The following is a 72089-nucleotide window of genomic DNA, read 5'->3' as shown; positions in this document are numbered from 1 at the left end:
CTGACAGAGGGCTAATATCCAGAATATATAAGAACTCAAGAAGTTAAAAAGCAACAAATCTAGTAATCCAATTAAAAAATGGGATACAGAGCTAAACAGAGATTTCTCAATAGAGGAATATCAAATGGCAGAGAAACACTTAAAGAAATGCTCAATGTCCTTAGTCATCAGGGAAATGCAAATCAAAATGACCCTGAGATTTCACCTTACACCCATCAGAATGGCTAACATAAAAAAACTCAAGTGACAACACATGCTGGAGAGGTTGTGGAGAAAGGGGAATCCTCCTCCACTGCTGGTGGGAATGTAAACTTGTACAACCACTCTGGAAATCAATCTGGCGCTTACTCAGACAATTAGGAATAGCGCTTCCTCAAGATCTAGCTATACCACTCCTAGGCATATATCCAAACGATGCTCAAGTATACAAGGACATATGCTCAAGCATGTTAGTAGCAGCTTTATTTGTAATAGCCAGAAGCTGAAAACAACCCAGATGCCCCTCAACTGAGGAATGGATACAGAAATTGTGGTACATCTACACAATGTACACAATGTATTATTCAGCAATAAAAAACAAGGAAATCATGAAATTTGCAGGTAAATGGTGGGAACTGGAAAAGATCATCCTGAGTGAGCTATCCCAGAGGCAGAAAGATACACACGGTATATACTCACTCATATAGACAAATAATATAGGACAAACCTACTAAAATCTGTACACCTAAAGAAACTACTCAAGAAGGAGGACTCTGGCTAAAATGCTCAATTACCATCCCGAAAGGCAAGGCAAGGCAAGGCAAGGCAAAGAGGATGGACATCAGAAGAAGGAGAAAACAGGAAACAAGTTAGGAGCCTGCCACAGAGGGCCTCTGAAAGTCTCTGCCCTGCAGACTATCAAAGCAGACGCTGAGACTTATGGCCAACCTTTGGGCAGAGTGCAGGGTATCTTAGGAAAGAAGTGGGAAATAGTAAGATCTGGAGAGGACAGGAGCTCCACAAGGAGAGTAACAGAACCAAAAAATCTGAACACAGGGGTCTTTCCTGAGACTCATACTCCAACCAAGTACCATGCATGGAGATAACCTAGAACCCCTGCACAGATGTAGCCCATGGCAGTTCAGTATCCAAGTGGGTTCCATAGTAATGGGAACAGGCACTGCCTCTGACATGAACTGATTGGCCTGCTCTTTGATCACTTCCCCCTGAAGGGGGAACATCCTTACCAGGCCACAGAGGAAGATAATACAGCCACTCCTGATGAGACCTGATAGACTAGGATCAGAAGGAAGGAGAGGAAGACCTCCCCTATCAGTGACTTGGGGAGGGGCATGCGTGGAGAAGAGGGAGAAAAGGTGGGATTGGGAGGGAAGGAAGGAGGGGTTTATGTGGGGGGGATACAAAGTGAATAAAGTGTAATTATAAAAATTAAAAAATATATATTTAAAAAATTAGATTTAAGGGAACTCACACCTGGTACTGTAAATCTGGCTAGAAACGAGACTAGGGAGTTCATAAGCCCTAGGAAAGAATCTACTGCTATTATGTTGGTCCTCCTCCCAAGGGTCCAGCCCACAGGTGAGGGCAGGGAGTTCAGCCAAGGGGTGAGAGCCACCGGAGTCCAGTGCTGGAGACCGCCAGCACAGTCGTACAGTTCCTGAGTTGGGAGTGAGGATTAAAATTAATAAACTAACCCACAACACACAGGAGACTTTTCTGAGAGGCTCCAGACTCAGTCAGCAGCAGCCGTAGCAGCAGTAGCAGCCTGACTTTTTTATTGCAGAGAGCTTTTAAGCCAGAGTAAAAACAGCTCAGAACAATGGGTTAAATCTACAAGGAGGTGAAGCAAGAGGTGTGATTTATTTCTGGAAAAGAGAACATGTTATATAGTTTTGGGGATCCAGTCGGGTTCCTCCACACCATCTCCAAGCTGCCATTGGTTGTTGGTCTCCGGGCAGGCTCCCCAACAGGAGGTCAGAACAACTGTCTTCTAAATACTTCTCTTTAAATCTACACCCAGTCCAATCCAGCGTACCTCTCAGTCCTCATCATTGAAACTCCTTATTGCAGCGGGCAGGGATTGATACAGTGACTCACAACTCATCATAGTGTAGAGAATGAGTGACTGTGGAGTGCTCATTTCTTCATGGACATCTGTATCCCACACCCACTCCCCCCACACACACACAGTTATGGGAATATCATGGAAGAGGTGGTAGAAAGTTTCAAAGAGCCAGAAATCGGGAAGGACTGCTGGTAACCAGTGTCTTCTGGATATGACAGGCCCATTGTACTCATGGACTCACAGCACTGGCAGTTGCCTGCCCTTAGATCTAGACAAGATTAAGCCAGTGAACATTCCAGCATGGATAGGGGAGGGCCACACAAGGCCCCACCCATGTCTAAAAAACTGCTGACAGTTGATGGCTGCTGGGGAACATGTGGCTCCCGCTAAGTAGCCCATGCTCCAATGGACGTCCCACACTCACGTGCATAGAGGAGCACTAATTAGATTCAGCAGGCTCAACAAATACAAACAGAATATGAAGTTGGGAAGACATGTTCCAGGAGGTTCTAGGAGAAGTTGGAGAGAGGAATGGGGAAAAATATGGTTATAATATATGATCATAATCTATGACAGTCTCAAAGAAAAAGTAAAACAACAAAAAGAAATATGAACATAAATAGTTGTATAACTGTAGATATATACATGCCATTTCCATTAAAAGAAACTAAGATGTTGGGAGGCTGGGGTGGAGGATTTCTGTGAGACAAGCCTGGGCTCCACAGTGAGTTCTGGGCCAACTGGGTCCATACAGTGAGACCCTAAGTCAAAAGAGAAGGAGGAGGAGGAAGGGGAGAAGAAGGAGAAAAAGAAGAAGGGGGAGGAAGTGGAAAAAGAGAAGGAGGAGGAGAAGGAGGAGGAGAAGGAAAAGAAGGAGAAGAAGGAAGAAGAGAAGAAGGAGGAAAAGGAGAAGCGGGAGGAAGAGGAGGAGGAGGAGGAAAGGAACTATAATTACATGGGGGAAAAAGCTGTTCTAGAGTTGAAGCAGGGGAAGACAACCTTGAATAGCTTTTTTAGGTTTTGTTTTTGTTTTGGTTGTGGTTTTTGGTCTTCCTGCATTCTCAAACCTTTTGTTGTATTTGATTTGTCTTTGTTTTTTATGGGGTTTCCCTAGCAGACTAAGCTGATCTCAAATTCCTGGTAGTATATGATCCCCCTGCTACAGCCTCTGGAATGTTGGAACTAAAGGTATGCTCAGTTTTTAAGCTTTTGTTTAATTAAATTACTGTGAATAAATTGTATAAAAATAAAAAAGTGAATAAATTGTAATAAAGAAAAAATAAATTAAAAAAAAAGAATATGAGTGCCTAAAGCTATTGTAAATAAATGTAAAGGTCTCCAAGTCATTATTCAGAGCAAGCCCGGCCATAGAAAACCCTATGATTACACATTTTTCAAACTTTAGGCTCCCTTATAAGTATTAATTACCTTACCAGACTAGATGCTGAGGGAATTGAACAGCTTATTAGCATTCTGCTGCCACCTAGTGGTCCTTGGCCAACTCACACATCCATCCATGCTTTCTAGGCCAGGCAGGGAATCAAAACAGAGCTGGAAGATTTTAATATTAACATCAAAATGTCTGTAATTCACCATAAGGGAAAGGAAAAGTTATTACGTACAAGAAATACAAAATAGTAGGATTTTTATGGGCTAAAATAAATTTAGAGTTAGAGCTCCCGACAACAGAGGAGTTTTATGTGGGATAATGTCAGAGTAACTATGATTGCACATAGATTAAAAAAAAAAAAGACAAAAGAAGGTCCTTAAAGGTGAAAGTAAACAAAGTTATGATGACCACTCACATTCCTCACTCAGAGTGTCTGCGTATGACCCAGGTTTCAGCGCTACTGTTTAATGATGTTGTTTATAACTGTCCAGTGCATTGTCTATAAAATGTTGGTCAGGTTGACTTGAGTGTGTGAAATTGGTGGTGACTGTAAGGATGCACACAGTCAACATGTCAACTTTAAACTGGGTGGTTTAACTTCTAAATGAGACAGTTTCAAATACTTGGCTTTCTCAGGCTAAGCAGCTATTTTCAACCTTGCAAAGGGTGTCCATGTATCTCCACTAAGCAATTTCCTGCACCTGGTACTTCAGTGGCCTGTATATGCTTGTATATACACTAGGATGCTGCTGTGTAATTGCACTTAAAATTGACACATTGAAACAATATCCTTCTCACCTTCCCAACTGTTTAGTCTCCCTGATTACTTTCTCCAAGCAAGATTTTCATTCAAGAATTCTGAATCTGCAGTTCAGGCACTTCAGACCACAGAGAATCCCCTGAAATCATACGGAGAAATTTGCTAAGTCTCTTTCACCTACTTTAAAAAGAAAATTCTTAAAGGGGTTGTGTCTCATGAACATAGAGCCCTTGCAAGGGACTTCCTTTGACCCCAGGCCTGTGCCTTCCCGAGGCCTCCCTCTTTCTGATCTCCTAAGTTACTCTGAGCTGTTTCTTCCCCAGACTTTTCTCAGGAAATTTGAAATTGATAAATATTTGCTTTCTGGCTACCTTGTTTTTGATGTCACAAGTCTTTGGTCAGTCTGGAAGAATCACACCTCCCTTACTCCCCAAATGCGAGATGAGACTTCTAGAGACTTCTTTCATTCCTAGGACGGTATTTCTGCCGGCCGTTGAGCATGAGTGAGCGTGAAAAACACAGCGCCACAGTGTTCCTAGCAGCCCAAGGACTTGTCCAGAGACTTCTATTCAGATGAGGCTACAGAACTTTGAAGTCACCCCTTTGATACTATTCCAACTTAGTACTCCTCAAAAATCCTTTCAGCTCCCCAAATTTGTATTTCTTGTACCCAACAGTCTTCCTCCTTTCCTGTTGACTTTGCTACAGAAAGGAATTTCAGCGTGAGTCATTGGGAAGCACAATTGGACTTTACTGAGAATTTGGGGCTGGGTATGTAGCTCAGTTGGTAGGTTGTTTGATTAGTGCCACAGCCTTGCATGGCTCCAGGCACAGACCTAACTGGAGGCAGTGAGGGGACGATGAAAGACAACACAGAAAAGCTGGGTTTCGGGTGGACTAGGCTCTCTGCTGGAGAAACAGCAGCGGCCCAGAAGCTCAGTGTGTGTGTATTATATACAGCTGAACCAGGAGGCAGCTGTTATCATGTTCGGATAAACAAGGAGGCAGGGTCAGGGTTACATCTGGATCAAGGAGACAGGTTTAGCTAATCTTGGTTGAGCAGTCTTTGTAGAGGAGCAGAATTCAGGCTGTAAATATGCAGGGATGAGGGGTAAAGCAGTGGTGAACACTTTCTGCACACACTGTCCACATGTGTCCATCCACACACGGACCAGAAAGGACAGCTGTTCCATTCCCCGTGAGCCTCCTCTGGCTGTGCAGTGTCAACAGCACACATTCACTCTGTGGCTGTCTCCACGTCAACAGCACACATTCACTCTGTGGCTGTCTCCACGTCAACAGCACACATTCACTCTGTGGCTGTCTCCACGTCAACAGCACACATTCACTCTGTGGCTGTCTCCACGTCAACAGCACACATTCACTCTGTGGCTGTCTCCACGTCAACAGCACACATTCACTCTGTGGCTGTCTCCACGTCAACAGCACACATTCACTCTGTGGCTGTCTCCACGTCAACAGCACACATTCACTCTATGGCTGTCTCCACGTCAACAGCACACATTCACTCTGTGGCTGTCTCCACGTCAACAGCACACATTCACTCTGTGGCTGTCTCCACGTCAACAGCACACATTCACTCTGTGGCTGTCTCCACGTCAACAGCACACATTCACTCTATGGCTGTCAACAGCACACATTCACTCTATGGCTGTCTCCACGTCAACAGCACACATTCACTCTGTGGCTGTCTCCACGTCAACAGCACACATTAGCAGGACTTCACTCACTCAGGGCTTCCTCCACTCCCAACAGCCCAGAAGCATGCAAGAAGTCTTGCGTGTGATCACCAGCACTGTGTGAACTGGGTAGGTGGTACCTGCCTGTAACCTCAGTGTTCAGGAAGTGGAGGTAGGGATATCAGAAGTTCATGGTCATCTTTAGGTACACAGCCTGTGTGGCTTGTGCCAGCCTGGGATAAAAATAACAGAGCTTCAAAAGAAAAAAAAAAAAAAAGGGAGTTTTAACAAAGATTTTAGTATAGGCCTTAATAAAGAAGTGCTTAGGGAAAGGACAGTACACGCTCTAAATGTGGGTGAGTTTCTCATGTATGATGACTATGTGTATTTACAGTAATATATATTATGTATGTACATATATATGATTTTGTGACTTCTGAAGTTAAACTTCAAGTGGTTGTTAAGAAGCTTTCTCTTTTTCAGTAAGTGAGCTCATGAAGTGAATCGGTAGGCCACAAGAAAGAAAAGAACCTCAGGTTACCCCCAGCACTTTTCTTGCTAAGGATGCTTTTGGAACACTTCTCTAGGTCTTTGACTTCAAGTTGAGTGATGAGAAGATGGTCACCATTCTCAGCTTCAACAGAAATTGGAGAGCTTGTTCCTTGCCTATGTGGGTGGTACTGTGTTTAGGAGGATGATCAGGACTTTTACTAAAGAAGTGCAGGGTTAGCTCAAATGATAAGAAGGCACATGGGATGACTTATGTCTTCAAATACTATTTTCTGACAGCTGTAAAAATTTTAACTTGAAGAAAGACATTATTACTTGGTACCTGGAGTTACAATCAGTTGGGAGCCATCATGTAGGTGCTGGGAACTGAACCAGGGTTCTCTGGAAAGGCAGTCAGTACTGTAAACCATCGAGCTAGTTCTTCATCCCCGTATTTCCATTTAATTTCAGTACGTCCCAGTATATTGCAACTATATCAATAAAAGTAGAAGATGTTAGCAGACTAAGTGTACATTTAGAATTGGGATGAAAACACTTGTTAATCTTGTTCAGTGTTTTTATTTTTCTAGAAAAACAAAACACATTTGCAGGTTTGAGTTCCCAAACACGTGTGATTCTGCATATAAGTAAATGCTTACTATTTACATGTTTAACATAATTGTTATGTAATAATAGAGGCATGCTAATTAAATATAATTATATAATAGAAGCATGCTAATAATTAAGAATGTTATCTTTCACTTGAAATGCCATTAAGTAGCAAGCAACCAAAAGCTTAATGACAACAAAAGAGTCCAACAAAAAGGAGAAAACTTTATGTTTTAATACAGTTAATAGCACTTTCCTCCCCTTCTCTTTGAAGATTTTTACTTTGCATTTTTACTTTTACCCGGTTATTGAAAATTTACATAGTTACCCACAAGCTAGATTTATCATTGTAAGAGAAGTTTACAGCTATAATAAGGCACAAAAGCCAGAACAAACCGTTCAGCAATGGATACAAATTATTACAAACCCTTGGGTTTTAAAAGATTAGTATAGAAATGTACACAACACTTGTGTTTGGAAATCAATCTGGCACTTTCTCAGAAAATTGGGAACAGCTCTACCTCAAGACCCAGCTATACCACTCCTGGGCATATATCTAAAAGATGCTCCACCATAAAAAATAAAAAAATAAAAAATAAAAAGATATTTGCTCAACTACCCTCATAGCAGCTTTATTTGCAGTAGCCAGAAACTAGAAACAACCCAGGTGTTCCTCAACTGAAGAATGGATAAAGAAACTGGTACATCTACACAATGAAATACTATTCAGCTATTAAAAACAAGGACATCATGAAATTTGCAGGGAAATGGATGGACCTGGAAAAGATCATCTTGAGTGAGGCAACCCATACCCAGAAAGACACACATGGTTTATCTACTCACTTATAAGCAGATATTAGCCATATAATATAGGATAATACTACAATCCACAGACCTAAAGAAGCTAAGTAAGAAGGAGGACCTTAGGGATGATGCTTAATTCTTCTTCAGAAGGGCAAATAGAATAGACACCAGAGGTTGAAGAGAGGAAACCAGACTGGAGCCTATCACAAATGTCCTCTGAAAGACTCTACCCACCAGGGGATCAAAGCAGAGGCTGAGACTCACAGCCAAACTTTGGACAGAGTGCAGGGAGTCTTATGGAAGAGTGGGAGCTAGAAAGACCTAGAGGGAACAGGAAGTCCACAAGACCAACAGAGCCAACAAATCCAGGCCTCCAGAGACTGATGCACCAACCAAGAACCATGCATGGAAAGGACCAAGGCCCCCTGTTCAGATGTAGCTGATAAGCAGCTCAGGCTCCAAGCAGGTTCCTTAGTATGAGGAGCAGGGTCTGGTACTGACATGGACTCTGTTGCCTGCCCCTTGATCACTTCATCCCTGGTAGGGCAGCCTTGCCAGGCCACAGAGGAAGAGGATGCAGCCAGTCCTGATGAGACTTGATAGGCTGGAGTCAGTTGGTAGAGGAGGAGGGCTCCGCCTTTCTGATAACTAGGAGAAGGGGATAGGAGGAAGAGAAAGAGAGGGGCTACAATTGGGATGTACAGTGAATAAATTTTAAAAAACAGATAAATTTGGGCTGGAGAGATGGCCCAGAGGTTAACAGTACTGGCTGTTCTTACAAAGGTCCTGAGTTCAATTTCCAGCAACCACTAGGTGGCTCACAACCATCTATAATGAGATCTGCTGCCTTCCTCTGGTGTAGAGGCACACATGCAGGCAGAATACTGTATAAATAATAAATAAATAAATAAATCTTAAATAAATGAATTTAAATAATAAATAAAAGAAATGTGGAAAAGAGGATCCTGGAGACCCTAAAACAAACAGGCTACTGCCATTGCTCTTGGTTATCCATCAGAACTTGCTGGCAAGACCCTATTGCTAGAGATACCACACCCTGGAGACATGGAGAAATAAAGCTGGTACTGAACTAGAAGGGTCCTCCTTATTATCTAGCTTTCATGGAGCCTGGAGGTGCTATGTAGGCTGCTGGGGTTTGAAAGTCATCACAATGTTACCCTGACGAGAACCCTGTGAGCACAATAATGACAGCCTACCAAGATGTGTCCAACAGTGCAACAGTGAGATAAGTGTTACGGGGTAACCGTTAATCCTAACGACCTCCTCAAACAAAGACGTGCTGGCAAGGTGGGCATAACAACAGGTAGTTCACAACAAGGCAGTCATAGGTGGTCATACAACCTTTTGAAACAAAGGTAAGGTTGCAAGATGGCTATAAACAACTTTTGGAAACAAAACCATGATTGCCATTTCTAGAACAGGCAGTGCAGAACCATTTGTAGTTAAGGGTTACAGGTGGGGCATAGCTGAAACTTTGAGAAACAGAGGTTTAATCAGAAACAGGAATGAACCTAATTTGTCTTTACTATAAGTTGGCTTTTAAGTCTAAGATGGAGGCAGGCCGGTTCTTCAACAGACTTAAATTAGAAACTGCAAAAAAAATGTGTGCTAACTAGATTTATTCCAGAACACAGTTAACATGGCTGCAAAAAAAAAAAAAAAAAAAAAAAAAAAGTTTAAACAATAGAGTTGTGGAATGTCACGGCTAGAAGGGATCTTACAGGATATGGAGTCAAGCTTTCAAAGGGAGCAGATCTACTAAAGACTTCAGTCTTAACAATCTGGGTGAGGTTGCATAGCATTACACAGTTGAATTACTTTGCATACTGCCCTGAACAGTCCTACAGAGGCCTGCATACACCAGAAATGTATGCAAAGCAGATATCACTTCTTAGATTCCTTTTCGTAGTCATCTCCCTCCAGCTTTAGCGTTTGCAATTTGTTGGAGAGTGAATAACTTTTGTTTTTATATAAATATTTTTGTATATACACAAACCAATTGGTACATACCAAAAGGCAAATATATACACTTCAAAGATGCACAGACTCACCAGCAATCCATTTAAAATTATTTTGTATCCAAATTTCAAAAATATTCCTGTTTTTGATAAAAATTTCAACAAAATTATTTTTACCTAATTTTTTGGTATGATACAGATGACAGATACTTTAGTTGAAATAGTCAAATAATTATAAAATTCATCTTTTAAAAGAACTCAGTAGACTTTAGTGTATTTATAACACTGTGTATCTTTACCAGTATTAAATTCTAGATCATCTCAAGAGGAAGTCCTACTATATGCAACAGTCATTCATCGTTTTGATCTCTCCCTCTAGCCTCTTATCAGCCCCTCATTTATTTTCTGGCCCTATGGATTTTCCTGTTTTGAATATTTCATAGAAATGAATTCATACAAGGAAGAACCATATTCCATATGCCCAATTAGTGAACATTTCAAAATCAGTCCAGTAAAATTACTAACTGAAATATTTTATGATTCTACCTTGACAAATACGACAGCATGTAGAGGTCTGGGCTCCAGCCTCTCAGAATTCTTTGATGGGTGTGGCGGTGCACAAAGATCTCACTCCAGTTCTCAGCCTCCAACCCTCTCACCCCAGGCTGTTACCTGCACTGAAAGGGCATTGTATATCACTGTGGACCCTTGAGAACTTTACAAATTCAAGCTTTAGCTACTCATTTATCCTAGAATCTGTCATACTCTTATAAACCTAAAGAGAAAAGTCGGCAAAGCCCAACTCAAGCATGCAAGCAGACAAGAAGTTGCATAGGTAGAGATTCTGTATTCTAAGCATTTTGGTAAAAAAGAGGTAGTATAAGAACTCAGCACCGTGGATTCTTTTTGTCTAGTTTATCATACAGTCAGTGTAGAACCCAGAGCAAAGGGCCAAAGTCAGTGTTACTGATAACACTGTATGCTTCCCTGTTTAATTTACTAAGTCATCTGAAATGATTCCTGATTAATAAAAGTTTGTGGTATTGTTTATAATCTCTGAATACTTGCAAAGATTTAGTATACTTGTGTTTGACACATGTAGTTATAAAGGACAGAATATGGCCCTGACAGTACTTGCGAAGTTATTCTTTCAAAAGACAGCTCTAAGAATCACACGTGCCATTATAAAACATGACAACATCAGCACAGGACAGCTGGCCGCCAGTGGACAGCTGGCCACCAGTGTGAAGGACAGAGGTGGGCCTTGCAGCTTTACGAGGGTTGGGAGAGAACAGCAGCTCCTAAGGAACAGTGATACATAATCTGGGTTATGGAAATGTTTGTATGGCTATATGACTTTACCCAAAACCATCGGAGTGTGCAATTAAAGCAAGTATGAGCAATATCTTATGATATGTAAAGAGCATCCCGTGAAATTTGATTTTGATTGTTTAAATGGTAATCTAGTTTTAAGCTCAAGGCAGTATTCTCTTAAATATTATTTATTTTGATTAGATGTGTGAGTGTGCCTGTGTTTATCTATGCAGGTACCCACAGAAGCCAGAAGAGGGTGTTGGATTCTCTAGACCTGGGATTACGGGCAATTGTGAGCTGCCTTATATGTGTGCTGGAAACTGAGCTCCGCTCCTTTACAAGAAGAGCAAGTGCTCCTAACAGTTGAGCCATCTCTCCTGCCCAACAGGATGCTCTTGAAACTCTCTCTCCAGTTTTACCCTGATGCATGCTGATAACCACTTGCAGTTCTCAGAAACCACTGTGGCAATTATGCCTCTCTTCTTGACAGAGCCATGAAGTGCTAAGGAAATTTTAAGACATTAAGGAGTTTTAATGAGGCCTGGAAATGAGGAGAGACCTAGCCCAGCATCACAGCATGTGCCTAGCATATGTGAGGCCCCAAGTTTGATCCCCAGCACAGGAAAAACAAAGTTTGCACATTTCTCAGTGAAGTTAAAAGGAAAAAGAAAAATTTCTTGAAAACAAACCTCCTTGTTTCTAAAGCTGGGTGACAGTGGTGTCACACACCTTTAATCCCAGCATTCAGGAGGCAGGAGGATCTCTGAGTTTGAGGCAAGCCTGGTCTACAGAGTGAGTTCCAAGACAACCAAGGCCACACAGAGAAACCTGTCTCAAAACACAAAACAAAACAAAAGCAAACAAAAAAGAAACCTCCATGTTTTCACTACAGACAACAGTAACTCTATCCTACTTATGTGTTCTTAGGTTTTGTTGTTGTTATTTACTAGATTTATAAATATTCATCAAAATGAATGTTTTGGGCTGGGGAAGATTGCTCATTTGTTAAAGTCCTTGGCCCATGAGAATAAGGACCCAAATTTGGATCCCAAGGACTCACGTGAAAGACTTAGTGTAGTGGCTCTCCTTTGTAATGCAGGTGCCGGGGAGGCGGAAGAGACAGACTCTCTAGTCCATCTAGCTGAACTGGTGAGCTCTAAGTCAGGAACAAATGATGTATGTGCTGATGTCAGGGACAATTTGTGGAGTCGACTCTTTCCTGCCATCTTTCTGTAGATTCTAGCGATTGGACTCAGAGTGTCATTCCTTTTTGTGGATGAATTATATACCACCCTGTGAACAGGCACATTTTGCTTAAGTCTTCATATTATTTAAAGCACTTGATACCTACTAAGTTTTCAGAGCTTAGCCATTAGCCTCATATTCAGTGTCCTGGAGTTTGCAGCACAGTATCCATCCTACTCTGCCTTGTGTTGGATTCAAGGAAGATATACCAAACCATGAACAGCTTCCCAGATTAACGGTTCCCAACCTGTGGGTGGCAACAGAAAACACATATTTCCAATGGTCTTAGGAACTGAGACACTGTTCAGTAGCCAAATTACAGTTATGAAATAGGAACAAAAGTAGTTTTATGGCCAGGGGGGTTGCTTATGACAGCATGAAGAACTGTAATCAAAGATTGCAGCATTAGGAAGGCTGAGAAGCACTGTCTTAGATGCAGCATGCTACTGGCTCTGCCTTTGTATGCAAGGCTCTTTCCTATTATGACTTCCTATATATTGGTTTGTATTTTATCTCTATTTACTTTATTACACAAAAGCACTGGTTTTATGCATCATCAGAAAAGTGTTCATTAAATCACAAGACAACTTTGCTACACACCCCCAAAATAGCTGCAGTCAAGCTGTGAGCCCAGACTATTGTCCCAATGTGTCTTGACTCAGGCTGAAATTCCCTTCCTAGGTGGTTCATCCACATACTAGACAAGCTAGCACTGGCTGTCGGTGGGAGGGCTTGGTTACTTGACACATGGACCTTTTCATTGGGTGACTTGGATATCTGTATCATTTGAGAGTTGGCTTCCCCAGAGGTACGGAGCAAAGAAGACTCCACAATGCTTTCATGACCTGATTTAGGGGGTCACAGTGTCACTTCAGATTACTCGGGTCCCTCCTCTGCAGCTTGGAAGGAGGTAACACAGGGTGCAGACTAAACTCACCGGGATCCAACTGGCTGCTTGCTTTAGGCAATTGCCAAATTAGTCCCACCCAAGGATGTCAACATCCCCTTCTGCTTTCAGTCGATGCATAGTGAGCAGTGCTGCTGAGAGGAGGGCATGCAGCCTGAAGTTCCTTATTTCGACTCCAACAATAAGGTCTAAAAATCTACAGAATGACTGGCACTTTTCTTCTGTGTGGTTAGATCTTCTCTCTTTAACAAGGCCATCCTCTCCTACTTCGCTTGCACAGGTTCAAGCTAGGGGAAAATCCCTGTCTCCTCCCCTGCTTCTGTCCTCTGTGTCATCTGATTATGAGACTAATGCCTCTCTCCACTCCTATATCTCATTGAACACCTGCTTGGCATGGACTTTGGACATTCCATCTGACTCAACTCAGATATGTATGTTCTTCTAATTTCTACGACTTGGCTGACTCATTTTAGTCTGTCTGTGTGTTGCTGCCTTCTAATTGGTAGTTTAACTGATTCCTAATTGCTTGCTATACCAGTGTGTCCTCACAACTCTCATAGATTTATATCTTTGAAACTCACTTCTGCCAAGATCTTCCAGTAAAACAGCATTAAACAATGGAGAACAACAAACGAAACCCAAGAATAATAGACAAAACCAAAAGCAATGAAACAGCAAACTCATCCTCTGACATTCTAAAAAAAAAAAAAAAAAAAAAAATTCCCTTCCTTTCCCCTCCCTTGTCAGTTCTCTAAAATGAGTGATCTATACTTGAGAATTCTCTTTCTTGACTATAGACATTTTGATTTGCAATCTTACCTGTCCAAGAAAACTAGGCACCAAGCTAGAATATAATATAGGAGAATTTGCTGACTTAAGGACCCATGCTCAGGACACAAGATTGGAAAAAACCTAGCAAGAAGGGGGAAAAAAAAAAACCAGAAAGAAAAAGATTAAAAGCAGTGACGCATGCCTTTGTTTCCAGAACTGCCTCAGGAGTCAGAGGCAGGGGATCTCTCTGAGTTTGAGGCCAGCCTGGTCTACATGGAGAATTCCAGGACAGCCAGGGCTACACAGATAATCCCTGTCTATAAAGGGGGTAGTGGTAAATAAGCACAGACATGTTGATGGCTCATGCCTACACTGCCTGCTCTAGAGATGCTTACTAAAGGAGAAATCACAATTATTGGCCCACTAAAACTGTGCTCAGTTTCAGACTGACTGAGCTGAAGAAGTGACCATGTCCCCTGTGAGGAGGCCTCTAATACTTGATAATGTACTGTACTAACTGCCAGTTCCTCTCCCCAAGTCGCCAATAACATTTACCAGAATAGTAGCAACAGGGACATAACTCCACAGGGCACCTACAGTTCTCTTTAGAGACTTCCACCACGTAAAACTGGACTTCAACAAAGAAGCGGACTGCACAGCGAGCCAAACATAAAGCAAAGTTAGATTTGTTAAAAGCAGAAGAAAAGATGCTTTGAGAGAGAGAAAAGCACATCTCATAGGACCAATGTAGGTGTCTCAAGGAAGAGTCCTAATTAGCTGCATTTTCCTAATCCTCATTGCATACCTGAGGTCACCATGCTTGGGTGTTGGGCTCCTCCTGGCATCCATCTGATGCTGAAAGGTAAGAGCTGGTATAGCATGGAAGCAAACTGAAACATCTGATAGAGTGACTGTATTATAGAGTAGGGGGAGGGGTCACATCTCCAAAGGTTACTAAAGAAACTATTTTTCTAACATTGTCCAAAGAGTATGATTTGTTTATTTCATTTGCTTTCCTTCTTAGATTTATTTTATCTTTAATTATGCATCTGTGTCTGTTTGTGGGTATGTTATATGGATGCAGACATCCTCGGAGCCCACAAGGTGTTGGGTGGCCTGGAGCTGGAGTTACAGTGAGTTGGCAGCGGCCCAGAGTGATGCTGGGAAAAGAACTTTAGTCTTCACAAGTACAAGAAGCCCTGTTAACCTCTGTGCCCTCCTTCTAGTCCCAAAGATATAACTCTTTTTTTTTTTAAATATTTATGTATTTATTATGTCTACAATATATGCCTGCAGGCCAGAAGAGGGTACCAGATCTCATTATAGATGGTTGTGAGCCACCATGTGGTTGCTGGGAATTGAACTCAGGACCTCTGAAAGAGCAGACAGTGCTCTTCACCTCTGAGCCATCTCTCCAGCCCAAGATATAACTCTTAAGAAGGTTAAAATTAGATAAGTTTTCTCAGTAAGCACAGTTGTAAAGTGAATCTCTGAGGGGCATTTAGTCCAGGAGAGGGAAGTACTAGGAATATACAGCTTAGACCATGCTAGCCCCAAGCAAGCAGATCATAATCACTGCCCTTGTCTTGATGTGTGACTCTGGGAGTGCATTAGCTGGCCTACATGGGCACAATTGGTTTATCATCTCTGACAAGGTGCATTTCGGAAAGCATGTATCGTATTGGTGGGCCCTTTGTTTCCTATCAGCAGCATCTGAAGTCTCCTGCCTTTGTCAGCAGTAAAAGCAGATTCAACCCAAGAAGAGGAGCCTCCTCTTTCTCCCATATTCTCCTCATTCACCTTAATTCCTTATCTCAGAACAACGCAACACAGGGAAAAGAGAAAGATGTAGATGTTTTGGTGACTGTAAATGACAGGGTCAGAGGTCATCTGATACCCAGAGATCTGAGGCCTCCCATGGTTCCCATAGTAAAGCTGGGTAAAAAGCAGTCTTTCACTAAGGTCCAGCATAAAAGTCCAGTAGAAATATCTGAAATGGTGACTGTACTTTAGAGTGGGGGTACTGTAGAGATTGGTGTCCCTCTTAAGCATCTCACGGATGAGGAACTGTAGTGTATATCTATTTAACCTTCCAGTAGGCCTTGCAGCAACTAGGAGAATGACTACAGAGTACTGCCAGAAGTAATAGCCTATGCCCAGGCATGCCTCCTAAGGCAAGTGCTTGGTTGGCAGCTGTGGATGTGGTGAGTGCATTTTTTTCTACTTCAGTCAGTCAATAGTTTTGTCACTTGGATTTCTAACAGTTGCTTACAGCATTGCTCCTGGTCCACTCACCAGTCCTCTGTGATAATAAAGCCCAGAGTAAAGCAAAGTGTTTGATCAGTCCACACAGCTTGACATCAATCCACTAAATTGATGAGAAAGAGATGGAGAGCATGGGAGAGGCCCTGGGGCAGGGAACCTGTGTTCCCAAGAGTGGGAGCAAGGGGGGGGGCACACACCTTTAATTCCAGCACTTGGGAAGTAGAGGCGGGTGGATCTCTGTGAGTTCAAGAAACTGTCTCAGAAAAAAACAAAAACAAAAAACTGCTGAACTTATATTTAAGGATGATTCAAAATTAATTTCAGCACTTATTCAACTGCAACAAGTAATCAGAAATAGAAATTATCTATTATATATAACACATATAGATCCCATATGGGTCTACCAGACTCTCTAGCGCAAGGTAATGATGAAATTGATCAGCTACTAGTAGGGAATGTACTAGGAGACTCAGAATCTCATAAGAAACACCATATTAACAGCAAAGGATTGAAGAATTTTTTTTAATCACTTGGCAACAAGGCAAGGAAATTATAACCCAATATCCTACTTGTTCTTTGTATAATCAAATTCCATTACCTGCAGGAAGTAACCCTAAAGGTACCCAAAGAAATAAAATTTGGCAAATGGATGTGTTTCATTTTACAGAGTTTCGGAAATACGTGCACTGTACCATAGCCACATACTCAGGATTTCAGTGAGCAACTGCTCTAATTTCTGAAAAGGCTGATTCTGTACTCACACAGTTACTAGAACTTATGTCTATTATGAGCATAGCCCTATGAATTAAGATGGACGATGCTCCAGCCTATATCTCTAGTAAAATGAAACAGGTTTCTTTTTTGCATATTACAATATAAAGCATATTATAGGTGTATTACACAATCCTACAGGACAAGCAGTTGCAGAGAAATCTAATTATATTTTTAAAGAGATGCTTAAAACAGAAAAGGGTAGCAAAGACCCTCAGAGATGGATTACATAATGCTTTATTACTTTAAATTTTTTTTAGTGATAATGAGCAGAAAACAGCAGCTGCTGAGAGACATTGGATTATGGAAAAATACTGTTGAATTATGTTGCAGGATATTTGATCATGTTATGAACCTTTACCAGCAGGAATAAGTAAAAAAGAACTATTCCTCATCTCCCCTCCTTTATCTCCTACCCGGTATTGGGGGTGCTGGGGTGGAGAAGGGAAAAAGAGGATTAAGAAACATAAATAAAATAGTTTTTAAAAGTACGCCAACAAACATGGATTGCTGATTCCTCTACTCAGAAACAGCTCTGAGACTGGTTGAGATATGTCTCTGCATAGCCAATAACTCCTGTTCTTTTTTACTTATTCCTGCTGGTAAGGGTTCATACAGAGTCCTCAGGACTTATCATGCCATACTTTCATATGGCATAAATGAAAATTTATAATACAGTTTGGTTATCTAGTCCAAACTGACGTATAAAGAAAGACAGATGCCTACCACCTGCTTGAACATAGAGCAGAGAGTCATCTATAGGTGAACTGTGCACACTTCACATTCCTTACATACCTTAATGCAAAAGTGTAGATTACCTTTAAAAGTTTATATGTTTACAAAGACCAGACATCAACGAAGACAAGTATCCCAGATGACCCAACCTCACAGACTGCCTCAACAGCTGTTTCCTTAAAAATCTGCATCTAGAACAACCTGTAAATGGCTAAGATGCTCCAGCCTCACAGACTGTTCCAACCAGGACTTCAGTTAATCCCTGCACTTTCCCATCACACAGAGACTAGACAACAAATGATACAACGAACTCTCCCAGGACTTGGCCATTTTCCAGTTTTCTTAGGGCCCCCCCAAAGAAATCTTAACCCAAGACAGCAAGAAGCAATTTTACAAGAACAGTGCCCCATTCCCAAAAAGTGGATTGGGTGGTTTTGTTCGCTCAATGGGTGGTGAGTGTTTATTGTCATTAAAAAGGGTTGTTTGCAAGTTGTTAATGGTCTTGGTCTGGGAGGAAACAAATTAAAGGAGGATAGATTCGGGGATTTCTTTCTTTCTTTTTCTTTCCTCTTTCCTTCATTCTCTCCTATCTAGTGTTAAGAGGAAAGAGGGAGAGAAAGGATGAAAAGAAAAAAAAGGGAGATGTAGAAATGATAGGATAAAAGGGTAGATTATAAAATCTACTTTTAGACTAGAGAGCATCAACAAGCCAAATATTTTTACATCAGTATAGGTTATTGTATATTGATGCAAATTTAAGATTATATTTTGTTACAATATACTCTTGTTTTAGGTATTATACGTATGCAACTCAGTTAAAAATGTAATGTTAAGTTCTAGTCCTTTTGAAAGCTATGATTACAAACTGCTAAGAAAAGCAAGTTAATAGTCAGTCAACCAAACTTATGGTCATGTTAGGTACTAGTTTAGTCACAGAAATAAGCTTTATTTAGCCTCCTGTATATGTTTTCAAAGTTAAACAGATAGTGAATAGCTAGAAACAAGCAATGTTTGCCTGTTTAGATATACTATAGGTAAAGAGATGGACTTCAAAAACCTCAGAGATCTGCAAAATATGATATTTTAAGATGTTTTATTAATAAAAGACTTTTTTGACAGTGAGACATGTCAGCTCCTAGCAGCACTCCATTCTACTTCAAAGAAGATGATTGGTATCAAAGAACCTTGCATGGAGCTGCTTCAAATGTGGCTAGCTGGACAAAACTGCCCTTGCTTCAACTGCTGCTATTATGCTCTCTACACTGGACAAGTGGGACACAGAAAACTTAACTGCCAAACTTTGCAAGGACAAGGTAGGCAAGTGCTTCATATTTTCCGCTTCATAAAAAAAAAAAAAAAATCTGCCAGATATTCTGGGCCAGAAGGCTGAAGATGATGACACAATATTACAGAGAAACCTTAGGTGTCTCTCCAGGCATCTAGCCACCTCAGTCATTTCTAGAGACTCGGAAGCTGCTTACTCTGCACTTCCTGTCTACTCAGGTAATATCTATCTTCCTCAGATCTCTGATGGAGTTGAAGACTAGATAGTTACAGTCTCATAATTAAGCTTAAGTTGTTTAGGATTTAAGAAAATGTTTTAAAGTCTACAAAGATATTTATTGGTTGATAAATGCAGGTTATGATAAAAAGTGATTTAAATACAGAACTTTGAAATCACCAAGATAGAATAGATAGCAGAGTACTTTCTCCAAGGTTGACAAATACAAATGGACTGGACATTATGAATGTAATTCTTATCTGATAATTTTCAATTATTCATATTGTATATAGTTTATTAATGAAGAAAAAGAGATTTATTGGACTAAAAGGGGAAGATGGTGGGGGGATGTTTTGTGCACTGTGTATTCAAATGCTTATTTCTGAACCCAGAGATCCGGTTGCAGTTTGAACATAGACACTGGCATTGTAATTTATATGAAGCCTCCCCTATCTCAGTGTTATGTAAAATTTGTTCTCCATCACCCTCTAATTGATTAATAAGGATCTAAACAGCCAATAGCTGGGCAGGAGAAATATGTGGGACTTCCAATCCCAGTGAGGGGGTCCCAGATGTGATGTTTGTCATGAGAATAGTCACCATGAAGACAGGGATGAAGGAGAAGCAGTAAGGGTGAGACTAAGATGGCAGGTAACAGGCCATGTAGTTGGGAAGTAGGCCAATGTGAGGATTATTCAGGTTAATTTAGACTGAGCTAACTGAGAATCTGCCCAGCAATAGTGCCTAAATCTATTATTAATAAATATAAAGTCCTCCATGTCATTATTTGGGAGCAAAGGTAGCATTAAAAAGACCTTAATTTTACACATGACCAAACAAACAAACATGTCCCCAGCCAGGACTCTGTTTTTTAATCTTCTTAATCTCATTGGAGAAGTGCCACCGAGGGTGCTGGCGCTTTCTTTGCTGTAGGTGGATTAACATTGTGGGTGTGGAGGTTAGGGTGTCTGGAAAATAAGTGGTCACCAAAGCCACCCAGGGGCTTCTAAGTTTATTGTCTTATGCCCAAGAAGAATAAGGAAATTCGGGTAAGAAGTGAGCAGAAAAGTTTCATTTAGAAACAATGAGCAGGGCTTTCCAGAGAGATGGAAGGTTCCCTGGGGGAGTATTTCATGCCTACATAGTGTAGTCTCTTACAGATCTTATGGTGGGAACTGGAAGTCATCTTTTTTTTTAATTTATTTTTCATTTTTATATGTGTTTGTTGTGTTGCTTGTGGAGGTCAGACCACCATGTGGCGTGGTTGGAGCCACTGTAAGGTACTTAAGGTACTGGGAACTAAACCAAGACCCTCTGCAAGAGCAACAAATTTTCTTAACTGCTGTGCTAGCTCTCTAGCCCCATGGTTTTAGGTAATCATTACTGGGATTGGTTACTTTTAAGAGCGAAAGGCTGAGTCAGTAACACTCCTTACTCTACATTTGTTAAGCATGTTCCTGTTAGGAAAATATTTAGGGATCTCAAAGAAGGAGAACACTACTCTAGCTGAAGGGTCTCTGCAAGGCAAACTTTACTCTTGATAAAGAGGGTGTCCTCAGAAGCGAGAGCACACAGAGGTAGGAGGCTCACTTGGCTCTTCCCTTCTTCTTCCTCCTCCTCCTTCTCCCCTTCTTCTTTTGGTTTTTCAAGACAGGGTTTCTCTGTGTAACCTTGTCTGTCCTGAAACTCACTCTAAACCAGGATGGCCTTAAACTCAGAGAGATTCACCTGCCTCTGCCTCCCAAGTGCCAAGTGCTGGGATTAAACACGTGTGCCCCCCACTGCCTGGCTTTCCTCCTCCTCCTCTTTCTCCTCCTTCTTTTGAGACAGAGTCTATATATTCTTGGCTTCCTGGGACTTTTTTTGCATGAGGCTGGGCTGGACTTGAACTCAGAGATCTGCTTCCTTTGTCTCCTGAGTGCTGGGATTAAAGGTGTGTGCCAGTAGCCTAGCTACTGGGTTTTATTCTAACTCAGGTAGGTGGTGACTGAAGTCCTCCTGTCTCCCTCATCTCCCATGCTAGCTAGGTCCTACCTTATGGTCTTATTTAATTGGAAGGAAAGGAGAAAGGGGTTGTCATCCACTTCAGTCACTCAGGTTCCCAGAATGCAGCAGTGCCGTTGTGCAAATAAAGGTTTTACTGGTTGGGTGTTGTTTAATATTCACATGAAAGTCTTTCTTAAAAATATGGGGGTGATAAAAATGTTTTAATTCCTTGTCCTAAATAAAAGTTTATAGTATTTAATAGAAAAGACTCATATTTACTATTTCTTGTATTCCCTTTGCCCAGTCCCTAATCCATTTATAGGAGTGACTTGACTAGTTCTGGATCCTTCTTAGGACTGCTCTTATTCTTCTAGCTGGAGAGAAGTTCCATTTACAATGCACACGCCCTCTGAGAGCAGGGACTGTTGCTTTGATTTCTGTCTTCAGAGTCACCCCTGTAAGAAGCACACAGATGACAGTCAATAAGCATTCTGATTTTACTTGATTTGATAAGAACAGGTCTCTGGAAACCTGTCAGACAATAAATAAGGCCAAGTGGATTAAAAGACAACTACAGAACCAAGAAGCAAGAGGCAACCAGTAGCCAGATGAGGCTACTTTTCACACCAAAGAACTCTTCTCAGTGGGTTTGTGAATTACCACACCACACCCAGAATGATTCTAACCCAAGTTTCTGAAGAATTTAATTTCTTATTAATTTGTTTTTAAATTTTAAATTATATTTATTGACAGAGATTGAGAATGTGGTGGAGGTCAGAGGGCAACTTGCAGGAGTAAGCTCTTTCAGCAAGTGGGGAGGTTCTAGGGGTCAAATTTGAGTCCTATGTTTTAGCAGCGGGTGCCTTACCTGCTGAATCATCTTCCTGGCCTATAATCCCCCTTCCTCAGTCTCCCAAGTGTTGATTTTACAGACATGAAATCACCATGCCAATCTTTCAATATTATTTTAGTGAGTGTGAGCATGTGTGTGTGCACTGTGTGTTTGTATGTTTGCGTATGTGATCGTGTGTGTGCGTGTGTGCAGGCACCCATGCCTTACATGGCTCACATTTTCACCCCTGCACCATGTCTGCAGATTTTAAAGAAAGGTTTATGTCCTATCTGATAAGTGATCCTATCCTATTTTATTTTGGAGTGCTAAAAGGAAAGCCCTTTCCCTTTCCTAATTTGTGTCTCGTGTTTGGGGGGCTGCAAATTAGCTGAGAATATAGATGAATCAAAGAAAAGACATTTGTCCTAGAGGGTTTTTTTCCCCTCTCTCTCTCTTTTTTTTCCCCTTAGCCACGAATGCAGCAATGTCTGGTGGTTTCTTTCCCTATAATTCTGTACTTTTCTCTTTCTCTCTCTCTTTCTTTCTTTTCTTTCATTTACTCACTTTTTAGCCTGATCGTCGGCCCCTCCTTCCTCTCCTTCCAGTACCACCCTCATGCCTCCTCCCCTCAAGTTTTAAGTCTCAATTTAACTAGGGAAGGGGTCGGAAGGGCAGACAGGTTTTTTGTGTTGTTGTTTTTTTTTTTTTTTTTAATTTATTTCAATGAGAATCTGGAAGGCTACGTTGAACTTTTGTGTGCTAATGGCCCGGAGCAGCTGAATCTTCTGGAAGCTCCCTGGGGACATGGGTGGCTCTTTAATTTCGTTAGCCTTGCTTTCCTCAGCGGAAAATGTAGTTAATAGTTCTTTCTGCCTCTACGGTATCTCAGAGAGTTTACCTTAAAAATCATCTTCATGCCAAGTGGGGGAGGAGGAAATTTGGGGATATTCTAAGCAATTGGTTTAGGGCAACAAAATTGGCCAGAAAGAGTCAAACAGGACTGGAGAAGGCAATGAAACCTGGAGAAAAAGAATCACCGCCCTCTAAGAGAGGCTCGGCGGTGCGTAGAAATCGCAGTGCTAGACCTGGCGCAGTGCGATCAGGCCCGGAAACAGGCCCTTGAGAACCTCGGTCTTCCGAGATCCACCTGTTTTCTTCGTTCAAGTTATTTCCTCAAGCGCGGAGTTGCAATAGTATCCAGTCCTGGAGCGGTGGCGAGGATGGACGACACCCAGCAGAGCGCCCGCTTGCAGGAAGCGCTCACTAGGGTCAGCTCTGTCCGCGGCTGGGTGGGGCGGACTCGAGGCCGCCTCCTGCGGGCCCCCCGGAGTGCGTCACTCGCCTCGGCTTATCAAAACTCCGCCCGAGCCTCCAGAACCCCGTCCTTCCTCCCCTCGCGGTGGCGGCCCCGCGGTGCGGCGCTCGGGGAGTCTCCCGTCGAGCCTGGAGCGAGGGGCGCCGCCGACCTGCCGGCGTGGCGTCGCTCTCTCCCGGTTCGCTCTCCCGCGGCGCCGACTTGAATTCTGACCCCAGGGCCCCGGGTGAGGTCGAGCCTCGTGACGCCACTGCCTGAGTTGGAAAGCGAAACCGTTCTTCTCTGCAAGCGGCACCGCCCGCGTCCGCCCCTCGGGCCGCCCGTAAGTTTCGATTCTCGGTGGAGCAGAGTCCCGCGCGGCGACCAGAGCAGCGGCAGCCATAGCGCGCCATGGCCGACCCCGGAGTGTGCTGTTTCATCACCAAGATCCTGTGCGCCCACGGGGGCCGCATGACCCTGGGGGAGCTGCTGGAGGAGATCAGCCTCCCTGAGGCGCAACTCTGGGAGCTGCTGGAGACGGCGGGGCCCGACCGCTTCGTGCTCTTGGAGACCGGAGGCCAGGCCGGGATCACTCGGTCGGTGGTGGCCACCACAAGAGCCCGCGTCTGCCGTCGCAAGTACTGCCAGAGCCCCTGCGACAGCCTGCACCTCTGCAAGCTCAACCTGCTGGGCCGATGCCACTATGCACAGTCCCAGAGGTTAGTGAGCCGGGGACAGGCAAAGTTCTCTCCCTGCCCAGCCCCGGCTGCTTCCTGGGGGGATGGAAGGGGGAGGCCGGGGGGGCCGAGTGGATGTCGCGCGCTCCCCTACAAACTCTCTCTCTCTTCCTGATGCTGCGACTCTTTAATTCCTCAGGTTGTGGTGGCCCCAACCATAAAATTATTTTCGTTACTGCTTTATAACTGTAACTTTGCTACTGTTAGGAAGCGTAATGCAAATATCTGTGTTTTCCGATGGTCTTAGGCGACCCCTGTAAAAAGGTCGTTCGACCCCCAGGTTGAAAGCCACTGGCCAAAGCGATATTGTAGAGAGTCAGAGAGTAGGCTGCGTCTCTACCCTTTCCATCGCCCGCCAGAATCCTAATTAAAGTACTTTTGGGTCAACCAGAATTTGGAGAAGTTGCACGCAGATCGTTCCCTCCTCGCTACCCTGGTACCCAGCGCGTTGTGATTGCCCCAGAATCCTGGCCTTGCTGCGCACTCTCCGGTGTCTCCGCGGCTCCGATGCACCGACCCTTGGGCCCGCTGCAGCTCTTCACTCCTAGACTTCCTAAGCCCCCTCTGTCTCCTAGAAGTCTGGCGACAGGTTGTGCCGACCGGCCAGATTACCAAAGATGTAGTGATCTCTCAGCCTCCTTCCCTAAGTCTGCGTAGTGGCACAGTGACCCACCCCTTCTTGTGACCCACTCGTTCAGGTTGCACAGTACTTTAACTCCAAAGGCAACAGCTGCCTCTGTTCCTACTGGCCCTTTTTTTTTTTTTTTTTTTTTTTTTTTTTTTTTTTTTATGGTTGTGGTGGTGGTACTTAAGACTGGTAAGAGGGCCTCCTACGTGCCAGGCAAGCACCCCATCCCCTCAACTGGAGTCTTTAAAAATCTTTTTGAGCCAGAGCCTCACCAGTTTACCCAGGCTGCCTTCGAAGACAATCCATAGCCCTTGAACGTGGTTGCGTTCCTACTGTCACTCCCAAGTGACTGAGATTACAGGTCTGTGCTGCCAGGCCCATATTTCTGCTCATTTATATTTTTCTGGGCATGTTTTGGAAACAGTGATCATTAAACTTTTTTTTTTTTAATCATCTATTTACTAGCAGAAAAACTCGCCACGCACCTCCAGGATGTGTGTATCAAAACATACAAAGGAGGAGCATTTTAAATGGACGAAGTGGTATTTTATCTGTTTGGAACAAGAACTCACTTAGCTCATTAAGTATTTGAAGAAATGCGTGTGTGCCCCTTTACTTAAATATTTAATGTTATGATGCAACAGTGTGAAAGCCTGAGTGACACAGGAAGTTAGGTTTAAAAGAAGCGGTCTACGTTGCTTGTAACTGAAGAAATCGCCGAGTCTGAAGGAAGGGAAGTGGGTAGAAGTGGAGAAGGAACATTCTAGCACTGTGCTGAGCAGCAACAGGTTAGAATGCTCTGTGATTCTTTTTTCTGTTGCCTGTTCTGAGAATTTCTTTAGTAAGTGCTGGCTTTTAGTTTTAAAAGTTTCAGTGTTTTTCTACAGTTCTCAGCATATTAAAAAGTGGAGAGGGGAGACTGCTGAGTCTCCAGGTACCCATCATTTTGATTTGGCAGTTTTACATTTTAACTTTTTGGTGTTGGGGGTTGGTCTGGTGCAACATTGCTTGGTGTACGTGAGAATGTGCTGGCCTGGATAAAAAGCAGATGTTGGAGGGGCGTGTGTCAGTATTTAGCATTAGAATACATAGCACTAGACCAACCGCCAACTAAGTGGCCTGTCCTGTGTTACCTATTCTCCATCTTCGTCCCTGACTCCAGTGTTTTCTGTTAAAGCAAATGATGTATGATTATTTATTGGATACACATTCAGTATCTCGAACAGTTAAGGACTATATTTTATTAGTATTTGCACTATACAAAGATCACGTTTTTAGAAATATCTTTCTCTGTTGTTCTCCCCTCCCTTGAGAGAGGGTCTTGCCATAGTTTAGAACTCCTGTCAGGCTAGGTATGACCTTGAAGTTTTTGAACCTCCAATCTCCACATAAGTGCCGGGATTACATGCTTGGTACAACCATAACAGGAATATGGAGTGCTACAGATGGAACCCAGGACCTCGTGTATGCTAGCTAGGAAGCACTTTACCAGTGCAACTACATCCTCAGCCCCCCCCCCAAAAGTTCACTTTATCAATTAATTTAGTATTCAAATTCTTCTGATTGCCTTAGTAGTCTAACTTGTATTTTCAGCATAAAACACCCATATAGACATGCTCCATAATTACTTTGATGTGTATCCAACATGTTTATCCAACATGTTTTTTGGAATGTCATTTCAGTTTGTAGCACACATGTGTAGAATTTTTAGCTTTATGAATTTTGTTATTATTACTACTTCTGTCTGGTTTGAAACAGCCATTTTAACTTTACAAAAACCCCACATATTTTGAAAGATCATACATAATAGAGGGCTTATTTTGGTGGTTTAAGTTTGGATAGACACTCCAGAAAAGTCGTTATTTTTTGGGTGGCATTGGGCAGGGTGGTGAGGTTTCTTTTTTGTTTTGTTTTTCTTTCTTTCTTTTTTGGTCTCACTGGGTAGCTCTGGATAGCTGGCCTTCCCTCAAACTGACGAAGATCCGCCTACCTCAGGCACCACCTCACCTGGCTGGAGTGTGTTTGTTCTCCTATGTGTGTGGTGTTCTGCCTGCATGTGTACCACCTTCTCATGCCTGCTATCCTTGGAGGGTGGGAGAAAGAAGCAGACCCCCAGAACTGTAGCCGCAGACAGCTGTGAATCACTCATTAGTGCTGGGAATAGAACCCGGCCCTCTCAAGAGCAAGCAGCCAGTGCTCCCAACTCCCGGGCCATCTCTCCAGCCCTAGACTGTCCCGAAGTCTAGGAAACTTTTTTTTTTTTAAATCACATGTGTTTTATAGTATTTTCCCTTTAACAGCTCTTACAAAATTTCGTCTTTTAAATGTTGTTATGTATTAATAGCTTTCTCTTGGATCACTGGCTAATAGGGTCAGTCAACTAATTAATACCCGCAATGATAGACTGTATTTGCATGATGTGGTGCAACGTGTATTTTTGCTGGTCTTCAATACTTCCTCTGTAGTACTTTTTCTTAATTTATACATAGAAATTCTCCTGTCTCGGTGTTCCCGTCTTTCTTTTTGTCATGCTTCAGGCTATACATTTTAGTTGACAAAAAGGCGTTCCTGGGTTTACTTGTGTATACTTGTTTGGGCACTCAAGTTAGGAAATTTCTGTTTGCTTTGCTGACATGATATATTTCCAAACCTGAAATTCAAGTCCCAGGTGTAATACAGACACTAACTATGCCATCAGCCCAGTAGAGATGACAGCTAGGTTAGTCTGCACCGTAGCTTCTGAGAATGAATACAAGTCCTTCCCTTTTAAAAAACATTTTAACATTATTGTTGTTGTGTGTGTGCGCCTAGGTGTACAATGCGTGTAGGGGATTACATGTATGCCAGAGAGCACATGTGGAGACCAACACGCTTATGTGGGCTTGGTTCTTTTCTTTTTTTCTTTTGGTTTTGTGAGACAAAGCCTTGCTAGGTAGTGCAAACTTGCCCCAAACTTAAGAAAATCCCCCTGCTTCAGCCTCCTGAGGCATATACCATCACGTCTTGATGCTGGAGAGGTGGCTCAGCAGTTAAAAGCACGGCCTGTTCTTATTGGGTTTTGTTTCCAGCAGCCACGTGGCAGCTCAAAGCTATCTGTAACTCCAGTTTTGTAGGATCTGACACCCTCTTCTGGCCGCCACAGGCACCAGGAATGCATGGCTTCACATACATACACGTAGGCAAATTACTCATAGATTAAATTAAAATAAGTAAATAAAATAAACTTCTCTTAATCAGATGAAACAAACATGGAGGACGTTATGTTTTTACCGAAGGCCACCATAGCTTGTAGCCGGCAGAGGTGACAGGTCAATCTTACATGCATGACTCCATTGTCTAGCTATATGAAGTGAGGTCTTTCATTAACTCGAGTTATTCCCCTTGCAGACCTGACTGTTGTTGAGCTGGTTGGAGCAGCCTGTCTCAAGGCCATCTGTTACTACACTTTTTGTCACTGTGGGGGTTTTCTCTGGGCTGCTTCCTGTTTTTGTGGTATTCAGTGCTGAAACTTAGTGTAGGTGACCCTCCCACCCCGTGCAGTGTCTCATGAGGCAGAAGTGCTTGCCTTGCAGACCTGATGACCAGAGTTCAATTCCCAAAGTCCGCAGAAAGATTGAAGAAAGAAAGAAAAAAAAGAAATCAAATCCACAAAGTTCTCCTCTGGTGTCTATACACACACTTTGGCATGCATGTGCCCCCATACACGTCACACTAGTGCACACACAATAATAAATACGAACTTTTAAAAGGGATATAGAGCCAGGCATGGTGGTGCACACCTTTAATCCCAGCACTCAGGGAGGCAGAGGCAGGTGAATCTCTGTGAGTTTGAGGCCAGTGTAGTCTACAAAAGCCAAGGCTACACAGAGAAACTGTTTTTTAGTTTTTGCCTATTTCTTACAAAATGAAGAGCCCTGAGAGGCCTCAGCATATTTGTTTTCATCCTTTAGTCCCATTCTTTTGCCTGTTTTCAGATCTACAAACCAATAGGTGATATCAGTGTTAGGTTATTTGTAAGCTCCACATTTGTGGGTTCAACCAACTGCTGATGGAAAATATGCAGGGCAGAAAAGCTTGGGTCTGTACTGATCACTATTCTCTAAGCAATCCAGCATAACACATATTTACATAGCACATTATATTCTAAGAATCTCAGGGTGGTACATGGACAGGAATGCTTTGGCTGCATGCAAATGCTGCACCTTTTATATAGGGGAATCTAACAGGATGTCTTCAAATCAGCCTCTTGGGGACCCCAAATGATGGCTCGTCGGGCTTCATTTACTCTTGTTTGCTCAACATGATGCTTCACCTGCTCTTATTTTCTCTTCTCCTGTTGCCTTGAGTTTTATGGGTCTTGGTTCTGGTTTCTGCCAAGTTGTTTCTATATCCTCTTTTAAAAGACTATATAATAGCAAGGAATTATGCCCACCTCAAACCTGTACCATCCCTTCCCCAAGCCTGTACCATACTTGGGGTTCTTGGGCCCATAAAGTTCTCAAGTCATATTTCTAGAGTCTATCTATGCTTCCTGAAGTCTTTCTGTGTGTGGAAGGTAGTGGCTTATACAATCTGATACATCCACGACCTCAGGTTGTCAGTTCTGTAGGTGTAGGGTGAAACCAAGGCAGGAAGAAACGTGCACTAGAGCTGGGAACAGGCCTGTGACCTTCCACACTGAGACCAAGCAGCTGGGAAATTCTAGGTTCAGAGCTGGCTATCCTGGTCATTGTGGACCTATATTTGTCATAATAGTTGGAAAGAACACGACAGACTCTTAGCTTGACTTCTTAGTACTGTTAAATATATAGGCATTTCACATGGGCCTTCAATTACAGCTTTGCTCTAGATCCCACAGATTTCAGAGGTGGACTATTCTGATTATTTAGGAAATGTAGCTTTCTTTTGCATGCTCATACATAACTTATTTTCCTATTATTAAAATTGAGATTGTTTTAAATTTTTTGTCACTAAATCATGATAATTGATTGCTTCTTTGAACATTCCCTATAGAACCAATAATGGAATTTTCCAAACTTACCGTAAGTTTTATGAGATGACAATGCTAAATCCTAAAGAGTGTTTGGGGAGCTGGCTGTGATGGCACGTGGCTTTAATGCCAGCAGAGCTCTGAGTTTGAGGCCAGCCTGATCTACACAGCAAGTTTCAGGTCAGACAGGGCTACACCACTGTGTCAAGGGGGTGGGGGGAGAAGAGTGTTGGCCAAGTTACACTCACATTAGATAAGAATATTTCTTGCTTTTTGGCTTTGTCAAATAGTCTCATTAGCCCTTTGGATTTGTGCCAATGAAGGGAATGTAAATTTTTTGCTTTATTCTATCTATCTATCTATCTATCTATCTATCTATCTATCTATCTATCTGTGGGCAGAGCCTCATGTAGCCTAGGCTGCCCTCTAATCTCTAGGACAACCTTCTGTGTCACTCTGAATCATTCATTTCTGTAGTTTGTTGGACTTGATGCATTTTATTGGCATTCTTTTTTGGTTGTTTTAGCATAGTATTCTTTTTGTTTGTATGTTTTTGGCATTTTGGAGACAGAGTTGCTCTGTGTAGGCATGGCTGGCCTTGGACTCAGCGATCAGCCTGAATCAGCAGGCCCAGCTCATGGTTTTTGTTTTTTGTTTGTAAAGGTCTTTATTTTATGTTGTTTTTAAAATATAGCCAAACCTTGTTAAAATTCTGTGTCAATCAGCACATTCTTGGCATTGTATTCATCGCCTCTATCAAGATCCAGAACACTTCATAACACCCCCTAAAGAATTCCCTCACACTGATGCTTTCCTGCCCCAATTCCGGCCACCTCTGACCTCCTTCCTGCCTGTTTGACTGGTCTGTTCCGACCTTTCCTCTGATAGCATCATCACACGGGGCGTGGCCTCTGCTTTGCCTCTGCCAGGCATGTTTTCAGAACTTGTGTTTCAGTTGAGCAAGTGACACTTAATTTGGATTATTTACCCAGGAGGGAACCTCCTGGGAAGTTCTTTTTTTTTATTTATTTATTTTTTTTAGAGGCACACTCTACACTGGCTATTTTCTGCAACCTGGTGACCAAGCAGCTTGCAAGCCCAACAAATCATTTTGGGGGAATCTGTTCTCTTTCATATTTGCTTCATGTTATTTATTTATTTTACTTTAACCAAACTTGATATTCAGTGTCGGTAACATTCTATAAAACTTAAAGCAAGAAATTCTGTAGAAGTAATACTATAAACAATGATTTTTTTAAAAAAATCCTCTGTGGTGCAGCGTTGGTGGTATAATGGTGAGCATAGCTGCCTTCCCAAAAAAATTCCTCTTTATTTTTTTATTCTTTCTTTTTTTGGAGGGTGGGGGCAGTTGGTTAGTTGTTGTTGTTGTTTGTTTTGTTTGTTTGTTTGGTTTTTTGATACAGGGTTTTATTATGTAGCCTTGGCTGTCCTGGAACTCGCTCTGTAGACCAGGTTGGCCTTGCACGAACAGAGATCTGCCTGCTTCTGCCTCCCAAGTGCAGTGTGCCACACACCTGGTTTCTGTGCATTTTTCTTAGTCCTAATGCTGGTTTAGGGAAGGGTGTCCCCAGTTTTGCTGCACATTGAAATAACTTGAGAAAGAATAGTAGTACCAGTCCTACCTTTACACACACAAACACACACACACACCCCACGTGTCTATGCACACATACCTACAAAAACATTACACACACACACACACACACACACATATATAAAACAGTGGGGCTGAGCTCCCTTTGCACCTACAGTATTATGGGTAATGCAGCTGTGAGCAAAGCCTTTTAAGCCTACTCTTTGCCTTGCCTCTCTGCATATCCTTGGTTGTGCTGATCTGTTTTTTGTTTTTGTTTTTGTTTTTTACTCCATCCTATCCAGTGGTCCAAATTCAGTGACCCATCCCTACCCTCTGGCTATGTAACCTTAAACTTCATAAATACAAAGAGAATCGGAGTCCTGTGCTTTTAAAACAAGACCTTATTGGGTTGTTTTTGGTTGCTAACATTTTATTCTCTAGACCAATGTCTAGATAATATCTTTCACACATCCTGGTTCCTTTTCTACCTAGCTTGCATTATAATGCACTATTTCCTGTTTTCTATGCAAGTCAACCGTCTCTTTGTGTTTATCAACCTCATAGGTTATGGGAAACAAAAGACTTGGGTGGAGAGGAAAAGAATATTTCAAACCTGAGAAAGAATATTTCAAAAGCTGAGACTCTCAAGTTTTCTTTTACTGTGATCTTCTGCTGAGCAGCTGGCAAGTCTACTGACCTGTGAGGCCCGGAGGGGAACGCCTAGCTCAGAAAACACATTAGAATCACTTGAGGCACAGCAGTGAAAATGAGCCAGTCTCCAGGTGTGGCCGGGTCACGTGTTTGTAAGCAGTCCTCAGCTGGTGATTATGGTTGCCCGAGATAACTGCTTTCCCAGCTAGACTGTAGAGGCCATGCCCCTCAGCTGGGGAGAGCGTGGACTGCCTGCGTTATAGCAAGAGTTGTTATGTGGCTAGAATGGCAAAAGAAAGTCGTTTGTTGTTAGGCTTGGGGTCTGAGGGATATTCCTGCCTCTTGCATGGACATCTTTGCTTCTTTTTCAAGGATATCATTTCCTCTGACTGGAGCTGTTTGCTTGCTGTGTATCTGCTCTGTTGCCATCGGCAGTCTGCAAATGTTTGCATTGTCCTGGGCAATTCAGTCAGGACTGTTAGCAAGCTCTTTTTCAGTTGGGTGGGAGGGGGAGGGAGCAGGGTGGACCTGAGGCTCTAACCAACCCTCTTTGAGAGGTACCAGCTCAGACTTCTGCAAGAGGTCCTGGGAGACTCTGACACGAGGTCTGGGCTTCAGCTGGCGTCAGGCTCTTGAGCTAGGAAGAATACTGAGAGGAAAGTGGGAAGGAAGCTTTAGCCTTAGCTCCACTTAGACTCAGCAGCTGCAGGTGTCTCCTCCCAGCAGCCATCAAAATTGGTTTTTGCCCTGCTGCACTTTATCCATTATCCTTTATCCTTCTGTCTGCTTTTATTCTGCACACCTAATTTACCAGCTAGTCAGAGGAACAGTGGCTTCAAACATCCCTACATTTTTCATTTGTAAGAAACTGATCTACTTGTTTTTAGTTTTGCAGATTAGAGATTTGTTTTTTTTTCCTCCCTTCTTGTGGTTTTTTTTTTTTAAACACATTTTTTAAGGTTTATTTTTTTATTATTAATACAATGTTTGGTCTGCATGTACACCTACACGCTACACGCCAGCAGTGGGCACCGGATCTCATTATGCTTGTGAGCCACCATGTGGTTGCTGGGAATTGAACTCAGGACCTCTGGAAGAGTAGCCAGTGCTCTTAACCTCTGAGCCATCTCTCCAGCCCACGTCCCCTCTTGTTTTTGAGATCTGAGTTGAGTGACCTGCTCTTCCTCTCACTTGCGTCACTCTTTAGGTTTCAGTTTATTGGGCCTTAGTTGCCCACATTAGGGATTATTGTAATTGATAATTCCAGTCAGGAAGTGTGTGATAGATGTTAGTTTCTGTATTTCCTCAGACAACAAGTGCAAATTGCTCTGCCTTTGTGGCTGGTCAGTGTGCTGAAGTGAGGGCCAAGATAAAATCCCAAAGGAAGCCACTGAGGAGACACCCGGAGCCTGTGGGGGAAACAGCAGGGCCTGCTGGGGATGGGGGCACCAACCACATCCAGACTAGACATACACGCACCAGATGGAAGCTGGACCAGAGATTAGGGAGATTGTACTTTGCCTCAAGATGGAGATAAAACTTAAAAATAAATCTGGAGCCTTAAGAAGGGCAGCATCAAGGACAACAGCCAGCTCAACGTAACTCTTCCTTTTTTTTTTTAATATAATTTTTTATTTGTGACAGTTTATTCATTTTGTATCCCAGCTGTAGCTCTACCTTCATCCCCTCCCAATCCCGCCCTCCCTCCCTCATCTCTTCCCATGCCTCTTCTCCAGTCTACTGATAGTGGAGGACCTCCTCCCCTTCCATCTGGCCCTAGCCTGTCAGGTCTCATCAGGACTGTCCTTCCTCTGTGACCTGGTCAGGCTGCTCTACTTATTAGGGAGTGCATTTGGAGACTGAGCTGCCATGGGCTACCTCTGTGCAGAGAGTCCAGGTTATCTCCATGAATGGTTCTTGGTTGGAGTATCAGTCTCAGAAAAGACCCCTTTGCCCAGATTTTTTGGTTCTGTTGCTCTCCTGGTGGAGCTCCAGACCCTTCCAGGTCTTTCTATCTCCCCCTTCTTTCATAAGATTCCCTGCACTCTGCCTAAAGTTTGGCTGTGAGTCTCAGCATCTGCTTTAATACCCTGCTGGGTAGAGTCTTGCAGAGGCCCTCTGTGGTAGGCTCCTGTCTTGTTCCTTATTTTCACCTTCTGATGTCTATCCCATTTGCGTTTCTGAATGAAGATTGAGCATCTTACCCAGGGTCCTCCTTCTTGCTTAGCGTCTTTAGGTGTACAGATTTTAGTATGAGTATCCTATATTATATGTCTAATATCCACTTATAAGTGAGTATATACCAAGTGTGTTTTTCTGCTTCTGGGATAGTTCACTCAGGATGATCTTTTCTAGTTCCCACAATTTGCCTGCAAATTTCATTGTTTTTAATTTCCTTGTTTTTAATTGCTAAGTAGTATTCCATTGTGTAAATGTACCACAATTTCTGTATCCATTCCTCAATTGAGGGACATCTGGGTTGTTTCCAGATTCTGGCTATTATGAATAAAGCTGCTATGAACATGGATGGTTGAGCAAATGTCCTTGTATAGAATAACAAGAAACCCAGAATCGCTAAAACAATCCTCTACAATAAAAGATCTTCCGGAGGGATCTCCAGCCCTAATCTCAAGCTGTACTATAGAGTTTTTATTACTGTACAGTAATAAAAACTGCATGCTACTGGCATAGAAACAGAATGGTGCATCAATGGAGTCGAATAGAAGACCCAGAAATAAACCCACACACTTACGGACACCTGACCTTTGACAAAGATGCCAGAACCATACAATGGGAAAAAGACAGCATCTTCAATAAATGGTGCTGGTCTAACTGGATGTCTACATGTAGAAAAATGCCATAGATCCATACTTACCACCCTGCACAAAACTAAAGTCCAAGTGGATCAAAGACCTCAACATAAAACCAGACACACTAAACCTGTTAGAAGAAAAAGTGGGGAAGAGCCTTAAACTCATTGGCACAGGAGACAATGACCTGAACAGAACACCAACAGCACAGGCTCTAAGATCAACAATCAATAAATGGGACCTCATGAAACTGAAAAGCTTCTGTAAAGCAAAGGACACCGTCATCTGAACAAAATGACAGCCTATGGATTGGGAAAGGATCTTCACCAACCCTATATCTGACAGAGGGCTAATATCCAGAATATATAAAGAACTCAGGAAGTTAAACAGCAACAAATCAAGTAATCCAATTAAAAAATGGTGTATGGAGCTAAACAGAGAATTCTCAATAGAGGAATATCAAATGACAGAGAAACACTTAAAGAAATGCTCAACATCCTTAGCCATCAGGGAGATGCAAATCAAAACGACCCTGACATTTCACCTTATACCATCAGAATGGCTAAGATTAAAAAAAACTCAAGTGACAGCACATGCTGGAGAGGTCGAGAAAGGGGAACCCTCCTCCATTGCTGGTGGGAATGTAAACTTGTACAACCACTTTGGAAATCAATCTGGTGCTTTCTCAGACAATTAGGAATAGCGCTACCTCAAGATCCAGCATATATCTTAGGCATATATCCAAAAGAGGCTCAAGTTAACTCTTCTTTTTGACGTCATGCTCTGAGTGGGCTTCCAAGCAGAGGCAGCCCCATTAGTGTGCTTAGGATGTCTGGGCTTGACCCAAAAGGAAAGCAATGATTCCTTACTCTTTTTTTGGCCAACAGTTGCCAATCTGTCAGAGGCAGGGGGTAGAACCTGCCTGTCTGAGGGAGCATTTCAGCAGGTGGCTTTACCCACTGAGCCTCCTTGCTGGCCCTGGGCAGGTGCTTCAGCTGGGTCATTTCCAGATCTGTAACAAGGACTTTAACGGCAATGGCCATGGGAACAGCCGAGTGAGGTGCCTCAAGGGGTTCAAGAGGTAAGGAAACTGCCACACATCTGGCAGAGCTGTAACAGGGTATGGGGGCGGCGGGAAAGTGTCTTCTTTGGGCTGAGAGCAGAAGGCATTACCTTCAGAAGCTTTTTCTGCTATAGCAGTCTGTTCAGATCCTCTCTGGTGGACTCAGGTTTGTATTAAGGTGGAGTTTTTGCCCAGCTGCTGAGGGTTCTCAATGGCAGAAGCTGGTGGGAGCACTTATCTGAAACCACAGAGCAGAAGCCTGAAGTTAGCAGACCTGAGGTCAGCCTTATCAAGGGGCACCAGAAACACCCTGAAAGCCAAGGTTAGCAGTGGGGAAAGTAAGGAAAGGGCCTGTCTGGAAAGTGGCTAGGATGGAGGTCATCACCAGCCTCTTCACCTTTCCTTGAAGCAAAAGCAAAGTGCTGGGGAGGGCTGGCTAGACTTTAAGGACTCAGCTAGTGGCCTGCAGGGTTGTTTTTGTTTGTTTGTTTGTTTGTTTGTTTTTTAAAGTTCTGTTACATTTGAATGCAATTCAGGAGGCTCAATAACATCCCTGTAAGTGACTCTGTGTGTGTGTGTGTGTGTGTGTGTGTGTGTGTGTGTGTATCTGTCTGTCTGTCTGTCTGTCTGTCTGTGTGGAATTGGCCACCTTATTTTTTGAGACAGGTTTTGTCACTGACTTGGAACTCACCACCTGACTTAGTTTGCTGGCTTGTGAGCTCCAGGGACCTGCCCGTGTGTGCTTCTGCAGTGCTGGAATACAGATGAGCCACTAGGTGTAGTGTTCATTGTTTGTTCTGAGGGTTTGATGTGTGCTTTGCATGTTTATGTATGTTCTGAGGATTGAACTCCGGTTGTCACGATGGTAAGGTGTGAGCTTTTCTGACTGAGCCGTTCTCTCTAATCCACAGAAACGACTTTACACGTAGATGTTTATGTTTGTGAAAACTAACCAGTTTCAATAAAATCATTTTGCATTTCTGTTTACTACTGAAAAATAGTAGCGGAGCACGTAGTATTTAATATTTAGAAATGAAAGACAATCATTAAGGGGAAATTTTTTAAAATAAAAATTTTTAAATAAAAAATGGAAGAATCCCTGGATAGACCAGCTATTTTCTGCTCCCAGACCAGATACTCTAAAGCAGTCGTGACCCAGGTAATGTGTAGTGTCTTTAACAGAGGCAACAGTTAAGGTCCCCACTGTGTTGTTTTATAGAAACTGAGACACTCCTACTAACCCTTGTGTGTACAAAAGCAGTTAAGCACATTAAAGATTTTTTGAATAGGATTAAGCCAATGTTATTGTGAATCACTGTGTTAGTATTTTATGGTGTAAAAGACATTTAAATTATGACTACTGGCTTCAAAGCAAAACAGATCAAAACACAATAGAGGTCCTAAGAGTGAGCTACCCGAATGTGGATGCTGGGATCCAAACTCAGATCCTCTGGAAGGGCATCGGGCTGTTGACCATTGGGCCACCTCCTGGCCCCTTAGTAACTTTGTTTTTCAGTGTGTAGTGGTTTCTGAACAGGTAGCTCCACTCCTATGCCAGTTTTTTTCTTTCACAGCTTTGGGCAAAAGAAGTATTGCAGCTGTTAAGGTCAGATACTTTGTATAGAGGTGTGTAATTTGTGAAGAATGTATGAGCCCCCCTGATTCTGCTGTTTGGCAAATATATCACTATTATTACTAGTATTATTATTAGTGGGGTTTGTTGTTGTTGTTTTGAGATAGGCTCTCTCCCTGTGGCCCTGGCTGTCCTGAAACTTGGCTATGTAGACCAGGCTGGCTTCAAACTCCCCTCTATGCCTCTCAAGAGCTGGATTTAAAAGTGTGTGCTACACACCCTACCTTTTTTTTTTTTTTAACTGGGAGGCAGAGGCATGCACATCACTTTGAGTTTGAGACCAGCCTCAACCGTCTCAGCAAGTTCCAGGCCGCTGATGCTATGTAGTGAATTTTTTTATTATTGTTGTTTGTTTGTTCCTTTTTGTTTTGTTTGTTTAAAGTATATATTTGTGTATGTGCAGTCAAACTGAGGTGCTCAGGTTTGTTGGCAAACCCTTCACCCTTTGTGCTGTCTTGGCTGGGGCAGTTTTCCTTTTAAAACTGGGTTCTTTCTGTAGGGTTGATTAACAACCAGTGTTAATTACCAAAGGATACAGCATTGATCTTTGCTGAGTGAAAGTTTAATGGACTGTTTCTTTTTAATCTACCTCACACATGCTGAGCAGGTGCTCCACCACTGAAATCGACTCTTGAAGTTCAGTCTTTTAGGCTAGTGTACGAAGTAATGGATTTCATCATGGCGTTTTCGTACATCCATGCCACCCCAACATCCATGCCACCCCACTTAGGTCTTATGTGTTCCCCTCTCCCAGTGCCCTTCCCAGCTCCCCGGCATCCTCTTGGTATTCCATTTCTTCTCCCCAATAGTTCCACCTTCTGCATCCTTTTTTACTCCCCCTTAGCTTAGAGCTCAAGATGCCTTCTTCCCCTCCCCTACTCCTCCTTCTACATCCGTGTCATGTGTATATGGCTGCCTTTTTTCGTACACCTTCTATGAAATGCAGACATTGACGGTTCCTCCTTCCTTCCAGGTACCTCTGCAAATACTCTCACGAAGTTCTCTCGGAACAGAACTTCCAGGTCCTAAAGAACCATGAGCTCTCTGGGCTTAACCAAGAGGAGCTGGCGGTTCTCCTGGTTCAGAACGACCCTTTCTTCATGCCCGAGGTAGGTCCTCATTCTCACTTTCTTCTTTTTTCTTTTTTGGTTTTTGATTTTTTTAAGAACAGGTTTCTCTTTGTAACAACCCTGGCAACCCCACTTTAAACACCAGGCAAGAGTATCGTGGGCAAGCCAGGTGTGGTGGCACACTCTAATCCCAGCACTCGTGGGAGGCGGAGGCAGGCAGATCTATGTGAGTTTGAGGCCAGCCCTGTCTAGCTAGCAAGTTCAGGCCAGCCAAGGCTACCTGGTGAGACCCTGTCTCAACAAATAAGAGAAGGAATTTGGGTTCACATGCTTCCTCCACTAGGCTGCCAGGGATTCCACTGTGAACAAGGGTGAGTTGAAGACATAGTTGTAATTGGACCAGTTGATGCTTTACATCAGGGAAGGCTTTGAATTGTAGCTGGAAAGATGCAGGTACAGGTTGTGTCCAAGAGAATCTTACCCTACATTCAGTGATTAAGAACATACACTTTAAGTCTTTTTACTCCCCATAGCCTCGTCAGGTTACAGCCCAGAGGCCAAACCTGGGCTGCCAGCAGTTTAGAAATAAAAGTCTAGTGGCCCACAGCTGTGCTGATGTGTTTACAGCGCTTCCGTTGCTGCTTTCTCCCTTCAGGGGTCAGTTGAGTTGCAGCAGAGACTAACTGGCCAGAAGAGCTTAAAATGCTTACTGTGGGGTGCTGGAGAAATGGCTCAGAGGATAAGAGCACTGATTGCTCTTCCCAAAGGTCCTGAGTTCAATTCCCAGCAACCACATGGTGGCTCACAACCATCTAAACATGAAATCTGGTTCCCTCTTCTGGCGTGCAGGTGTACATGCTAACACACATTGCATAAGTAATAAATAAATCTTTAAAAAAAAAAATGCTTACTGTGAGCTGTTAAAGAAGTGTGCTGCCTCCGGGCCCTTACGGGCAGCTATGCCGTGTGGTCGGGCAGAGGGTCCTACCCTGTCTTCCAGGGACTCGGCTAGGAAGTTAGCTCTGCTGGCTTTAGAATGTGGCTTCTACCTTAGTGTGAGGATTTCTCGATTCCCCCCACCTTGAAGTCAGTGGGATTGTCGGTGGGAAGTTGAAGGCAAGCAGTTTACATTTTAGGAAACTGGACGTAGTGTGTAGCACATTTGCTCACAGCTCACTGAGAGTGCCTGTCACATGGTCATATTTGTTGAAAGGGAGGCTGAGAAATGTAGTTCCTGGCTGAATGGCTGACTTCTTTTACTAGTGGAAAGGTGGAGAGGATGGTAGATGGTGAAGTCTCCTCTGCCTAGAGAGTGGACGATCAGTTGATGCTGCTCAAAGCACCATGTCTGAGAAAACCTCTGGATTGGAGAATCCCTGGTACCGGTACAAAGCCAGTACCAGCCTCACACCGAAAGGGAGGCAGAGAAACAGAAGAGGCAGTAAAAGAGATGAGAAGCTGCAGGGAAGGTTGGAGGTCAGACTTTTCTGTTAGATAAGACAAGATAGCTGATAGAGATTTCTGGGGGATTCAGCTACTTGGAGGGATTTAAAAGCTTGGCACACGGGTGATTTTTTTTTAAGCATCCACTGAGCTCCAGGAGCCCTGAATGTAGTACATTGTGTAAGAGTATGTTGACGGAGAGAGGGTGTAATCTCCCTTTTTATAGCTCCAAGCATTCTGTGGGTGCCTAGAGTACTCGGCTCCATTTTTCTCTTTCTCCCTCCTCTCTCCCTTTCTATCCCCTCAATGCCCTAGAGTGGGACATTCTCAGGCCCTTTTGCATCGCTCAAAATCCTGACTCTTCCTCTACCTGCCTGTGTGACCTTGGACAAAGCTTCAAACCCTTATGGGCATTGTTGCACCTGTCCTGTGGTTTGTTTTGTGAAGATTTAGAAAGGCCCAGATGCATCAGTTATTTTGTCAAATACTGAATAAAGCAGTGGACAAGACATATTCCCCTGTCTTAAAAAATAATAATTGTTGGGGACAGTGAGATGGTTCAGTGGGTAAGGGAACTTGTCTCCAAGCCTGATGGTCTGGGTTCAGTCCCTGTTACCTGCTTGATAGAAGGACAAAACTGATTCCCCCAAGTTGCCCTCTTTGTAGCTCAAATGTTCTATAACTCAAACAGGTATCTAGCCTAGGCTAGTCTTGAACTCCTGATTCTCCTGGCTTACTGCTAGGTGCTAGGATTATAATCAGTGTACCACATAACCCTCTTCTCTTGGATATGTAATTTTTTTTTTTTTTGAGATGGGGTCTCTACGTAGCTTGAACTCACAGAGATCCACCTGTCTCTACCTCCCTAGTGCTGGGATTAAAATTGTGTACCACCTCACCCACTCTTTGTTTTGTTTTATTCGAGACAAGATCACCCTATGTAGCCTAGGCTGGCTTCAGACAAACCTGCTCTCTCTAGCTCTTGAGGGCTCATATTATAGACATGCACTGCTATGCTTGTTGAACATACTACTGGGACTTGAACCCAGGGCTTCAAGTATAATAGGCAAGTACTCTACCAACTGAGCTACAGCCCAGCTTCTGGATTTGCATTTCTAGTATGTGTCCAGGTGCTGCTTATGGTCCAGATGCCACACTTGGAGCTGTGGTCTAGAATCAGATTCTGTAGCATTTCTATGCACTGGCATCCCGTTTGGGGGCCTACTGATGTGGCTCCATCGCTGTTCCTAGGGTCCGCCTCTGTCTCTGCATGCAAGCTCATCCCAGGGAGCCAGACAGACCCAGTTTGTACAGCCTATTAAACCAAACATTCTCATCTTTCAGATGCCTGTGAATCCAGAGTTATCACTAATCATCTAATGGCTCAAATCCTCATCCTCCTTATTTTGCACAATTCAGTCTTATGTCTTGTTACTTACCGAGCTTTCCAGTGATTTTTTAGGTAGGCAGATGGGACAAATAATTACCTTCTGCTGTTGAAAAGGAAACAGAAACTGGAAGGTTATTAGGATGGTGAAGTTACCCAGCTGCTTCTCAGGCATTGGCCTTTGAACCAGCCTCCCTAGCCTGCAGCCGGGTGGCCTCATCTCAGCCTCAGCGTCCCTGTCTTACTCCATCTCTGTAGAGCTATGTGTGCAGATGTGTTTACTTAAATCATCGGTTCTCAACCTTCCTCATGCTGCAACCCTTTAATATAGTTCCTCACTTTGTGGCGACTCCTACCCCCACCCCATAAATTATTTCATTGCTACTTTGTAACTAATTTTTCTACTGTTGTAAATCATCCTGATATGGGGGATGTTTACTATTCGACCCCCAAAGGGCCTGTGACTCACAGGTTAAGACCTGCTGGCTTAGACAGCATGGAAGAATTTCCTTACTGAGCTGGACATAGTGGTGCATGCCTGTAATCCCAACACTTGGAAGGTCAGGGAAGGAGGATTGTGACTTGAGATCTAGCCTGTGCTACATAATAAATTGTCTGAAAAAACTGAACACAAGGCTGAGCGAAGTGCTTGTGTGCCTAATCCCAGCTAACAAACAACAAAGTGGGAGGCAGAGGCAGGTGAACCTTTTAAGAGTTGGAGGCCTGTGTGTGTCGAAAATTCCTGGCCAACCAGGGCTGTACAGTGAGACCCTGTCTCCATCTCTTCTGTCTGTCTGTCTGCCTGTCTGATCTCGCTCTTCTTCCCCATTCCCCTCCTCCTCCTTTCTTCCTCCCATACCCCACACATACAAATCATTTGGAAAGATTAGGACCTTTCTGGCTATCAGAGACCAAATGACAAAAATCCCAAAGTCACACATAAGACACACATGTCCTTTCAACTGCAGAGTAAGTTAGGATCCAAACTAGACTTCCTCTTTGGGACTTCTTTATGAAGTCCTGTGCATAGCTTGCTATTTCAGTTTTGATTCTTCCAGGAATTAGCAAATTCATCACTACTTTCTTCCCCTACCTTTCTTTCCTTTTTTGTTTTTGTTTTGTTTGTTTGTTTGTTTTTCAAGATAGGGTTTCTCTGTGTAGCCTCGGCTGCCCTAGACTCACTTTGTAGACCAGGCTGGCCTGGAACTCACAGAAATCCTCCTGCCTCTGCCTCTGCCTCCCCAAATGCTGGGATTACAGGCGTGTGTCACCAGGCTCAGGTTTCTTCGCTTTTAAATACCAGGTGTGGCATTGAATTTGTGATCCTCCCCGCCCCGGCCTCCTGAGCGCTGGGTTACAGGCATCCACCTCATGAACTGTATCGTCAGTTAGCTAGTCTTCAGGCGCTTCTATCTCCAAATAAATCACCAGTTGAGTCTTATCTCATCAAAGACTGTGGGCTGTGCCTTGTTTTTTCTTGGTACACCTCTGCTTTTTATGGGAAAGGAGCTTGTTCATTCCCTGACATGCGTGGACAGATACCAGATGCTCTTGCCTCACTGTTCTTCATCCCTTCTGTAGATATGCAAAAGTTACAAAGGAGAGGGCCGGAAACAGATCTGCGGGCAGCCACAGCCATGCGAGAGGCTCCATGTCTGTGAACACTTCACCCGGGGCAACTGCAGCTATGTCAACTGCCTCAGGTCTCACAACCTGATGGACAGAAAGGTGCTGGTCATCATGAGGGAGCACGGGCTGAGTCCCGACGTGGTCCAGAACATCCAGGACATCTGCAATAACAAGCACATGAGGAGGAACCCCTCCGGCATGAGAGGTCTGCCTTTTTCCTTTTTAACTGTGAATGCTCAGAGAGACTGAAAGTACACCTTTAATCCTAGCACTCAGGAGGCACAGGCAGGCGCATCTCCTTGGGGTTGAGGCTCTGCTCTACAGAGTGAGTTCCAGGACGGCCAGGGCTATTAGACAGAGAGACAAAAAAAACAACAACAAAAAGGGAGGGGGTGAGGGGGAATCTACCTTTAAAATCTCAGCTTCACCACACAGCACTTTAATACAATCAAAATAATGATTTGTATGTATGTTATAAGTAGCCATGTTCCCTGACTTGAAAAAGTTTGTTATAGCCACCTTTAATCCCAACTCGGCTCAGAGTTTGAGGCCAGCCTGTTCTACAGAGTGAGACCAGGACAGCCAAGACTGTCTGGACAGAAAGCCTGTCCCAACACACACACACACACACACACACACACACACACACACACACACACACAGTTTATTATTTGTTTGAGGGTCACAACAGGACATGCATCCATTAATTCCAGCACTTTGAAGGCAGAGGGCAGCCTGGTCTACATACAGAGACCGTGTCTCAAAAACAAAACAAAACAAAACAAAAACAAAAACAAAAACACAAAAACTGTTTAACAAAATGTTTATTTTTTTAAATCTTTTAAAAAATTGATCAAACAAACATTTTTGAGATTCAGAAGTTATTAACTGTGTTCCAGTTGTTTATTTGTCTTTCTCCTTGTTTATATACAAACGTTTACAAATGTATTCAACTTCTAATTATATTAACTTATCTCATGTGGAAGTCAGAGGCAATTTTCAGGAGCCAGTTCTTCCTTCTTAGAGGTCCTGGGGAATAAACTCAGGTTGGTAACAGAGCCATCTTACCGCCCACACACGCATTTATTTGTTTGTTTGTTTGTTTGTGTATTTACTTATTTTGAGACAGAGTTGCATTGTGTGGTAGTAGCTGAACAGGGCCTCACTGTATAGACCAGGCTGGCCTTGAACTCACAGAGATCAGCTTGCCCCTGTCTCCTGAGTGTACCATCATGCTCAGCTCACATGCATATTCTGTGGTTAAAATATCTGATGTGTGGGTAGATGCATTGTGATATTTTACAGAAGTCTAGCAACACATTATCCAAAACTGTTCTCATATATAACAAAAATATGTATTTTTAGATTTATTTTCTTATCTTAAAAATTGGCTGTATGTGTGTGGGAATTGGGCTGTGCATGTGTGTTTGAATGCAGGTGCCTGCAGAAGCCAGAGGCACCAGCTCTCCGGAGCCTGAGTTAGAGGCAGCTGTGAACAGCCCAGTGCGGCTTTGTAATAGCAGCAAAAACACCCTTAAACTGTCCACCTCCCCAGCCCCTTTCTTTTTGAGATTGCATAGTATCCCACACTGCCTGTGTATATACATCCCATACATTTGCTTCACTGTGTTCACTCAGTCGTTTCCTGATGGACAGTTGGTGTGTTTCTAGGTGCAGCTGCTGTGGAATAATGCCACTGTGAGTGTGGGTACTCAACTATTTCCTTGAGACTCTGCTTCCTGTTCTTTCAGGAGTGTAATAGGAAGCCCAGTTTCTGGTCACTTTCTAAATGTGTTGAGTGTTTTTGAAGAGCTGCCACGCTGTTTTCCATAACAGCTCTCCATTTTCTATTTCCTCCTGCAACACATAGTTCAAATTCCTGCGCTCTTTCCAGGGCTTGTCAGTGTCGTTTTTATGACACAACTGTCCCAAGGGATAAGAAATGGTACCATTTCTTAAGCATTTTCATATAACATACTGTGCTACTTGTATGGAAACTTTTGTCTTTTAATTTAATTTCAGTTATATTACTGACTTAGTTAGGGTTCTATTGCTGTGATGAAACACCATGACCAAAGCAACCTGGGGAGGAGAGGGTTTATTTGGCTTTCACGTGCACACAGCACTGTCCGTCATCAAAGGAGGTCAGGACAGGAACTCACAGGGCAGGAACCTGGAAGCAGGAGCTGATGACAGGGAGAAGTGCTGCTTACTGGCTTGCTCAGCCTGCTTTTTTTTTTTCCTTCCTTCCTTCCTTCCTTCCTTCCTCCCTTCCTTCCTTCCCTCCCTCCCTCCCTCCCTCCCTCCCTCCCTCCCTCCCGTTGTTTTTTCTGTTTAGCCTGGCTGTCCTAGAACTTGTTCTTGTAGAACTTGTTCTTCAGGCTGGCCTTGAACTGACAGAGATCTACCTGCCTCTACCTTCCTAGTGCTGGGACTACAGGTGTTACAGTTCCGAGTGCTCTCTTACAGAACCCAGGACCACCAGCCCCTGAGCGGAACCACAGTGAGCTGGGCCCTCCCACATCAATCCTTAATTAAGACAACGCCCTACAGCTGGGTCTTACAGAGGCATGTTGAGGTTCCGTCCTCTCAGAAAACCCCAGCTTGTGTCAGAGTGACATGAGATTAGCCAGGGCGGGACTGTACTATGTGTTTGTGTGTGTAGCCACAGGTGTGGAAGTCAAAGGACAGCTTACAGGACTCTCTTCCCTCGGGTTAAACCCAGCTTTCTCAGGCTTGGTGGGAGGCATTTTCTTAAATATTGATTGATATGGGAGGGCCCAGCTCATTGTGGGTGGTTCCACCCCTGGGCTTGTGGTCCTGGATTCTATAAGAAAGAAGGCTTAGTGGTAGCCACCTCACTGGCTCTAGTTGTCTTTATAAAGTGGATATGGAAGAGGGGAAGTTTAGGAAGCGAATGCAATACCAGACTCTAGCGTGCTCCAGTGACGCAACGAAGAAGTACATCGCCTTGTACTTAGGGTGGTTTATAGTTTACAGGAAACTTTGGCCCAGAATCCTTCATCATTATCCTTCACAGGAAACTGTAACAGTGGCAGATTTATTGTTTATTAACCCCACTTAAGGGTAAGGAAATGGTGCTGAGAAGTGTTAAACAGCTTAGAAGACCAAACACCACTGTGAAGATTAAATCCAAAGCCACGCTTTCTGAGCTGAGCACAGCACATGCACTCTATCTTCCATGCCATACTTTGGACACGGAGTGTCTGCAGAGGGGGATTGGTGTGTCCCATTGTGGGTTCACAGTGTGTGGGAAAGATGTGTATTTATTGTCACTTCTAGTTAAGCTAGGGAGTTAGCCATGGTGACAGGAGGAGGTTTGCTCTTACTACGTACTGTGGGCCCCTTTCCTCTACCAGGACAGTACACACATGTTTTCATAAGCATACAGACACCACCCAACCCCAACCCCACTTTCAAATGCCTTTCCACCACAGACATCACATATGTACACTAGCACCCATACTCCATGCACTGGGACACTCCTCTCTTCTCCGCTTCCCAACAAGTATGAGTCATCACTTCACTTCATCACTTTGACTTTAGTTTTTTGTATAATGTAGGGTAGGCTAGCCTAGAACTTCCTGTGTAGCCAAGGCTGGATTCCTGCCTCAGCATACTGGAATTAGAGGCAAGAGCCACTGTGTCCGCCTTCAATTTTGACTTTTGGTAATAAGTTTGGGCACTAGAGGGGCTGGAGGAAGAACTTTAGAAGGTTTGTAGCTGAGATGAAATCATAGCTTGAGTCTGTGATCACTTTACTGTTTGGTTTCAGGGTTAGAAATACTTACTCAAGTTTCCATAGTATAATGAGTGAGATCTCTGTGAGTTGTAGAAATTTTTCTCTAATTTTGCTCCAGTCTGTCTGTCATTCACTTTAGTAATGAAAATTAACTTAGGACTAGTCTGGAGACAGCCCATCTTGGGGTCTTGAGGGCTCAGGGACTCACTGAGTTCCAGGAGAGCAGGGGAAGATTTGGGTCCTCCTCTCTTAGCCACAGACTCTCTTAGCCCTGGACTCTGCCAGGGTTTCAGCTCCATCCTAAGATTTGTAGCCACCAGTCAGGAAACTCACATGATAGAACTCAGCTGACAAGGCTGGACAAGCAAAGAGGACATGGAGGTGGGAGCTGGACCTGAGCTTGAATTTTCTCTTTGGTTTCTCTTTCCAGCTTCCCATCCATATCGCAGACGCGGGGCACACAGAGATAGAAGCAAAAGCAGAGACCGGTTCTTTAAGAACAGCCTAGAATTACTCCCAACTGTCTCGCCAATGGGATCTGGTCCACCTAGCCCCGATGTCACCAGCTGTAAGGATTCCCTGGACGATGTGTCTGCAGATGTCACCCAGAAGTTCAAGAACCTAGGGACTCATGACCATGCACAGCTTTCCTCTGTCTCATCTAAGGCTGCTGGTCTCCGAGGATCCAGTCAAAGGGGAGCAAGCCAGGAGTTTTCAGAGAACGGGGATCCGGATGGTTTATTTTCTAGGAATCGTTCTGATTCGTCCTCAAGTCAGGCCTCCGCTGGCTTTCCTTTTGACGCTGCACAGACACTTGAAGCTGTGACTATGAAAACGGGCAAGCTTTCTGGACACTGCAAGAGTGAGGCTGCAGGCATCCAGCACGTCCCTTTTTTTAATAGTTATGTTGATGGGATGACTATGGAAGGAACAACTTCAGGAATTCTTGGTAACAGGGCCACAGCCAATGGTCTGGGAGAAAAGGCATTACCTAGCAACCATCAGAAGAGTGCAGCTAAGCCTCAGGATCTCCAGACCACCGGCAGAATCACCAACAGCAGCCAAGACATGGCATTCCCAGGTGGTAAATACAGAGGAAGCACACTGTGGGCAAGTACATCTACCCATAATGCACCAAATCGCTCCAGTCAAATCATGGATGAAACTCCTAATGTCTCTAAAAGTGATGCCACTGGCTTGGGCATAAAAGCAGCAGTCGCTGGGGCTCAGAATCTGAGAAGCCAGGTCCTGTTTGAGGAGACCACTGCCCCTGTACAGGCCAGCAAGCTGTCTCAGTCGCCTCCACCTTCGTCAAGCCACAGAGTTGCAGCCTCAGGGACCCTTGGCAAGAACTCCGTGGGTACCTCTGGGAGCCCAGCCGGTGAGCCTTCAAGGATGACCTCAGACTCTGCTGAATGTAAGTCAGGCAGGGAACTCTCAAGGCAAGACAAACACAACCCCATGGCATTGAGTTGCCTGCCCGAGAATTGCAATCATTTCATACCGGAAGTCTCTAGGGTCCTAGTATCTATATTTCAGTCTACAGAGGGGCTGTGTAGGCTCTCAAGAGCAGCCCGAGAGTCCCACAATGGATGTGGATGTGGGCCCCTATCCGACGTTTTCCTTGCTGTGAAGCTGGCAGACATGCGTCCTCTTTTGTTTTGCAGATTCCCTGCGCTACATCACAAGTCCTGTATCTCCTAGGATGGATGATCATGGCCCAAAGGAAATCTGTCTGGACCATCTGTATAAGGGCTGTCTACGGTGTAAGTTGCGTTTTCTGTGAGATGCCTTTAGCCGCTGTGAATACTGCTGCCAGGAGCATGGCATGCTCAGTACATGTCTGAAACCATGTTGCTGCTTTTGAGTAATTTGAGGAATTGGATTATAGGGTAATTCTGTATGATTTTTGGAGAAAACATTTTTCATTGTGGCTCAGCTATTTTTCTCCTCCCTCTTCTTTTACTTCTCTTTTCTCTTCATTCTCAAAAAAGAAATCTTTGACAGTATCATACATATATATGATGAATTTTATTTTCAAAAACATACCTACTGCCTCCTCTCATTCCTCTCTCTCACTGAACCTCCATTTTCCAACAAGTTCTCCCTGTATGTTCATGTCTGTCTGTCTTTCTTTCTTTCTTTCTTTCTTTCTTTCTTTCTTTCTTTCTTTCTTTCTTTCCTTCCTTCCTTCCTTCCTTCCTTCCTTCCTTCCTTCCTTCCTTCCTTCCTTCCTTCTTTCTTTCTTTCTTTCTTTCTTTCTTTCTTTCTTTTTTGTAATGACCCACTGAGTTCAGTCAGGACTGCTTGCATAAGCACGAGTGTGGGGTTATTTACAGAGGCATGGGTAGCTTATCAGTATCTACACCACTGAAGAAAATGACTGTCCTCCAGAACAGCCTTCTTCTTCCTCCTCCTCCTCCTCCTCCTCCTTTGTAGACCATGCTGACCTCAACCTCAGAGATCTTCCTGCCTCTGCTACCACACCTGACCATTTATGCGTTTTTAACCATATAAATCTCAAGTAGTACCATTTTGTGGCTGATTTCCAATGTGGTGCCTTTTTATTTTAAAGTAGCCATGTGCTTGTAAACATTTTTACAGTAATTTAAGGGGCTGGAGAGACTGTGGCTGGCCTCTTCAGGTGAGGGGGGGTTGTGACAGCCATCTGGAATGCAGAACTGGGCCTTAGAGGCTTTCCGAATGGACAGGGTTGGAGGTAGAGAGAGGAAGAACTGGGATTTTACCAGACCGTGTTGGGGAGAGCCCCAGCCCCAGACTCCAGCGGAGCACCGCTCTTACACAGGACCTGGATTAGGTTGTTAGCACCCACACGGCTGCTTAGAACCAGCTGTGACTCCAGTTCTAGGGAATCCAGTGCCTTCTAGCGTTCATGGGCCCCTCCAGGCACCTGGTGCACATGAACTCATGCATGCGTACATGTACACATGAAAAGTTTTAAATCATTAACAAGGCCAGCAATTATATTTATATATTTATTCATATCTATGACAATAATAGTTTTTAAAAGGCCATGAATTCAAAGTGGTCCAGAAGCTGAGGTACAGGAGAGCCTGGAAGGAGAAGAGATGATGTAAATATATGAAAAATTTAAAATAAAATAAGTAGCTGGGCGGTGGTGGTGTATGCCTTTAATCCCAGCACTTGGGAAGACAGAGGCAAATGGATCTCTGTGAGTTTTAAGGCCATCCTGGTTTACAAAGCTAGTCCAAAACAGCCAAGGCTACACAGAGAAACCCTGTCTTGAAAAAAACCAAAATGAATTAATTAATTAAATAAGTAAAGCAGTTTAAGTGATTTAAGCATAACGTTGGTAATTTGGAAAACCATCTTCTGTACTTCTGTGGGCTGGGATTATAATCATACCTTACTCAGCAAGTGTCCATTCTAGTATCTTTTTCCACTTGTACTGGGAGCATAAGCTTGCCAATGACTCAGTTTTTCTTCAGTGCCTGTAATTAAAGTGGGCATCAGAGTACTCATAAACAGGAAGATTGTCTAAAATAAGCAAAGACATGGCATCTGTTCCAAACTGGGCATCTGATACCGGCTTGAGGAACTCAACATCGCAATGAAATCCTAGAGAGAACTTACTAGGATTCATTCTGGAAGAGAGCTCTCTTAGGCCAAGGCTTCAGAGAAAGACACGGAGCTGTCTATTCTAGAGAAGACAGCTGGTCTTCTAGGCCCGAAGAGGGCTTCTGATCCCCTGGAATTAGAGTTACAGATGGTTGTGAGCTGCCACACAGCTGGGAATCGAACCCAGGCCCTCTGGAAAAGCAGCCAGCGGAGCCATTTCTCCAGCCTAGATATTATTTTCTGAGGGGCTTCCATGGGGACCAGAGTAAAGGACACACGACCCTGGCAGGGGCCAGAGTGAGGGGAAACGCCTGGCAGGTGGGGTAGGCTGACAGGAAGTCAGCAGTGCACTTGAACACTGAAGTTGAATTGGTTAGAAACTGGGCTGTTAACAACCCTTCTCTGTCGCCATAGGCAGGTGCAACAAGAGCCACTTCCATCTGCCCTACCGGTGGCAGGTGTTCTTGTGTGCCACGTGGATGGACTTCCAGGACATGGAAAACATTGAGCAGGCCTATTGTGATCCCCAGATTGATATGTAAGTTGGTGGGTGTCCTCTGACCAATGGGATCCACAGCTCGAGCAGAGGGGAGGCGCTCAGCATGCAGTACAACAGGCTGCCTAATGCTATCTGGGTATATTTAGTAACTCGAGCGACATAACAGTGACGTGATTGTTTGCTCTGTAGGTGTGCCCTGCAGAAAAACACAGTACAGAGGTCAGTTCATACTCTCAATAGCCCATTACTATCAAAAACAGTAAACAAGACCAGGGAGAAAACTTAGCAGACGGAAGAAGCACAGTCCCAAAGCCTGACAACCTGAGTTTGATCCTTAGAAGTTCTGAAAAAGCCACATGAGGTAGCCACATCTGGAATCCCAGAGTTCCTCTGTCTAGAAACCCAGGCTACACCACGTAACAGGAGAAACAAGAAAAGCCCTATCTGAGTAAGGTACAAAGAGAGAACGGCTCCAGCAAGTTGTCCTCTGCCCACTACTTTTGTGTAGTGTGACATGTATGCCCACACCCACACATACATAACACACACCAAAAAGCAAAAACAAACAAAAAACACTAAAAGCTGGGTGGTGGTGGCACACGCCTTTAATCCCAGCGCTTGGGAGGCAGAGGCAGGCAGATATCTGAGTCTGAGACAAGCCTGGTCTACAGAGTTCTAGGACAACCAGGACTCTGTTACTCAGAGAGACCCTGCCTCAAAAACAAAACAAACGAACAAACACACTAAATGAGAGCTGGGGAAACAGTTTAGTTGGTAAGGGCTTGCCTTACAAGTATAGGAATCTAAGGTATACCCCTCAAACCCATGCTTTTAAAAAGAGATACAGCCATGCATGGCCACACACACTTTTAATCCTAGTACTTGGGAGGCAGAGGCAGGTGGACCTCTGAGTTTGAGGGCAGCCTGGTCTACAGAGTGAGTTCCAGGAGAGCTGAAAGCTATACAGAAAAACCCTATCTCAAAATTAGTTAATTAACAATTTAAAAAAGCTAGACAGATACTGAGTTATTTCAGTGACAGAATGCTCCCCTGGCCAGCACAAGGCTCCGGATTTGGTCCTTGGCTCTTAGTAGGGGGATGGGGGAGCAGGGCTCATAGTGTGTTTATGATCCCATCCCTGGGGAGGGACAGACAGGTGGATCCTTAAGATATGCTAGCTACTCAGTGTAGCCTTGGTGAACTTCAGGCCTGCAAGACCTGGTCTTAAACAAGGTATGGAGGGCTGGAGAGATGCAGGGTTTAAGAGCACTGGCTGTTCTTCCAGAGGTCCTGGGTTCCAGTCCTAGCAACCACATGGTGGCTCCTAACCATCTCTAGTAAGATCTGGTGTCCTCTTCTGGCATGCAGGTGTTATACATAATAAATAAATCTTAAAAAAAGAAAAAAAAAAAAAACAAAGTGGGAGGTATCAGAATAATAGTGTCTTTAGTGCCTTCTGACCTCTACATTCATGTACATACGTGTATACACACACACACACACATTTTAAGAAACACTAAGTGATTCAGAACAAATAGGGCTGGCTTAATTTAAGAGTATAACTTGAAGCTTGGGAGATAGCTCCAGTCGGTACAGTGCTGGAATTCAACCCCACAACACACATCAGGTCTTGTTTGTGTGTAATCTCAGTCCAGGGAAAGCTGTGGCAGGTGATTCCCTGCCTGGCCTGCTTGGTGGGTTCCAGGTCGGTGAGAAACCCTGCCTCCAAAAGACCCTAGTGGATCTAAGTTTGACTTACAGACTCCACACACAAGTGCACATGGACCCCTCCACATACGGTTTGAATAATTCGTGTTCTAGATCAGAAATTTGAGATGTACCTGTGTTTCTTGTGTGCCATCTCCGTGTTCTAGAGGCTTCCAAGAGAGTGGCTTATATTTCAGTGTTTGCTAGGGTTGGCATGGCTGATAGCCACATGAACACATTTACTTTTGGTATGCAAGAGGGAAGTGTACAGGCTTTTCATTTGGTATGAAATTCAGAAAACTTTAGGTGTCCTGTGATGTTGCATTCTGCCACTAGGGGGCGGCATTAGCTGTTCTCATATGTAGATGAGACTGTTTTGGGTTTGTTTGTTTGTTTGTTGGCCCCCAACTCTGTTAGGTAAAACATGCTTTTCCCTCTACATAAACTCAGTTTCTCAATGTTGAAAATATTGATATTTAAGAATAGAATTTGTTGTGGGGCAATGTTTTTTTATTTTGTTTTGTTTGGTTTTCTTTTCTTTCTTTTTTCTTTTTTTTAATACAAGACAGGGTTTCTCTGTATAGCTTTGGCTATGCTGGACTCACTCTGTAGACCAGGCTGGCCTCGAACTCACAGAGATCTGCCTGCCCCTGCCTCCTGAGTGCTGGGACTCAAGGTGTGCACCACCACTGCCTGGTTTGTGGAACAGTGTTTTACAATGTTCTTGGTCTTTCCTGATTCCCTAATCTTCGGTGACCAACAGTGTCTTCCACTATTACAAAGATTCTGTGATCTTTCCTGATCCAGGACCTAAGTATTGAGGATCCGTGTGTGTAAGTTACAGCTATCAGGGTATCATATTAAAAATAAAACCTAGGGCCGGAAGAAGGCTTAGTGGATAAAAGTGCTTGCCATGTAAGGGGGATGGACCAAGTTCAGCTCCCAGAATCCACAGTGGAAGGAGAGAACTGACTTATAAGTGTAGTTCTCTAGCCTCCGTGTGTGTCCGTGTATGCTTATATATCGTACACATATATATATACCATATACATATCACACACACTCACGTTATATAAACACACATACATGCATATACAAACATAGACATTCTCTCACATCAAACCCACAGAATCATAATCACACAAATAAAAATTAGATCTGATGTGAAATTATGAGTTATATAGCCTCTAGAAAGCTATTTTACACACATAAAAATAGGAAAAGACAGATTGTTGGGTTTTTGGTTTGGTTTTCATATGTAGTGTAGACAAATTACCTGTCTGCATTTCAGTTTGTTTGGTATGTGTAAGACCAGGAGCTGTTCAGAGAACTCCCAGTGCCATTTAGGATGAAAGACGGAGAAATACAGAGAACATTTAAAGATCCATTGCAGCTCTAAAATGTCAACTCTGTGTTCCTGGTAGGGCTGACCGGTGTAGGAGACAGAGGTCATTGGTGTGTTTAGTTAACATGCTGCCTTTCCCTCACAGTGTTTTGATAGGAAAGCATCAGATCAATTTCCAGAAAATGACTTGTGATACTTATCCCATTCGACGCCTCTCCACTCCTTCATCTGTCGAAAAGGCAGCTGATTCTGTCTTCACCACCAAGTGGCTTTGGTATTGGAAGGATGAACTTAATAAATATATTCAGTATGGGGATAAGGTGAGTACAATTTTTCCTTGAGGGGAAAAAAGTCAAAACTTTATTAAAATGTTTGAAGGCTCCGTACCTGCCTACCCTTAGAGAGTGGGAATGGAAGGTAAAGATTTGTTACGAGTTTTTTGGGGGTAAGTGAGGGTTGCATCCAGTTCTCGTTTCTGTATACTTACTCTAATGAGTAAGAATTACTCATTTGGAATGAGAAACACAAATCTGTATTGTTTTTCACTTGGGAGACACAGCTCAGTCATATGTCCCTCTTTCTCATTCTGAAGAAAGGCTGGAGCTGTGAACTAGCTTTCTGTGTATCAGTTCCAGATACACAGCCAGCAAAGAGGGTGATAATGGGGACTTAGGAGATGGTTAGAGAGAAGTGTCTCGATGGTTGTACTAGCAGAATGTCTTCTTTTTGATTAGGGGAAAGTTTGAGACAGGGTTTCTTTGTGTAGCCTTGGCTGTCCTGGACTTACTTTGTAGACCAGGCTGGCCTTGAACTCACAGAGATCTGCCTGCCTCTGCCACTTTGAGTGCTGGGATTACAGGTGTAGAAGAATGTCTTAACCCTCTCCAACATACAGACCACATCTTCCACTAGTATTCAGAGTTAGGGCTTACAGGAACTTGAAGTATTGAACTAGAAGATTCTAGACTGACCTATATCAGGTACGTGGAATAGAAAGAAGCCTGGATAAGCTGAGCAGCTGTCCTTTGTGTAAATGTTTCTTCCTTGAGGTTAAAATGGGTGGGGGTGGGAGGAAGAGAACAGGTCTTTGAGTCAAAGTGACTTGGAAAGAAACAAATGAAGCCAAGAGTAAAGACAAAGAAGCGTGTGAGGGTCTGTGTAGTCAGAAGTGAGGGGCCGTGGCTCTGCCAAAGCAAAAAGAGGAACCCTACCCATTAGAGCCCCAGCACCTCTATGGGAAGCACCCTAACTGCTCAGTGGAGACATGCTGTTTCTGCGAAAGTGTTAAATGGAGGGACAAGGTGCAGCACAGCGCTTTCCAAGGTCTCAGTGGCACACACATTGTAGCAAAGAATCTTCCAAGGAACCTGAGTGAGAGAGAGGAGCCAGGCAGAATTGCTGTTTTTGAAATATACTAGGTGCCAGACCAGATATCTTGGTCCCCGTGTAGATCTGCTTTCTCCAAGGCCATGTAGAGCATCCTTGGAGCCGAGTTCTATTCATAGTGGGTGCAGGCTTTGGTGACAGGGAACTCCCTAGACTCTTTTTTTATGTTCAAGCCAAGTGTGATCATGTGAAAGGTCGGTTTCACAGAAGTGATTCTGTCAAGCGCTGTGGGAATAGACATCATAAGCCCAAATTAATTAGTCTTGGGATCTAGAGCCAGCAGGGTGGCTCCCTAAGGTGCCCGCCACGAGACCTGATGACCTGAGTTCCAGTTTCCTCACATAAATAAGTAAATGGAGTTTAAACGTTTAAGTGTGAATAGTTCTATAGATCACATTATTTCTTAAATTATATTTAGTTAGTTAGTTATGGGGGGGTGTGCTCATGTGTGCACGAGTGAATGTGGAGGTCAGAGGGCAACTTTCAGAAGTTAGTTCTCTCCTTCCATCATGTGGGATCTGGGGTTAGAATTCAGGTTCTGTGGCTTGCCAGCCCTGGAATATACTCTTATATGTTCATAAACACAATGCAAAACATTTGCTTCATATTCGCTTGAAGATGTGAAGGAGTTCTTGTATTCATTGACTCCATTGTGGCATAATTGAGTTGGCTCTCCTCACTAAAAAGAAAGAGGATAAAGGGGTGCGCCTTTATCTGCTTTCCCCATGGTGGGATTTGATTCCTGGGACCCACATGATGGAAGGAGAAAACAGTACTGCAAGCTGTCCTAAGACTTCCACAGGCATACCCTGGGCTGTTCACTTCCCCTGCCCACCCACTAAATAAATGTGAAAAGGTTAAAAATTATATATCTCGGTCAGGCATGGTAGCACGTGCCTATAATCCCAGCACTTGGCAGAGGTAAATCTCTGAGTTTAAAGCCAGCCTGGCCTACATAGTGAGTTCAGACCCTGTCTCAAAGGGGGTACAGTATACATGGGAGAAAGCATTTACTCTATTTCTGAGGTCCAGGTTACAGCCTCAGGAGCTCAACGGTTGGTCACTGTGCAACCGTAGTCAAGAAGTAGAGAGCAAGGAATGGTTATCTTGATCATGCTCTCCTTTCTATTCAGCCCAGTACCCAGCTCATGAAACGGCCCATCTGCCTTCCGTGTGGGGCTTCCCACCTCAATTAACCTAAGTAGGAAAGTCCCTCGCGGACATGCCCACAGGCCAACCTAGTCTACGCAGCCCCGTATTGAAACCACCTTCCCGGCTGACTCCAGGCCTGCCAAGCTGACCTTTGAAATTAACCATCCTAGGGCTGGTGAGGTGGCCCAGTGGATAAAGGCACTTGCCATCAGCATGATAACCTACATTCAATCCCCAAGATCCACGTGGTGGGAAAAGAGAACTGACTCCTGCAAGCTGATCTCTGACCTCCACATGTGCACAATGGCATAGCACCCTCCCCAACCCAAAACAAGTAAATCTAGAGAAGGGAGAGAGTGCTTTTTAAAAAGTTAGCTGGGCAGTGCACTCTGGAGGCAGAGGCAGGAGGATCTCCGAGTTTGAGGCCAGCCTGGTTACAGAGAGAGTTCCATGACAGCCACAGTCTTACAGAGATAGAAAAACCAAAATACATTTATAGATATAGAGATAGATAGATCGATAGATAGATAGATAGATAGATATGAACTTAAGTATAGTTAGAAACTGTAATAAGAAACAAGATGGAAGAGCAAAACCAATCACATTGTTCAAATGCAACAGAGCTAAGGAATTCATGATAGTTTAAGAATGATTTCATATTTGTCTTGGGTTGAATTCATAACTATCCTCAGCTGCACTAGACCCTAGAGCCTTGCTCGTCAGAGTGAGGTTCACAGATCATTGCCTGGATGATGTTCAAGTGCTGAGTCTCCAAGCTCTTCCTTGCCCTAGCTCCTCTGCCATAGCCTGTACTTTAGTCAGTGACTCGGTGTGCTCTCTCTGTGTAAAATTTATAGACTGGGATCTACAAAGCCAAGCAGATAGTTGAAAAATACAAGACTTCAAACTAGGGAAATAGGAAGTCTTTAAGCCTTATAAGGATTTGCCCCATTTAGCTGTTCTTTGAGTCAGAAGGAGGCACATAGAGTACCAGTTGTCACCAGTCATGGCAGTGATCTTTTTGAACCATTTCTGTTAGTGGCAGCTGCATCAAAACATTTTCATGGTTTGACGTCATCATTGGATGTTGGCGCTTAGAGATCTTCTGCCTTTTTTTTGGCCCCATCTCCTGGCACACACCCAGACCAATTCCCACCCTACATTGTGTGCAAGCATTTGAACATAAATGTTCCCCTTCCATGCCTGCTGGTCTTCAAGATGGAGAGAGCATGTAGGACAAAGCCTAGCAGAAAGCTGAATGCCACTGGAGAAATCATGAGTCCCTCCCATGTAGGCAGCTGGCAGGATTGCTATCTTCAGCCCCTCGGGTCTAGTTTTCAGGGAAGTGTTCTGCAGCTGTTACACTGCAGCCCCTGCATGTAGGCTTTCACATGAGTCTGCATCTGCTACATTACGGATACAGTGGAATGATGGCTTCGTTTTGACACGTCTTTCCCCATCCATTCTGGGGTTCACATGCTTCAGAAATGCCTTGAAAACAAGAGATTAGATCTACATTTCTTGAACATCCAAGCTCCTTTCATCACATCCTCAGTGGGCCCCAAGCCTAAGTGCATTTTCAGTGTAGTTGTCTGGCCGGAGGCCTGGTCATGCTGTTTGCTCTGGTTGAGGGCAGAGGAGAGGACCAGGCCATTTATTTGAGCAGCAGTATCCCTGTTGGAGCTTAGACTTGTATTGGAAGAGCTTCTTGACTCTCCTTCACTACACCTCCAAACTGCCCGTGATGTTGTGATCCACACAAGACTACTGGATTCTGTTGGACAGCAGGTGCAGATGGGCTTATATTGTATAGACAGTGTTAAAGAATACTGTAGTTTCCACAGGTCAGTGCTCCATCCAGCACTATGACTTGGTCACTGTCTGGTGGGAAGTTCTTAAGCCTGGCTTGGGAGAGCCTCCCTAATCTGGTCACTAAAGCCAAACTGTGTAAGATAGAATGGTAGAGATTTCCCAAAAACCTACACTCAAGTCTTTACCTATATGTTCTTCAATTTTTATGTAACTAGAACACAGCCCATCCCAGTTCCGACCTCAGTTCTACATACCTGGAGACTTTCTTCCAGACCTGTCCCAGGGGAGTTCTGCCCTTTCAGGCCGGTTCACAGAACTACGAATTAAGCTTCCAAGGTGAGTTCTTGTCTGTGGTGTTGTGAAGTGACCATGGATTCTGGCACTGAGCACACAAGAGTGGACCATCTGTGTGCGTTGCCACACCATGGTCCATTTTTAGCACAGGGAACAGTTTCTGAGAGTGACAGCCGGTAGCTGTCAAATCCACGGCCTGGGGCCCTGTTTCCAATGGAAGTTTTCTGTGACCAGAAGGGCTTCCAGACTCAATGCCACTTCTCTCCTGGAAAACTAGAGGTCTCTAGAGGGTTCTTTGGCGCTGATTCTGGGGGTGCACTTTGAGTATTTAGTTGTCGATGGCTACAGTGGCGAGCTTGGGCCTCTGGGCACCCTGAGACATCTAGAAACTTGCTCTTGGCTTCATGCCTAGCATCTCGATTAGTGATTTCATTTATCACCTCCACTTGGACACTTGTCCTGCCACCATGTTTATTTGAACAGCTGTAGAAAGGTCTTCTTGGTAACATCCACCAATCTGCTGTCTGCTGTGTTAAGTGAGAAAGAAAAGAGATCTGAAACCAACTCCCCTTTGAAAGCACTGTCCCCTTGGCATCAAGCCTCAGGGACACACCTGCATGGAGCCAGACACTTGCCCTTTCAAGTCCTTGACTTTCCTGGTGGTCTCTGAGATTTGAGTCCTGGGCCATTTGTTGTGTTGTAAACAACTAACTTGAGGGACTATATTATAACAACCATATCGGAGGTCCACCTGGCATTCACGCCGAGACATGTTGCTATCTGCCCACGGTTTCATTTCTTCTAGGTCCCAGACAAGCAATGAGTAAACAAATTGGAGTGTTAAATGTCAGTGGCTTATTAGTGTAGTTGTCCTAATTTGAATCTCTGTTGTTTTAATAAAACTAAAAACAACTTAAGAAGGAAAGAGGTCAAGGCAGGGGCTTGAAGAAAAATCCATGGAGGAATGCTGCTTACTGGCTTGCTTCCTGTGGCTTAACTTAGCTTCCTTTCTCAGTTCCATCTGCCTGGGCATGGCACTGCCCACAGTGGTCCTTCCACATAATTAGCAGTTAAGAATGTGCCCCCTCCCCATATGCCCACAGGCTAATCTGATGGAGACAATTCCTCAAGAAAGATTCCTTCTTCTCAGATGTGTGTTGGTTTGTATCAAGTTGTCAAGTATCAAAGATCTCAACATAAAACCAGACACATTAAATCTGTTAGGAGAAAAAGTGGGGAAGATCCTTGAACTCATTGGCACAGGAGACAACTTCCTGAACAGAACACCAACAGCACAGGCTCTAAGAGCAACAATCAATAAATGGGATCTCATGAAACTGAAAAGCTTCTGTAAAGCAAAGGACAAAATGACAGCCTACAGACTGGAAAAGGTTCTTCACCAATCCTATATCTGACAGAGGGCTAATATTGAGAGGCAGGTGGATCTTGGTGAGTTTGAGGCCCCTTGGTCTACAGAGTGAGTCCAAGAAAGTCAGGGCTACACAGAGAAACCCTGTTTTGAAAAACAAGAAAAAATAGGAGGAAAAAAAAAAGTCATTCTTGGAATTTTGAGCCAAGTCTACAGTTGAAAATAACATTTCATAGGTGATGTTTTGCTTTGTTTTTTTGCTTGTTTGTTTTTATCTAAAACCATGCACTCTGCATGTAAGATTCAGTGATGCATACACCTTTACTCTCTGTACTTGTGAGACAGAAGCAGGAGGTCAGTCTCTGTAAGTTCAAAGCCAGCCTGGCCTAAAGAGTGAGTTCCAGGACAGCCAGGGCTAAACAGAAGCCCTGTCTTAAAAAGAAGAAGGAAGGAAGAGAGTAAGAGAGTGGGATTCAGTCATGAATGTTTGCTGTACAAATGCCCTCTGAAAAAAATGAGTCATTTTCTAGGATCAAGTCTTGATTTTTATTTTACTTTTTTCTGTCTAATAAGGTATGATTCAGACAAACATAGCTTCCAACACTCAAAGGCATGTTGTCAGAAGACCAGTATTCGTTTCTTCAAAGGATGTGGAGCAGAGGCGAAGAAGTGCAGAGTAAGTGTCCTGAAGCTGTTAGCTGTCGGGTGTCTGAGGCACTCAGGGTGCTGACCCCTCCCAGTCCCCGATCGAGCCTGGACCAGGGATCACACATCTGGAGTCCGTGTTCTTGGAAAGTTCCTGCTTCTGTTCAACTGCAATGTGTTTGCTTTATCTATAAGTAAGGAGATTGTTAAGCAACGCGGCATAACTGAAAGGCTCCCTGACCAGGGGCCCAGGGGTGCAGGCTTGGTTAAGCTTTGTGTAGCAGATACAAGGCCTTGGGTTTGGGGTGTAGGGTGGGAGGAATGCTATACCGAGAAACCAGCCTTTGCCCTTCACTCACAGGGGATTTCAGCAGGTCTCGTGGGTGCTGTGGGCTTCAGCTGCTCTAGCTGTAACTGGCTGGATCAAGGGATGCCTACATAGTACTGAATACTCTGGATTTTTGTTTTGCTCTGGGTCCTCTCTGTTTGGCTGTCTGTGTGGTTTAGAGTGGACAGGAGCCTGAGAAAAAGGCTTGCGCCAGAAGCCTGGTGAAGACCTTTGGAGAAGAATGAAGTTGGCTAAAGGCTTTGGTTTGGGTTTCAATTGACTTATGATCATTGTACCAGTGGGGCATTTCAAGGCAGGTTTTGCTGTGGGGAATTTATTGTAACTGGCTTGTCTGCTGTGAAACTCAGTAAAATCTCATTGTTCACAAACTTTGCAGTTGGATTTTTTCCTCCCTGGGGGATGTGTGATTATGCGAATCAGGTTTGAAGGCAGGTGTAAAATCAAGCTTTTCTAGATTCCTGTGGTTAGCAGAGTCCAGGGTGGGTTACCCCAGGCAACATGGGAAATAATATCTAGAAAGAGCTCAGCTATGGGGTGGGCAGGGAGTCACGTCCAGGAGGGTCGTGGGCGTCAGCGCTGCAGGACAGCAGGTTCAGGTCCTCGACTGTGACCAGGCCTGAGACCCAGCTCTGGTTCTAGGCCACCTCATCACACCTGCCCTCTGTTCATTAGTTCTGGGATTTGGCAGGTAGACTGTACTGCCCCCTGTCTTCTACACAAGTGCAACAATGTGCTCACCGCTGAGATACACCTGCAGACCCTGGGAACATTGGCTGATATGGCTGGTGTCAGTAATAACCTCTCTGGTTTGTATTTCTCTTGGTGTTAGACTCTGTGACAACACATAACATACATCTAACAAAATTAACAGTAATTCATCAAATGTCATGTAATACCCATTTCATGTTCTGTTTCTCCATTCTCTTTGAATTTACCTCTTATAATTGATTTATCTCCTATCATATTCAAACTGGCTCTATATATTGCATTTAGTTGATTTCTCCCTAAGCTGCTTTTAAACTATTTAAGTGGACCCACCTACCTTTTAAAAAATCATAAATGCATGTGTTCTCACCCATTCTGGTACATGTGGAAGGCAAAAGTTGACATTGGTATGTTTTCCTCAATCACTTCACCTTGAGACAGAGCTGCTTGATGAACCTGGAGCTTGCCCATCAGCTAGACTTGGCTGGCAGCAAGTCCATGGAACCCACTTGTCTCCACCGGCCAGTGCTGGTGTCCTGGGAAGGGTGCTGTCACAGGTTGCTTTTAATATGGGTGCTGGAGATCCAGACTCGGGCCCTTCCTGTCCCCAGTGAGCCATCTCTTCATAATATTTTGTCTTGTTTTTCTTTCTACTCTCTTGGTTTTTTTGTTTGTTTTGAGATTCGGTCTCTATGTTTAGTCTTTCCTGGCCTTAAATTCAACTTGTAGACCAGGCTGGCTTTGAACTCACAGAGTTATGCCTGGTTCTGCCTCCTGAGTGCTAGGATTAATGTTATGCTCTTTTATATCTGACTCAACCTTGGTTTTTAAAATGTGATTCTTTTTTAAAAATGGGTAATTTGGTCTATCAAAATATACTCCATTGTATTCCATTAAGGTCATTTTGTGGGTGGCTTCTGGAAGCTGGGTATTAGATTTTGAGGACTTGTTATATCCAGGCTGGGATTTCGGTCAAGAGTGCAGCACAAGGGATGCTCTGCTCTAACTGGGGAGAGATATAACATGTGATTGTCCTATTACGGACCTTCGGGATGTTTGCAGCTATTTCAGTCTTCCGGCTGATCTTGTACTCTGAGTTACAGTTTCTACAGAAAGGCAAGATCCTTTCCCCATGCTCTTTTTTTTTTCTTTTTTAATGTGCATTGGTGTTTTGCCTGTGTGTATGTCTGTGAAAGTGCCAGGTCCCCTGGAATTGAAGCTACAAACAGCTGTGAGCTGCTATGTGAGTGCTGGGAATTGAACCCAGGTCTTCAAGATAAGCTGAGCCATCTCTCCAGCTCCCTCCCCCCACCCTCTGTGTCTTTCTATACTTACCTGTCTGTCATTTGGCAAAGAAATTACAAGACATGCATGCTCACACTGACACATCTGTATCTTTGAAGGTTGAGCAGATACAGCAAAAAGAATTGGTGTCTTTACATGATCGTTTTATTTTGTAAATATTCATTCAATCATTCATTTATTTATACACAGGAGGGGGTCAGGGGACAAACTCTGAAGAGTCAGTAGTTCTCTCCCACAATCTGGAAGGATCCAACAGTCAGACTCATATCATCAGGCCTGCATGCAAGCACCCGTACTTGCTGAGCTAGCTCGCCCGCCCAGTGCTTTTACAGTTTAAAACAGGGGAAAAAGCATTTATATTACTAAATTATGCCACTTTTTTAAAGCTGTAGTTACTGGAACCAAGAATTTTCAGGGGTAATACAGAGGAAGTCTAGACGTCAACACTGCATTTCCCAGAAAGCCGTAGACAGGAAAGGAGCCAAATAAATGTTCCTTCTGTTCATTTGTAGCCGGCAGCCAGTGATGGCCCAGGCAGATGCTCTGACCCTGAATTCTCTTCCCCAGAGGAAGATTAGCACCGTTTCTCCTAGCGGATATGAGGTACTTGACTCTACTTGTTTGGTGGGTGAATCCTTTAAAGGTGGGAACATGCTTTGCGGTGAGTGTGTGGGTTTGTTACTGGAATGAATGAATCGCTTCTTCAAAACTTAGCTCCAGGGTCAAAGGCAGGTGTAGGCACGATTGTGATGCTTTCCAAGAGAAAGCCATTTGCTAGGGCATCTCAGTGTTTTCAGATGCAGTGTCATCCAGGCAGAGTCTCATAGCAACCGTGTGAGATCATAGCACAACTGATAGGAAAACAGGAACTCGGAGAGTAGCAGTTGTCCAGCTCTGTGTGCCTCACTTTGTCGCCAGCCTGGCAGGGACAAGACTGTTCCTAGTCTGTTTAGCCTACGTATCTGGTTCCATCTCCTGGGAAGGCCAGTCTGCTTGTGCTTCATAGGTATCTCTGATCCCTCCATCGCTGACTGATTTTGGAATTTGGGCAGTAAACTTCCTGGGTCTCTGGACTAAGTCACAGACCACGTAAGTTGTCCTGAATAGACAGGTGCACATGCCTGTTGATTCATAACCAGAATGAACAAGAAGCTAGATACAGGCACCCTAGGTCAGCGCATCCCACCTGAGAACGGCATGGTGGTCCTGGCTCCTGTGTGGATATACTATGCTTTGGGTATTATCTACTTTAACATTTAAACATCTCATTTTTGTCTGTTTGTTTTTAGTTTCTAGAACTCGATAGCCAGGATGAGGAGTACGTCAGAATAAGTGAACTCTTTAGAGCATCCATGAAACAATTCAAGATTACAAAGATAAAGAGGATATGGAACCAAAAGCTCTGGGACGCTTTTGAAAGGTGACACAATCAGACCTAGTTTGGGGTCATGTTTTTAAAGTAGGCTGGAGAGTGGAATATTCGTCTTTTTTTCTTTTGACTTTTAGTTATTTGGTCCTAGCGTGTGGGGCATGGACATCACGAGACACCTTGCTGGAGTCGGTTGTGCCACCCTCACCCCCGCTGACCGTGTGGGTCCAGGGGCTTGAACTCCGGGTATCCTGCTCAGCTCCTGGTACTGAGTCTCAGATTTCTCTATATTAGGAAGAAGTTGAAGATGAAGAATAAGAACGAGATGCGCCTGTTTCATGCGACATGCCGCATCCATGTGGATTACATCTGTAAGAACAACTTCGAGTGGATTCTTCATGGCAACCAGGACTGCAAATATGGAAAAGGTTCGTGCTGGAGTAGAGAGAGCCGTGACTCCACCTATGCGAGTACTTTTGTTGAGTGGCTTTTGGAGTTAGCTTTGTAAACCTGCATGACTGGGCTTCAGTGGCCTTGAGAGAAAATAAGCGAGTTACCTTAAGCCTTTGTCAGAATAGCTGTGTTGGCTTGGGGTATGGGTGCTGGGCCTTGGCCCTAGGGTTCCTGTCTTGTCTGTTTTGTCTTTTTGTCTGGGAACAACTCAACATCCATGCTTGTATACTGCTCCATCTGCTGCCTGTGTTGTCTGCCCTTACTACTTGCTGGAGATACTGGAGGTGACTCTTTCTGACGTGTCTGTGGCGATAGATCCATTCAAACTAGCTTGCTACTGTCACCAACAATTCCACTGGGGAGAAGAGGCTCCTTCCCATCTCAGCCACACTGGGTTATCAGGGGTCTGCCCTCACATAGAATCATACTCCTCTTTTAGTTGATGAATCTTTCACTCTTTGTGGGTGTCTAAGGAATAAGATGCAGTCAGACCTGGCCGCATGGGCTTGGAATCATAGCTACTTGGAAGGCTGAGGCAGGAAGATTCAGTCCACGTTAGACCGTAGGCTGCTTTTGAGACAAGTGTACATCATTACACTCTGCAGCTCCCAGAGGTGCCTCCTCAAGGCAGTTTATCTTTTCTCCCATGAAAAGAAAAACTCATTAAGGGTGCCAGTGTCTTTAACAATTTTCACCACCTGTTGCTACCTGTTCTCTGCCCCGCTGTCAACTTTAAATGAATTCATCATTCTTTCATCGTTTATTACCTTTCTACTCTGAATTCTTATTGTAAGTCTCAGTAAACAGTGAGGCATGATCATTCTGCAGCCTGAATGGTACCACCTTGAAATTCCTCTTGCCAGACAGCTTAGGCCATTACCTTTACATTCAGCTTCATTTAGATAGTCAGGACGTGGGCTGAAGAGATAGTTCAGGGGTTAAGAGAACTGACTGTGTTTCCAGAGAACCTGGGTTCAAACCAGCACCCACATGGAGGCTCACAACTGTCTGTAACTCCACCAGTTCCAGGAGACCTATCTGATGCTCTCTTCTGCTCTGCAGGATCCTGTGTGCATGTGGGGCACATATACTCATGCCACTACATACACTTAAAAGACAAACAACCTTAGAAAAAAGAAAAGGAGATAGAATGGTATTTATTTTGCCCCAAACATAAGATCATGAGGACTTAAAGCAGCACAAAACAAACAAATAACAACAACAAAGAAATGGTGATGATGTAGGTGGAAAACAACCACACACGTCAGTTTGTTGCTAGACTGTACCACAGATGGCCGCTTGCACAACCTCCAATAGAACCTTTGCTTCCCCATTTCCCCTCTACAACCACATAAGCACTGTTTTCACTCTGTTTTTGTTTGTTCGTTTTTTGTCAGCCTTCTGGTTTTTCCCACCAGAATCGTCTTTCCCACCAAGCTCTGCCTGCAGCTCTAGCGCACAGATCTAAACTCTTCCACCTTCCTTCCACAAACCAGCTCCAGAGGCAAACCTCTGGTCAAGTTTGTGACAGCAACAGCCTCACTTTTTTGACATCAGTTTTCTGTATCGATTGTCACTGTGACCAAGAACTCAACAAGAAGCAACCTGGGGCAATGGAAAGGCCTAGCAGCGGCAATTCTAGGCAGCTTGTCAAGTTGCAGCCAGGGTCCGGAAGCAGATGCTGACGTAGATCTGTTTTTCTTCCTTTTTCTTTCTCGCTCAGTCTGGGTTTCTAGCCCTTGAATTGACTCACTTGCATTCAGGTGAGTCCTTTGGTTAAACCTCTCTGGGAGTGTTATCAGAGACATGCCTCACACAGGATTGGAAAGGCAGTTAAGTTGATGAAGAAGATTAACTATTCCAGAGGGCTTGCAAGTGTCAGTAAAGTGTGGTCGGCAAATGTTTCATTCCTACCAATGTCTGATTCTTTGTATCCTCTTTTAATCCACACTTATTGATAATAATTCTCTACCTTTTTCTGATTATTTCTAGGAAATTACTTTGCAAAAGAAGCCATTTATTCCCACAAAAATTGTTCCTATGAGGCCAGAAACATTGTGATGTTCGTAGCCCGAGTCCTGGTTGGAGATGTCATTGAAGGGAATATGACATACAGTAGCCCTCCTGCACTCTATGACAGCTGTGTGGATACCAGGATGAATCCCTCCATCTTTGTCATCTTCCAGAAAGAGCAGATTTACCCAGAATATGTGATTGAGTACATAGAGTCAGAGAAAGAAAAAGTCTGCGTAATTAGTTAGTAATGTCGTATACTTCGCCAAAACCATTCTGTTGACATCTAGGACCAAATCATCGCCGCATAATAGGCAGGCTTTTGCATTTTCTTGCTACTATATTACCTAACATTGTAAACCAGCAGTTCTCAAACTTTCTGTTCCCAAATTCACAATCCCAGGTTACACCCTCACACGAGCCAGCCAGTGCTTCTTGTTAAATCTGCCCCCACCAACTGCAGTGCTTTGGAAAGTTTGTATTGTCTTGATTAGACATTACCAGTCAGGCTGATTTTCAAATCGTTTGTAATTGACTTCCATCTCTCTCATCTACTTTTCGATTTACTGTAGCTTTGTTTTGATTTTTCGTAAACTAAATGGATGTTAGTTTGGAAATTTTGAGAGAAATAACAATTCCTATTGAAATAATGACATAAGACATTGCAGCTTTAGGCAGAAAACTTGCTGAGGGAAAAAAGTTTAAAAGTGAAATCTAAGTGCTATTGAAAGACACAAATCTAGTATGTGATATCATACATTATCATGCGATGAAACTGGTCTGAGGAACAGACTTCTCTCTGCTGTTTACCTAGAAGACAGATTCCATGGGATTGACACCCCGAGTATAATTCAGTGTAGTTCAGAAGCAGCAAGCTGCAGTTAACTGTCCGCTTAGGCTCCTGGCATCCGTGTTCTAATTAATATGATTGTAGGAGAAGCTTTGTGCAGGTCAAGCTTTTGTGGAATCATCTAAATGTTAGTAAGATTAAGTACCTAGAGTCAAAAAAGCAGGACCAATAAACCCAAGTGCTGTTGGCTTCGTTTACAGTGATAGAAAAGGATCGCCAGAAACCGGGAAAGTCATCCCTGTTTGAAGGCTGCGCCTTGTCAGGAGGCAAGACTGGCTTGCTGGTGAACATGAAAGCAGTGCAAAGAAAACAGTGTCCCACATAGTCCTTGTACCTGCTAGGCGTATCTTTTTGAAAACATAATGGATGTGTTTTGAGAGCATTTAGGAAGCCCGGACTAATCTTTTCTTCCATAATACGAATCAGGTCTTTCCTGCCAATTCCCCTTTCTCAACATCTTACCAATTGCCACAGATTCCCGTTACAGTCCTTCTGGCAGACATTTGTCATTACTTGGCCTTTGGTTGGATTTTACATCAGTATAAAAGGCTACCCAGTTGCTTCACTTTGAAGGTCCCCACCAGGAACACTCTATAGAGAGATTCTTTTCTGGGGTACTCGCCACAATGTTTAGTTTTGGGGCTTTTTGGTTTGTTTGTTTGTTTGTTTTAATCACTGATTTCTTTTTTCTTTTTCTCATATGGTAGCTCTTATTTTGGAATATTCGTTATCTGACCTAGACCTTCATCCTGTAGACATGCAGTGTACCCAACTTCCCATTAGCTTAACTTCTAGTTGGATATTTACCAGCCGTTTCTGGTTCAACAGGTCCAAAAGGGAATACTTATTTGCCTCCTTCAGAGGAATCAATTCTGATGTCTTTGTGCACCGCCCCCCCCCCCCAGCCTCCTCCAACCCCATGAACAGTATCACTTGTTCCCTGCTGTGCTAGCAGAAAGCCAGAATTTATCCCAGGCTCCTCACTTCCCTGGACCGCTTACGCATGCGAGTAAGTCCGTTTTGTCTCCCCCGTACAAGCCTTTCTGGTGTTCTTGCAGCTCTCTGTGCCTTTTGCATTTCATTCAGTGGTTCTCAGTGAACTGTGCTGTCAGTTTTAACCCCCTACAAGGCAGTATCTGTTTTGTTTAGTCTTCAAAGTGCAATTCAGGTATATATTCTCTATACAGTTCCATTAATTTAAAATGATCAAATTTAATATGAGGAAAAGGTCATAACTTCAGCACAACTTTATAGTACAGAGACATAATGGGGTCATCAGATGCCTCATTTACCATGAACCAGTATGAGCTTCTAGGAAAGGAATTGGGGAACGTGTAAAAGCAGGGGCATGTGTAGACAGAGTAAAAACCAACGATACAAGGGGGGTTTTTTGTTTGTTTTTGTGTTTTGCTGATGTCAGCACTATCTGTACGGTAAAAACGAAATACCTTCATTGAAATAAAGATAGTGCACAAAATAACTTACAGATTGTCGAAATAGAGAGGATGAAGACATACATTCTTACCGACGAACTGTAGGTCATACACGAATGTCTAATGAGACATTCAAAACTCGAATAGGGCGCAGAGTAATTTCTTACTGTGAGGAACTGCCCAGTGTATTGAAAAATGCATAGTTGGCTCTCACATGCTAAATGCCAGTAGCGCCCTCTCCTGCCCGCAGTCATGACAACCACAGACCCTAGTAGATCTGTTCATCCTTTTAAAGGTAGATCTTTTATAACAGCCGTTGCCATCTTGAGATGATTTATAGGTAATATAATCCATACATATGAGTTTATTAAAACCTAACTTAGGGCCCTATTTGTGTTATAATGGAAACATAATGAATGTGTAATGAACACAAACAATTTCAGTATGTAAGTGCTCAGGCTTGATTATGCTGTAAGCTGTGAAACAAACAGATGTTAACTCTTACTATGAATAGGTTTGGCTGAAGAGTCTAGCAGGGGCAACTTCCTGAACTGAATGAAGTACAGGAAATGAATGCTTAAAGGGATGTGTGACAGAATGCAGGCAGCATTAGGGTACGCCATAGCCGACTAAGTGCCTTATCTGTCTTGGTAAAGAAAGGGCGGAATCACTTTAAGTGAAATGATTATAAGACAGGACAAATTACGATTTGACTCAGAGGGAACCAAGTATTCTCTCTCAGACAAGCTGTAGGTCCTGTGTAAATGTCCAGGAGGACATTAGACAGTCGCAAAGGTGCGGAGCAGTTTGTGTGTGGGACTGGCCCGTCCACACACAGCAGGACACTTGTTCTGCCTCAGGCTGCTTCTACTGAGTGCCGGTTCTAATCTTCAGACACAAAACCAACAACCGTCACTCCCCTAAGTGAGCACCACTGATCTAGGCAAGGGCAGCACTCCTGGCTCAGTTCATTTGTTATTGCCACTCTGTTTACTATAGAATAAGCCAGATCTTTGCCTCTCAAGCCCCCAGTTTTTAAAAATGCTTTGTGCCTTGATTTTGTCCATCTTTATCATCTTTGTTTGCTCAATAAAAAAAAAAAAGCAATTTTGTTCATTGGCCTTCATTTGCTCTGTTTATGGATATTTCAAAAACAGACAAAAAAAATCCACTACAGACACGAGACCAAGGCAAGTGAGGCATGGTGATAGCTGAGGCTACAGTGGTTGGCACAGCTTTGGACTACAGCCTTACGGAGGAAAGTTCTTGAAATCACAGACGTACATTTCCTCCTCTGACCCCAAGGGTTGTAACAGTGTCATAAAGGTACATAAATATAAGCAGAATTATCCTGTTGGCCAGTCCTCAAAAACCCTTCCCTAAAGCTGGATGTGGTGGTGAATACCTTTAGGCAGAGGCAGGTGAATCTCAGAGTTCAAGGCTAGCCTGATTGGTCTACATCATAGTGAGTTCCTTGCCGGTCCAGGTTTCTTAGACCCCAACTCCAAAACAAAGAGTCATTGTCTAGTGTCTGGGGATGTGGCTCAGTTTGTAGGAGTGCTTGTCTAGATGGCACAAAGCCTTGGGTTCAGTTGTGCTACATCAGATCAGGGGTGGTGGGATGTGTCTGTAAGCTCAGCGCTTGGGAGGTGGAGACTCAGCATCACCAAGGTGTGTGCCATGGAGAATGCCAGAGCTGCGTGTGGGCAGCACACACTGGACACAGTGAGGACAGTAGTTCCATGAGTTGGACTTCAATAAGGCATAATACACCCATTGTTCAATTCCAAACACAAAAATGCCATCAAAGCAAAGTGAACAGATATTTGAGGGTTTTTATTGTAAAGTCTGTCCCTTTTGTAGTAAAATATGATTAAAGTATGTCTGATTATAAAAATGTGTGCTAGCATGTGCATAGACATGGAGGAAACTCTGTAAGTTGGCTCTCTCCTTCCACCATGCGAGTCTCAAGTCTTGTCAGCAACCTCTCTTAACCCCTGCGCCAGCCCTTGCTGACCTCCCCATTGTGTTTGCTAGTTACTGTAGGCTCCTGATAAAATCTTTCAGTTTCTGGTAACTGGAATGTATTTCCCAGTCCAGAATTTGGTGTAAGCCAACTATGAAAGAGCCACTTCTAGTCAACCGTAGCTTCTGTAAAGTAGCTACCATGAAAGGTTGGTGAATGCCAAGCGAGAAGTGTTCCTTTAAGGCCAGCTGTGTTCCAGGGCATGACTTCAAAGGAGTGCAGTGGGACTCTTGAGCTGCAGAATGGACACAGGAAAAACGAAGAAACTGCTGAAGTCCTAAAACTCCAGGGCTGAAATGCTTCTGCGGCCTCAGCCTTTCCGTTGTAAAGCTGCCTGGCATCTAATGTCTCTCATCCCCTCTCTGCACTCCCACTAGTCTGCTCTGGAATCTTACATCTCCACCACCCAGTCCCTGTGAGTGCTGTTGCTTCTCGGCCTTCACATCACAGATCCTCCTTTGCATCTGCAATGTACTCCAAAGGCACGGTGCTAACGGCTTGACGCTGTTAGCAAGTGGTGGAGACCAGCACCAGGCTGCTGTAGGCCCCAAACAAAAATGCCAATTGATCATGGAAAAAAAGCAACAACAAAAAAACAGCCACAGTTAGCTTCTTTCAGGGATGGAGAGGTGGCTTATGGGTTAAGAGCACTGGTTGCTCTGCCACAGGTCCTGGGTTCAGTTCCCAGCACCCACATGGAAACTTAGAACTGTCTAGAACTCCAGTCCCAGGGGCTCCAACACAAACGTGGCACACACACATGGTGTACAGACACATAGACACATATGTAGGCAGAGCATTCACACAAAATAAAAGGTTAATAAACTTGTCTTTTTTATATAAAACATAATGGTATTTATTATGTTTACATATACCTGTTTGAGTTTATATGCACGGTGTGTGTGCATTAAAGTTTTCTTTTTAAATTGAATTATTTTGGGTATTACAGTAAGAAAGCA

At 43.7% G+C, this 72089-nt stretch overlaps 1 protein-coding gene across 1 annotated transcript; it reads left to right on the top strand.

Moving 5' to 3' along the window:
* Positions 1–23522: 23522 nt before the first annotated feature.
* Zc3hav1 (zinc finger CCCH-type containing, antiviral 1) lies at positions 23523–70042 on the top strand. Its single transcript, XM_021635114.2, has 13 exons — positions 23523–24136; positions 38500–38635; positions 43008–43260; positions 47249–48235; positions 48486–48584; positions 50833–50956; positions 54115–54289; positions 58535–58655; positions 60556–60658; positions 63499–63589; positions 64276–64406; positions 64650–64783; positions 66801–70042. Exons 1-13 carry the CDS (start codon positions 23829–23831, stop codon positions 67067–67069), a joined length of 2931 nt encoding a protein of 976 aa, XP_021490789.1. The 5' UTR covers positions 23523–23828; the 3' UTR covers positions 67070–70042.
* Positions 70043–72089: the final 2047 nt, after the last annotated feature.

Source organism: Meriones unguiculatus, chromosome 3 (genome assembly GCF_030254825.1).
Source record: "Meriones unguiculatus strain TT.TT164.6M chromosome 3, Bangor_MerUng_6.1, whole genome shotgun sequence".
Classification (NCBI taxonomy): Eukaryota; Metazoa; Chordata; class Mammalia; order Rodentia; family Muridae; genus Meriones; species Meriones unguiculatus.
The sequence above is the reverse complement of the archived record's forward strand: the minus strand, read 5'-3'. Positions and strand labels throughout refer to the sequence as shown.

Coding starts and splice junctions, on each gene's coding strand:
- Zc3hav1 (XM_021635114.2), top strand. CDS start 23,829: ATGGCCGACCCCGGAGTGTGCTGTTTCATCACCAAGATCCTGTGCGCC. Junction 24,137..38,499: donor CACTATGCACAGTCCCAGAG/GTTAGTGAGCCG, acceptor CCTTCCTTCCAG/GTACCTCTGCAAATACTCTC. Junction 63,590..64,275: donor TTTCTCCTAGCGGATATGAG/GTACTTGACTCT, acceptor GTTTGTTTTTAG/TTTCTAGAACTCGATAGCCA.